The sequence below is a fragment of the Physcomitrium patens genome, chromosome 1 (genome assembly GCF_059467195.1).
Source record: "Physcomitrium patens ecotype Gransden chromosome 1, ASM5946719v1, whole genome shotgun sequence".
In the NCBI taxonomy this organism is placed as follows: Eukaryota; Viridiplantae; Streptophyta; class Bryopsida; order Funariales; family Funariaceae; genus Physcomitrium; species Physcomitrium patens.
In genome coordinates this window covers 14771887-14843142 of record NC_143410.1, presented here as the reverse complement: position 1 = coordinate 14843142, position 71256 = coordinate 14771887, and the positions used below count along the sequence as shown (strand labels likewise).

Genomic DNA, 71256 nt, shown 5'->3' with positions numbered 1-71256 from the left:
ATTGGGATTCCTTGATACCAATGCATTTGGCAATTCCTTCATAGATATTGGTTTTTGATACACGGAATAAGGCGCATATGAGTGTGATGATGATGGTGGTACAGCTTGCAATGGGACGGCATTCACTATTTCCTGTAGAATTGTACCATAATCATTCTTTCCCAAATAACTTTCCGATGCATCATTCTAATTTACCATTTAATAATCTCCTTGAGATGGAATCATCGTGGCTCCAACTGTTAAGTGTTGGTCATAGTGACATTCCTTCCATACTTTTGCTTGCTCAAGAGATGATGCAATGGTGGCTGATTGGGCCTCCTTTACAAACATCTTCAATTCTGGTGGATGTAGTCCATTAACCAATATGGACAACACAAACGATTTTGACATTTGGTTATTTGGCCATTTTTGAAGTATATCTGCTATGCGACCATAATATGACTGTACCGCTTCCCCTAGTACCACTCTGCTATTTATTAATTTTTCTCTAAGACATTCTTCAAAACCAATTGGTCGAAAATGGGTTAAAAATGGATTTTTTGATGCCTTCCAATTGATAAATTGTCTCACAGGTTGGCAATTATACCACTCAAATGCTATGTCTTTCAATATCGCTGGCAGCCATCTTAACCAAATATCTTCAGTTTTGCCATTATTAGCTACACATGTAGTCAAGAATTGTGATAAATGTTGATTTGGATCAGCTGTCAGTAAACCTCTAAAAGTAGGTAATGGAGCCACGCTAGTTGTGCGATCTCCTGCCGCACTCATTTGGACTGCAATTGGAACTGCTGGTCCTCCAAATGCCATTAAAGATGCTAGTGTTCTGCTTAATTTCTTATTAAAATAAAAAAATTTTCTCGCAAAAGTCTTTTTCAGACTTCCAGGCCTTCTCGATTGACTATTATTATCCCCAAATAATTTTACTAATTGAATATGAGGTGAAAACAATGGATTTTAATATACTCTGAATTGATCTTTAGTGGCAAGTGATTTATGCCGATCTTTAAAACCAGTCTTGTTAGAATCAGACATATCTCCAATTGAAGAAATATCCAATGGGATACCTAATTCCTGTGTGCCTTCCCAGCTTTCCGTTATCGACTTCAAGAGGTATGCTGGACTATTAGTAGTGCTCCCCGTTGTCGTATTACGTGCTTTCCTGCTCGAGAACGCGCCGGGCGTCTGGCTGTAGAAGGTAGTATGGAGATTCGCCGATAGTCAAGCAGTCTATCAGTTTTTGACTGCTGGAATATAAACGACTGCAACAATGTACCGTAAATCTATACGGATGCTCTTCGACTGCTTGTCGAAGTCCTTTTTGCCCCAGCCGGTAGGTCTCTAGACGTTACAGAGAACCCCGTACAACCCAAACTGTTAACCTTCAATACTGCTTTGTACTTACGATCTTGTATCCACTGACTGTCTTGTTAGATTAACCCAATAAATTTCATTCACTCCGCATACTCAATCCTATAGACACCCTTTTAATCCTTCAATCACAGACGTAACTCGATTTCACAAAACAGTCAAGAGTATTCAAACCCACTTCATTTAAAAATCCCGATTCACCATTACAACACTGACTTCAGCAGCGATTGCCTCAGTCTTCCCCAAAACTCTACGAAGAAGAAAAATCCAAATTCTATGTCTTTCCTTCCCCGACCCGAAGCATGAAGCTCCTCTCTCTAATTCCCTTGATCTTCAAAAACCTCCAAAAAAATAACCGAACTGGTAACCTTGCAGAAGCTTAAAAAATCCTTTCCCCCCCGATTTCCCTCAAAAAAAAACCACCCCCAAAACTATATCCCACCTAACCTTATCCTCTGAATTTCTTCAATCTTCCGTCTTAGATCCGGAATTGGCTCCCACCTCAAGCTTGGATCCGAAATTGGCTCTCGCCGTCAAACTTTCTCCTCCGTTTTTGCCTTTAAGAAATCCATTTACCGAAAACAACGTTCCCTGAGACGGCACAGAGAACAGGATAGCCTGAAACAGAATCGAACCCCGTAATCGGGACCACATTGAGTCGCCCGACCAATTCAGGTCCTATATTGGGAAAGATGCCCGTAGTAACCTGGATGTTCCCGTAATTGGGTCAAATTGGTCCTCGCGTCAGATTGGCTAAGACCCGTAGTAAGACCTGGATTTCCCGTAATTAGACTGCATTGGATTGACCGGCCAATTTAGGTCTCATATTGGATAAGAAGACCCGGATTGGATTATCGAAATTGGATCCAATTGGCTCCTCGAACCCGTCTTGTGAATTGGTCCTTCTCTTCCTGCTGACTCCCGTTATTGGAATCGAATGGAGCATTTCAGTATGCCCCGGCTGACTGTAACGGAGTGACTGAACCTGACCACTCAGTATTTGTACTGGAGTTGGTCGATGCTCCCAATATTCGAGGTAACTGAATATTAATAAAATTCCCCTTTCTTTTTATTTTCACTATATAATCGTGTTACAACACGACATCCACCCCCTCTGAACCTGTGCATCCTCCGGTACGCACCAATTTACCCAATTGCTATTTGATTCAGAATATATCCCCTACGTCTTTGTCTAGTTCGTCGTCGTCACCTTCATTATCCATATCACTTTCATCTTCTTGCTGCGGAATCTCTGTACCTTCATTAAGATCTTTCATATTCATCTCCGCGTGTCTTCGTTTAAATATTTTTCCTCGCTTCCCTGCAATTGGTATTTTTAATTTTGTACCATCTAACTCCCGTAACGAGTAAGTCGCATTATCATGAACAGTTGTTACAACATATGGTCCAAACCAACGTTTTGAAAATTTCCGCAAAGTACTATGTTGATTATCCAGACTATCCTCATAAACAAGTACCCAGTCACCTTCCTCGATTGCTTTTGGTCTCAATCGATGTTGCTTATCGAATCGCGCCTTGTTTTGTAACCTTGCTCTTTTTAACCTTTCCAATGCTATCTGGACATCTTCCGTTCTTTGCTCCAATTGTCGAATCCTAATAGCCAGAAGTTCTTCTCTTGTCAATCCATCTTCCCATGGTAGCATACTCCAAGTAAGTACCTTTTCTTCAATCGGCATAATTGGTTTTTGACCTGTCATAAGTTCTACTAGCATATATCCTGTCACCGAACTATGTGTTGTTCGATCAGCCCATAATACAAATGACAAAAGCCGTGGCCACTCTTTAACCTTCCTATTACAAGCTTTAACCAATGCTTTCACAATCGGTGGGTGACCGCGTTCTCTTTTCGCATTCCCTTCTGGATTATAAGCAGTAGTCACTGATAGTTTAACTCCACATCTTTCAAAGAACTTACGAGCTTCTTGTGCATTTAATTCTCCACGATCTGTAGTGATTTTTCCTACACACCCGTAACGGCAAATGACATCTTCAAGCAAAAACCTACAAATCCCCTCTGTAGATTTTGTCTTCAATGCTCTTCCTTCTACTTGATTTGATAAATCTTCACGAGCTAAAACTAAATATCTCATCTGCCATAACCCAACCGGCATAATAACCAAATCAACAACCCATTTAAAATGAATAGCCAAAGGATACGTAGGATGAAGACCATCTCGATGTCGGATATTAGAATACGATTGACAGATTTCACATGACTCTACAAATGAGAGCACATCTCGATACATATTTTTCCACCAATATCGTTCCTTGAGTTTAGCAAAAGTAGCCCAGATTCCTCTATGCCCTGCCCATAAACTATCATGAAACTCTTTTAATAATTTTAGTTTTTCTTCCCTTTTGCCTATCACTCGTTGTAGCATCCCAATTCCTTTCTTCGGTCTCTTCCATAAGAATCCATCTCGAAGTAAAAATCCATATGCTTTTTTTCTTATTTGTTTGAATTTTTCTGTAGACCAATTCCCCTGCTTAGACAAGATATTCAAATAATGACCAATATCCAATAATTCTCCTTCATAAGATTCTTCAAGAAATAGCTTGTCTTCTCTGTTGAGATTTGATATTGAATAGAATTTCAATCCGACATCATCAATGTCTTCAACCATTTCGTCCTCCCTCTCGTATCTTGCTCGAGATAGCATGTCTGCTACTAAATTGTCCTTTCCAGTGATATGCTTAAATTCTGGATTTAGTGACTTAATATAAGCAATCCATCTCAACATTGCAATATCTGGCGTTGAACAGTTAATAATCATTCCAAGCAATGGCAAGCAATCTGTTTCCATTACTACTACTGCCCCAATCAAATAGTCCTTTTCAGCTTTCATAGCCGAAACGACTCCCCAAAGTTCTCTTTTGACTTGCGAATATGCACGCTGACGAATACTTAAAACTTTAGCCCCAAATCGAACTGCAAATCTACTCCCATTTGAATCATCTTGACCCACCGCCCATCCAACGGCAATTGGACTAGCGTCTACAGTAAGAATCACTCGTCCATTGCACTTATAATCAACCTTCCTCAATATTAGAGGTGACATCAATAACTTCTTCAATCTTTGCATTGCCTGAATATGCCTTTCTTTCCATTCAAATCGGTAACCCTTGCGTAACAGTTCATATAATGGATCCGCTATGTGAGCAAAATGAGGGATCTAGATTCGATAAAATACACATGCACCCAAAAACCTGCGAACCTCTGTTAAAGAACCACAATCCTCTTTCATCCTTCCAATTGCATCAACTTTAGTCGGATCTGGTTTTCTTCCGTAAGATCCGCATAAATGTCCAACAATTACAACCTCTCGCACTCCAAATACGGACTTCATACCCGATAATGTAAGATGAACTTCTCCAAGCCGAGTTAAAATCTTTTCACAATCTTGTATATGATCAACAACATATCTGCGACACCCCCTCGTATCTAAAGTTTCATCCTTGTCTCCTTCTCTGCACCCTTTTATAGGAACATCATCCAGAAAAGGCATAGTCTTTTCCGGAATAAAATCTCTCAATACCTTATTCATCCCATTCATCATATGCGCAACTGAGTTGGTCGCGCCTTGAGGAAGAGTGCACATTCTAACCAATCCAAGCGGTGTTCTCATCGTTGTCATATCTCTACTTCCTTCGGCAAGTTGAAATTGATCATAACCTGAATACAAATCACCCATTGAATAGATCGCCCTTCCAGCAAACGCCTCAGCAAATTCATCCACAATAGGTCCAATTCCTGCATTCCTGACAGTTACAGCATTCACCGGCTGCATATCTTGAATAAACCGCAGTGACCTATTCTTCTTAGGTACCGTAAACCATCGACTAGAATACGGCACAAATGAAGGTTCTAATATTTTCATCTTTATCTTTTCTTTCAATAGTTCCACCAATTTAGGTAAATGTGCCCTCGGTACTGGAATTGGTCTTAGATTCCAAGGTACATGCGGTACAGTGAAGATAACCATAGGTGTTATAATATTTGGATCCACACACCCAATTTCATGAGATTCGAAGGCAAACGATCTACCTTGTTTAGCCAACATCTTTTTAAAGCAAGTAATTTCCTCCCGCAATAAAGAACCATCAGAACCAATCTTCAATTCTTCAAAAGTCTCTTCAGTAAACTGATGTCCAATACTCATTGGATCTCTTAAACTCGCTTCTTTTGATGCTTCTCCCATTTGTTCTTTAGAATCCTCTGGTAATGGTCCGGCAACAGGCTTTACCTTCTTATCTGCCGTTTTATATCTCGTCTCTACTGTGACTTCTGGTGCTTGAAAAGATTCAAACATGGTATAAACCTCTCTCGAATGAATCTCAACAATCTTATCATTATCCCCTAACTCAATAGATGTAATCAATTCCAATGAATCTTCCAGTCCATTTTCTTCATAAACATCCAAAATCCTCTCATCATCTTGCAATGTACCTATCTTGCGTAACTGTCCTTCAATATCATATAATCTTTTTCTTTCTTCTCTTTTAAAATCATCAACTTTCTTATACATAATATTTCCATTCTCCAATATACTAATAAAACTCGCAACAAAGGTACCTTCATCTCGCGAGAGTACCTCCTCTTTTGTACCTCCATAATCTCGCTTTACAGTGGTACCTCCCCAAAATCCTTAAATCCTTCAACAATCTTTGGCAATGGTTTCTCCCTCAACCTATCTCGATTCCGTTCATGGTTAGGAGGTATTGTTAGAAATTGTACAGCTTTCCTCCCATCTTCGCTCAGTACCCTTGCATAAGCAAAACCATCGTCAAGTACCTTTGTTTCCATCCGTGTTGCCGTGATATAAGGTTGTCCTAAAATCAACGGATAAGACGTTGTATCTTGAACGAAGAAATGTTGCTCCGTCGCAACATCCCCAATCCGAATTTTGACATCTACACAAGCTATATATAATTCGCCTCGTGTGTTATTAGCTGCTCGTATTGCCCATCCATGTTCCATATCAATTGGCCATTTTTGCTTCTTATAAAGATCTTTAGACATGAGATTTATTTCAGAACCATGGTCCACCAAAGCAACTATTGGTTCTTCTATATCTCCTACCTTCACTAATACCTCAGTAGTTGCCCTTGCCCAATGCTTTCGAGTATAATGGCTCAAAGTTTCCATTTCCTTGTCACTAGAATCTTCGAAACGTACTCATTGATTATACCCATTCTTTTCATTTGTTGGTTGCTTGTAACCAATATCAACCTCTTCTTCATCTCTACATATTCTTGCATCAATAGCATGACTCATTCCAGTTTCGCTCATTAATTGCCTCTTTCGCTTAATACTGTCAATGATAACATCATGAAACTCCTTCTTTGCAATTCCCAAGACTTCTTTCAATGTGAATTCCACCTTAGCGTTTAATATACGTTCTTCCAACACCCCTTTCAAATTTGTTGCCGCTTCAATGTTAGAAAGTAGCTTATAAGCAATTGATTTGCCCTTATCTTTTGTCTCCGTTGTTTTTTCTCCCAATGATGCTGAGGTATCCTTTACAGGCAATTCTTGTGAAGCTGCCTCCCGAGCCTTGTCTCCTCGAGTTTGCCTCTTAAAAGAATTTCCTTCTCTAGTATCATCAAAATTTCCTCGTCTTTTTTCTTCCATCAAAGCTTCATGTTGGCTCTTAGCAATATATGCATGAACTGAAAGAGACTCAACAGGATCCTTCCAACCTGTTCTTCCTCGTATTGTAGCTGCAGTTCTCAATAACGCTTCTCGAGGTAATTTCCCTTCTTGCATTGCAGAAATGGCAGAAGCCCAAAACTCACTAGTTTCCGTACTTCCAGCAATTTCATCATCTACTCTAGCACCATAACTTGCACTTTCTCGTACTACTGTTTCATGCTCTTTTAAGTAATCTTTAACTAATGCTCTCATTCCTTTCTTGCCAAAATTGGTTTGAAGAAGATCCTCCCTATCTTTCAATGCTATCTTCCCATCTTTCCAGCAAATAATTCCCTGCCGTATCATATTATTAAATTCATTGCAATCTTTTCTAGTGTGTGAAGCATCATCACACCAAATGCATCTTTGTACATATCCTTGTTTTGAAACATTCTTCGAATTGTTTATAGAAGTATTCTCTTCAAGTCTTGCCAATTTGATTTGAAGATCTCGCATTCCTCGTATAATTTCTTCCATACCCATATCTGCTTTCTTTGACAAGGATGTCGAAGGTTGAACTGTAGGCATTGTCGGTGGTGTTGTACGTACTAGAGCTTTGGGTGCTTGTACTGTTTTCGGAATATTACTCCTATCCTTCCTCCTTTCTTTTTTTGTAAGCAACCCCACCGCATCTTCAACGTTCTTCCACTTCGTTGTCAATCCTTCATCTTCTTCTTTGTCTTCAAGAAGGGGTTCTAATTTCTCTTGCAATTCTCCATCAGCAGCTTGAAGAAATAGATCAACTTTGTTCGGCTCCAATGTCAATTTTTCTACCTTCGATAATTGAGAGTACTGCCTCTCAAATTCCCTTAGTAGCTCTGTTGCTTGCAAATTCTTATTGGGCCGTTCAATCCATCCTAGAAACAGCTTCTTAGTAATGCGATCAGCATCTTCCAAGAAATATTCGTCTTTCAATGCATGTGAAAAATCCTCCCATGAATTCCCACAATGATCCGTAATCGATGTAATGTGGTCCCTTATCTCTGGTATCGTGGCAAGTCCAAATAGTGCAACCATTTTTCTCTCAGAAACCCGATTTAATTCCATTTCACGAACATAACATCTTAAATACCTTGAAATATTCCTCCCATCAAATTGATCAATTTTATTGACCACTGCTTGCAATGCTTTGGTTGCCAAAGCTTCCTTTCGATCATTGCTTTGTTGTTGCTGCATTGACAATGAGAAGGCTTGAAATAAACTAGCAATAGACGGATCCATGTGCATACCTTGTCCTTTAGAAGACTCCCCACCAGAAATTTCTCCCAAAAATACTTCAAAATTTTTATTTTCGTTTTCCATAAAAATAAAGATAAAATCAACCGAAATCCAATACCTTCCACCTCAAGCTTTCACGTTGGGTTCACCACTTATGTCGTATTACATGCTTTCTTGCTCGAGAACGCGCCGGGCGTCTGGCTGTAGAAGGTAGTATGGAGATTCGTCGATAGTCAAGCAGTCTATCAGTTTTTGACTGCTGGAATATAAACGACTGCAACAATGTACCGTAAATCTATATGGGTGCTCTTCGACTGCTTGTCAAAGTCCTTTTTGCCCCAGCCGGTAGGTCTCTAGACGTTATAGAGAATCCCGTACAACCCAAACTGTTAACCTTCAATACTGCTTTGTACTTACGATCTTGTATCCACTGACTGTCTTGTTAGATTAACCCAATAAATTTCATTCACTCCGCATACTCAATCCTATAGACACCCTTTTAATCCTTCAATCACAGACGTAACTCGATTTCACAAAACAGTCAAGAGTATTCAAACCCACTTCATTTAAAAATCCCGATTCACCATTACAACACTGACTTCAGCAGCGATTGCCTCAGTCTTCCCCAAAACTCTACGAAGAAGAAAAATCCAAATTCTATGTCTTTTCTTCCCCGACCCGAAGCATGAAGCTCCTCTCTCTAATTCCCTTGATCTTCAAAAACCTCCAAAAAAATAACCGAACTGGTAACCTTGCAGAAGCTTAAAAAATCCTTCCCCCCCCGATTTCCCTCAAAAAAAAACCACCCCCAAAAATATATCCCACCTAACCTTATCCTCTGAATTTCTTCAATCTTCCGTCTTAGATCCGGAATTGGCTCCCACCTCAAGCTTGGATCCGAAATTGGCTCTCGCCGTCAAACTTTCTCCTCCGTTTTTGCCTTTAAGAAATCCATTTACCGAAAACAACGTTCCCTGAGACGGCACAGAGAACAGGATAGCCTGAAACAGAATCGAACCCCGTAATCGGGACCACATTGAGTCGCCCGACCAATTCAGGTCCTATATTGGGAAAGATGCCCGTAGTAACCTGGATGTTCCCGTAATTGGGTCAAATTGGTCCTCGCGTCAGATTGACTAAGACCCATAGTAAGACCTGGATTTCCCGTAATTAGACTGCATTGGATTGACCGGCCAATTTAGGTCTCATATTGGATAAGAAGACCCGGATTGGATTATCGAAATTGGATCCAATTGGCTCCTCGAACCCGTCTTGTGAATTGGTCCTTCTCTTCCTGCTGACTCCCGTTATTGGAATCGAATGGAGCATTTCAGTATGCCCCGGCTGACTGTAACGGAGTGACTGAACCTGACCACTCAGTATTTGTACTGGAGTTGGTCGATGCTCCCAATATTCGAGGTAACTGAATATTAATAAAATTCCCCTTTCTTTTTATTTTCACTGTATAATCGTGTTACAACACGACACCGTGAGTGCTCTTAGCAATTTCTTTAATGGTATATACTTCTGAAATATTAGAGGTGGATCGTCTTCTGGGTACAATCAAATATGCCAACAGGCATGTAACTATGGCTTAATCCAACTTTGTTGATGCTTCTTTTTCAATTTGCCATCTCGCTCGTTACGCAACAAATTTCATGCTTGTAATCTCTTTGTTCTTTCTTTTGATTGCTTTATTTTCTTTGTTGTTAAATTCTCATTCTTAATAACCATAATCTATCATTATTTCTACTAAGTTTGCTTCCTAATCTCCTTTACTGCTTCAACAGTTAATTCCTAATACTCAATAATGTTGTCAATCCCCTACAACGGCGCCAAAATGTGATTGTTGTTTTACTTTTTTCAGAAGAAACTTCCCAAAATAAATCCATATAAGAAAATTCGAACACATGGAAAGACTAAGCACATAAGTTTCACTTATTAGGATCACACAATTAAACGTATTCTGAACCATTAAAACACTAAGAAACACTACAATGCTTCCTCCAAGTAACAATACTCCTCCATCAATTGATAACCACAATGTGTAACCCTGCACTCTCAAAAGACCACTTAAAACTCAATAAATTCCATCCAACACCAGGAATAACAGACTTCACTCCAACCAATCTAAATTCACAGAATTCTTATAATCACAGACTTCCTTTGTCAAAACACACACACAACTCTCAATAAATAATAATCATAATCTTCCATCCATAATCAATCTTCCAATAACTTCTCATATAATTCAATCACTCAGTACTCCAATTACATAATCAATAACTCATAAATCAATCTCTGATTTATTCTACAGACTCACTTCTCAATATTCAGAAACTATCCATTATTCTTCAACAACAAAGAAAACAAAAGAAACAAAGAGGAAGCACCAAGCTTAACCCCGGTTCATGACTATCACAGTTTGGCATTTTCTTCCTCTCTCCCATCCTCCTTATACTACCCCAAGATACCAACTCCTATACTACAGATGATAACTACTTTTTCTGACTATTCATCCATTCTATCTATTGAACCACCTTTTCAGCAGTTATCTATCCCTGTTTTCATTATACACTAGATATCTACATTCTGAAAATACCTACTTATTCTTTACCAAGCTTTTATCCTTACAATAAAGATCATGATCAGCCACTATATATGTTGTTCAATTCCAAAATCTTGCTTGTGATATGGACTGGAATGACAAAGCACTTATCAACCGATTTTGATATGGATTGAAAGATAGCATCAAAGATTTGTTATTAACAATGTCAAAAGTCGAATCTTTGGAATAATTTATTACTTAAGCCATTACATGCAACAATCATTTATTTGAAAGACGTGAAGAATAAAGATTTGATTGGAGAAGAATAAGTCAAGTAATGGCGACAGCTCCTAAGTTTTTTGAAACATATTCGTCAAAGCTAGAACCAATGCAAATTGATATGATATGTTTTAAATCTCTCACGAAGTAAGAAAAGACTCGACATCACCAAGAGGGGTTGTGTTTATATTGTGGAGAAGCTAAGTATACTGCTCAATTTTTTCCAGAGAAGCAACACAATTACAAAATGAGGAGCGCAATTACCAAAGAAAATAATGTGTATGAAAACGAGTTTCTCCAGCTACAATAGAGAACGTGTGATTGAAATCATATGCAACACCTAGTAAAGGTCCTATCCTCTCCTCAGACTCCTCACCTCATTTAATAATAGAAATTTATTTAGGACCTGATAATCTTAAAGTCTTTGCCTTGTTAGATTCAAGAGCCTCAGTATATTTTATAGATGAAGATTTTGCCAAAAAATCAAAAAATACCTTTAAAGAAGAAAGTTAAATCCGTACATGTAGAAATCATAAATGGTCATTTGTTGTCTTCTGGAAATATTACTCATAAAACTATTCCTTTAGATATAGCAATTAAAGATCATAACACCGTAGTAGTATTTAATGTAATAACATCTCTTTCTAATTTGGTTATTTTAGGATTATCATGGTTAGAAAAATATAACCTTCAAATGGATTAGATTTCTTGTAACCTTAACTTTCCTGATAGTATAATCCAAGATTATGTTAACAAAGTAGAAGTACATAAGTTCAGTAAATCTAAACCTTTACTAGTAAGTGTAAAAGCTTTCATGCATGCTGCAAAAGAAGGATCATCTTTTGTTATATATGCTACTCTCATTTCTAAAGGTAAAACAAGGTCGAGTGATATTCTTAAGCAATATCAAGAATTCCAAGATGATTTTGAAAAAAAGAATGTAGATATTCTCCCGAAGCATCGATCTTCTGATTTGTAGAATAGATATTAATTCATTTTTGAAAGATATTGGTAAAATATATTAATATTCCATATAATAGGAAATTCAGGAGGACGGATGAGTGATTTAGTTCTTAAAAGTAATTAATTACAAAATTATGGTTAGAATCAGGAGAATCAAGAGAAAATATATAAGAGTTATAGAAGTTAATTAGGGTGCCATCGCTGTGATAGTTGTGAGCCGAGGTAAGCTTGGTGGTACCTCTTTAATTTTGTTTGTTATTTTCTTTGAATAAAAGGATTGAGAGTTTCTGAATATTGTGAAGTGAATTATGGAATGGAAATGTGATTGGTATTATTTGAGAAGAAGAAAGATTGAATGCTGAAATCTGATTGTAGTTCAGCAGAGAGAATGAGTCTATATTTGTAAGAAACATCGTAATGTGAATGGCATTTCTGTGTGAAGAATTCCAGTGATTGGAACGAGGATAATTGTGTACTGAAAGCTGTGAGGGCGCAGTATTACAGTTGAAGATTATGAGGGTGAATATATTGGTGGAAATAGCAATTATTGGTATGACTGAATTGTTGTAAGGAAGAGACCGATAAGGTGAAGGAAGAGATTATAGTTTCCTTGTGTGTTCAGATATTGGAAATAGAGACGATGCATTCAAGAGGTAATTGATTCTGTGACCCTAATGTGAACGCTTAAGCAACTAGTCATTTTCCTTGTTCGAATCTCCCTATATGGGTTTATTTCCATTAGATTAATTTAGAATAATTAAAACAAACAATCACATTTTAGCACTGCTGTCGAAGAGTGATAATAGCTTTGAGTGTTAGGAATTAATTACCAAACGTGTGAAAAAATTGGCAATAGAAGACGATTTCAGTAGTGTTTGAAGTAAGATTATAGTTAATAAGAACGAGAGCATTGCATTGAGAAAAAAAAAATCAGTTGAGAGAAAGACAAAGAAGAGTGCAAGGAAAGAATTTGCTTAGAGAGGAGCAAGAACGTAATCTTAAAAGGAAGCATCAACAAAATTGGATAAAACCATGGTTGCAAGCTTGTCGCCGCATCCAAACATATCAAAAACCGGACAGACTCTTAATTTTGCAATCATATGTACTATTAGAAAAACTGCCAAGAACACTCGCGGAAAATTTTGTTAATATTCCAGTAGAAATCTTGAGGCCGTTAACTGAAAGAGAAGGAGGCGTAGAAGAATTTGGTACTCCATTGGGTATTTTTCCAGTAGGGGGTACCGCTGAAACGAACAATAGTAGCTCTTCAGATTGGCACAAATTGATCACCAATAAAGATAATTATATTATATTTCAAAATTTGACATTTTCACCCGCAATTCAACCAATAAAACTATTTGCAGAAAATAATAGTAAATCGAGGAGCATTCAGAGCTAAGAAATTAGAATAAAAAAAAGCAAAGATTATTTTAAAACGGAGTTTAGTGGAACAAGAAATTCAATGGCGTCAGGAGGACTAGCCGTTCCGATTGCAGTACAAATGGGTGCAGTAGGCGAGCATACGACTAGTGTCATGCCACTACCTACTTTTTGGAGATTTATGGGTGTGAATCCCGATCAACATTTATCACAATTCTTGACTACATGTGTAGCTAATAATGGCAAAACTGAAGATATTTGGTTAAGATGGCTGCCAGCGATATTGAAAGACATAGCATTTGAGTGGTATAACTGCCAACCTGTGAGACAATTTATCAATTGGAAGGCATCAAAAAATCCATTTTTAACCCATTTTCGACCAATTGGTTTTGAAGAATGTCTTAGAGAAAAATTAATAAATAGCAGAATGGTACTAGGGGAAGCGGTACAGTCATATTATGGTCGCATAGCAGATATACTTCAAAAATGGCCAAATAACCAAATGTCAAAATCGTTTGTGTTGTCCATATTGGTTAATGGACTACATCCACCAGAATTGAAGATGTTTGTAAAGGAGGCCCAATCAGCCACCATTGCATCATCTCTTGAGCAAGCAAAAGTATGGAAGGAATGTCACTATGACCAACACTTAACAGTTGGAGCCACGATGATTCCATCTCAAGGAGATTATTAAATGGTAAATTAGAATGATGCATCGGAAAGTTATTTGGGAAGGAATGATTATGGTACAATTCTACAGGAAATAGTGAATGCCGTCCCATTGCAAGCTGTACCACCATCATCATCACACTCATATGCGCCTTATTCCGTGTATCAAAAACCAATATCTATGAAGGAATTGCCAAATGCATTGGTATCAAGGAATCCCAATGAGTCATTGCTGTTAACATTGACGAAAAAAATGGATGAATTGGTTGTGAATCTGGCCAAGGATAAAGAAAAAAGGCATGAACTGACTAATATGCGACCCAATGTTTAGTGCAACAATTGTAAAGGACAAGGTCATTTAGTAACAGAATGTCTTTCACCACCCTAAATGACTGTACAATGTACCTTTTGTGGGGGCAAACATATTACCACCAACTGTTGGAATTTACGAAAGCAACAACAACTCAACAACTAGATAATGACCCAACCAACTTTGTGGGATGTCAATCAAGTACAAACAAATAATAGGTTTGGCTGGAATGGAAATCGAGCGAATAAACAATATAGGAACTATTCCAATTTTCTAAACTCTAAATTTCACCAAGAAGGTATATCCAATACTCACGGATTGGCAATGAACCAACCAGAATACCATCAATATCTACCCATGACAAAGCCAATGCCAGAGTCTACAGTAACAATGGATCAATCAGGATCCTTTACTCATCCGACATGGAACAGACCTAGCCATTATATATCAGTAGAGACACCTAATATCCCTGAAGGAGCTGGCAGGAGACCACTTTGATGTTATCGTTGTAGACAGATCAGACATTATGCTAGTGAATGTCCCAATCTAAGGGCCGATGATGACTATGCTCTAATATGTGGAAATTATAAGCAATCTGGTCACACTTATTAGCAGTGCAATGCGCCTTTTAATTATAATAACCGAGATTAACAAATGCAAACAAGCCAACCGACGGAGGACAAAGGTCCTGTTCAACAGGACTCACTAGTACATCGTGTCGAGGTGGTGAACGCAGTGCTTACTAGAGGCCAACAAAAAGACAAGAATTCAATTCAGGACCTAGATGAACCAATCGCAAGAGAGCAAGTAGTGCCGTCCACGGGGCTAAACGAATCAATATCAGTATTGGGACGTATCCCAATATTGAGACCTCAACAAACTGAGGAACTCAATTTGATTCCACGTGCCAATTTGCCGGGACCATGAAAATTCATTCCAACTGACCAAGTACCAATATCTGTACAACCCAATAAAAGATCTTATACATTAAAAGAACCTTTAGTAGTAGAAAAGTTGGCAAAGTTATCAGCGGCAATCCCAATCACTAGGAAGGAATTGCTCTCGAATGGAGTAAAATCAAAACCAATGAAATGCAAAAGAGTATTGGGAATTACTCTCAATATGGAACCTTACGACATTCTGAAGGATTTGGATGTTATTCAGCCTTCAATTACAATGAAGCAACTTTTGGCTGTAGCACCGGAATGTCAATCTACATTGAATTCAGTGTTAATAGGACAAAGATTCCGCACTAAAGAAATTCATGAAGTTAGCTTAAACCCAAATTCGAGAGCACCAACAATTGATGTATCAATCGATGTCATTTTAATTCCAGGGGTACAAGTCGATGGTGGCTCCAATATAAATTTAATGAACATGGATATCATGGAGGACTTCGATCTAAAGCAATTGCTACCTATGACATTGGTCTTGCGAATGGCAGATCATAGTCGGGTAAAGTCAATGGGAATCTTACGAAATATTGCCACTGAAATTGCAGGATTGACATACAAAATCGATTATATTGTATTCCAATTACCGAGTTCTATGTTATTATATCCCATTTTATTAGGGAGACCTTGGCTTTATCAAGCTAAAGCTAAGAACAATTGGGACTGAGGTATATTGAGAATTGGAAAAGGCCGAGACCAGATTGTTCTACAAATGTATCCAGTACAATATCATGGAGAATCTCATTTGCCAGAATTAGAATTTACATCGGACAACGAGAGTCAATTGATTAAGGAAGTTGCCGATGCTATAGGTTCAGCGTAATTTGGGGTAGGACAAAACACTTCAATAGCAAAGGTAGGAGTCTACCAATGTGGAAGTCTCGATGAATATTTACTGCATCAAGAGGATGCAACTAACTCGGATCATGTTATTGCCGAATGGATGAATAATTCCGCAGTTAATAGAGGCAGCACATCGGAACCTGTTTTGGCTGGTTTTCATATGTCGAATAATACAAGATATTCAGATGAAGAGATGATAATTAAATCAGAGGTTGTTGAAGTCCTTGTGTGTCAATCTATTAACCTGGGCACCAACGAAACGCCATAGCTAATTAAAATATATGCCGGTATTATTGATATAGAATTGGATGCTTAGAAATAGTTTTTCGTCCGTCACAAATATGCCTTTGCATGATTGTATGCGGATTTGAAAGGGATTCCAATTGACGTGTATGAGCACCAAATTATTTTGGAGGAGGGTGTTATGCCAATTCATCAAAGACAACATTGGCTTAACCCAAAATATTCCCTTTTAGCGAAAGAGGAATTGGATAAACTTCTTAACATAGATTTTATTTATCTTGTTCTGCATAGTGCATGGGTGTCGCCAATCATGATGGTATTGAAGAAGAATGAGAAAATCAGGATATGTCAAGATTTTTGAAAATTAAATGCAGCCACCAAGAAAGATTACTTCCCATTACCTTTCACAGATAGTATGGGTAATATGTTGTCATTATCACCATGTAGTAAAAGAATAAGAGTGGAGCACCAGTTAAAGTCATTTTGTGGTATTGTTTTGAGTTGGTTGGAGTGCCATTTTCTTGTATTTCTTGTGTTTGACAGAGTAGTAGTTTCTGTTAAGAGTTAACAGTGAGGAGTCGATCACAAGTGTCGATTGAAGATATTCAAGAATGGATGAGTTTGCAGCTACAATTGGAACTTCGGGATGTCTAGATCTTGAAACTCGATGCTCAAGTCCATGTACTGGGTGAGTATAATGAAGATCTATCAAACCAGTTGAGGAAGGAGTCGATAGACTTGAGGAAGAAGAAGAAGATTTACAATTGGAACCAGATTTGGCGAACCTACATTCGATACTACAATAATTGATTAATTAGATAGGCCAAAGGGATCGCAATTTTTATAGAATTTTGTTTGATAATTTTTAGATAAGTATCAATTGAGTATTTGCGAGGATGTTGTACAGATAGGAATGGGGCTATGTAGAATAGATATTAATTCGTTTTTGAAAGATATTAGTAAAATATATTAATAGTCCATATAATAGGAAATTCAGGAGGACGGATGAGTGATTTAGTTCTTAAAAGCAATTAATTACAAAATTATGGTTAGAATCTGGAGAATCAGGAGAAAGTACATAGGAGTTATAGAAGTTAATTAGGGTGCCATTGCTGTGATAGTTGTGAGCCGGGGTAAGTTTGGTGCTACCTCTTTTCTTTTGTTTGTTATTTTCTTTGAATAAGAGGATTGAGAGTTTCTGAATATTGTGAAGTAAATTATGGAATGGAAATGTGATTGGTATTATTTGAGAAGAAAAAAGATTGAATGTTGAAATCTGATTGTAGTTCAACAGAGAGAATGAGTCTGTGTTTGTATAAAACATTGTAATGTAAATGGCAATTTTGTGTGAAGAATTCCAAAGATTGGAATGAGGATAATTGTGTGCTGAAAGCTGTGAAGGCGCAGTATTACAGTTGGAGATTATGAGGGTGAATATATTGGTAGAAATAGCAGTTATTGGTATGATTGAATTGCTGTAAGGAAGAGACCGATAAGGTGAAGGAGGAGATTATAGTTTCCTTGTGTGTTCAGATATTGGAAATAGAGACGATACATTCAAGAGGTAATTGATTGTATGACCCTAACGTGAACGCTTAAGCAACTAGTCATTTTCCATATTCGAATCCCCCTATACTGGTTTATTTCCATTAGATTAATTTGGAATAAGTAAAACAAGCAATCACATGATTATTCAATTGATCTGCAAGAAGGAGCTCAACCACCATTCAGACCAATCTATAGCTTATCACAAAATGAGTTGGATGTATTAAAGGAGTATATTGATGAGAATTTAGCAAAGAACTTCATATGCCATTCTAAATCTCTAGCCAGACTCCTATCTTATTTGTGAAGAAGAAAGACGGATCCTTGCGAATGTGTATAGATTATTGAGAACTTAACAAGATCACCATTAAAAATATGTATCCTTTACCTTTGATTTCAGGACTTCTTGACCAACTCAATCAAGCAAAGATCTATATCAAAATAGATCTACAAGGAACATACAACTTAGTTCATATCAAAGAAGGAGATGAATGAAAGACTGCTTTTCGAACTAGGTATGGATATTTTGAATATAATGTCATGGCTTTTGGACTCACAAATGCATTGAGTTTTTCAAGGCATTTTTTATGAAAGCAGACGCGTCAAATTTTGCTATAGGTGTCGTGTTGTCACAAATGGAAATAGATGATAAATTCCATCCAATAGCTTTCTATTTGAGAAAATTTTCAACAGCCAAGATTAATTATGAGATCCATGACAAAGAGCTCCTTCTAATCGTGGATTCATTTTAAGAATGGCATCATTATCTAGAAGGCACCTCAAATCTAGTTACTATGTATACAGACCATAAGAACCTCGAGTACTTCATGTCAACATGTGTCTTGATTCATCGTCAAATCTATTGGAATATATCTTTATTTAGATTCTATTTCAAGATCACTTAACGACTCAAAAAACAACAAGGTCTATTGGACGCTCTTTCTAGACATTTTTATCTTGTACCAAAAGAAAGAGATGCATCTTTTGATCAACAAAGATTGATTCTCTTGAAGCCTGAGTATTTTCATCTTCGAGCTATAAAAACAACATTGACTGTTGATTCAATATTCGTGAAGCAAATTCAATCAAGCATGTCCTTTGATCTTCTTGTTTAGGATATCGAAAATACTTCCTTTAAGCCTCATGATACTTCCAAGTTTGAATTCAAGAATAATGTATTATATTTTGAAGGACGCCTATATGTTCTAGAAGGTGAAGCTTGATTACGTCTTCTTCAAGCTTGTCATGACTTTCCAACAGTAGGATATTTTGGGTACAATAAAACTTTGGAACTAATATCCTTGGATTTTTGGTCGCCCCAAATGTGGAAAGCAGTCAAAGATTTTGTGTAATCTTGTGATATTTGCTCAAGATCAAAAATCCTCGTCATCAATCTTACGGACTTCTTTAGCCGTTATCCATTTCTAAAAACCATGGTCTTCTGTTTCTATGGATTTCATCACGGATCTTTAAATCTCAAGTTCTTATGACTCTATATTCGTGATAGTAAATAATTTTACCAAGATGACACATATTGAACCATGTACAAAATCTATCATAGGTGAAGAAACAGCTAAGCTTTTTATTGACAATATCTATCACTATCATGGATTGCCAAAGGATATTATATTGAATAGGGCGACTCAATTTGTATCAAGATTTTAGAGAACCCTATTCAAGATTCTAAAGATGGATATAAAGCTTTCTTCAGCTTTTCATCTTCAAACTGATAGACAAACAGAATGGATAAATCAAGTATTGAAACAGTATTTGAGATGTATCATCAACTATCATCAAGATGATTAGACAATTCTTTTACCATTGGCAAAGTTTACATATAATAATTCGGTACATTCTTCCACTCAACAAACACCTTTCTTTGCCAATTATGGTTATCATTCACGTCTTAATACTTTTGACTTTTTAAAAGTTGATAATCTTCTGACAGAAGATTTAGCAAATCGCTTGCCAAAGCTACATACAATAATGAAGATACAATTAAAGGAAGCTCAAGAACAACAAAAGACCAATGCAGTGTTGTATTACGTGTTGTTTTGCTCAGGAATGCACCAGGCATTTAGCTATGGAAGATGAGATTATGTTTCATAAGTAGCCAAGAAATCCTAATAAGTTTTACCTATATGAGAAGAATATAATCTGAATTTCAATTCAAAATTGCTTAAAACACTCTTTTTATTAGTCTTATCCATACATAAATCCCAATTACCTTGTTACTTCCATATTTGAACAATTTAGATTTTTCTTATAAGCCCCAATCTTAATCAGTAAGCTTTAACAAGCTGTAACATCCAATCCGACTGTCCACTTGATATGAAATTTTGCAAGCAATTTTCAATATAAGTCTTCTATATGCTCAAGAATTTTTAGCCCAATCCAACTTACAGATTGTGAGAAAACCTCCAAACCACTAATGTCACTCGACTGCCAACTTGAAAAGTGAAGTAAAAATCCTAGCAATGATTTCTCTCTTTCCAACCGTTAACTATGTGTTAAAATTAGTGTGTAGCTTGATCTTCAAGTCTTCTAATACCATGCCAATTTTCACCTTAATCCGGCTAATAGATCTTTAAATATCATAGAAATCCTACCCAACCTCAAACTGCTATCTTCTGAAATCCTCTTGTGCTAAAAACTAGATATCTCTAAACCATGTTGTTAGATTATCACAAAATTTTGTATACACTTAGAAAATCCAATAGTCCAAATAGAATCAAATTTTCAACCATAGATGTCACATCAATTGAACAAACTAGCAAAAATTGCTAGCCCTAATTATATTATATAAAACCCAAATCACTGATACAAACATTGACTTTGAACAACAATTGCTAAGTCTTCCAAAACCCTCTCAAAATAATTCTTATGTCTTTGAAAAGAACTTCAAGCTAGCTCTCAAATTCTAACCTTTGATCTTCAAATGAATCCGTAACTTGCCCTTGGCAGTCATTTTAGTGACCAAAGATCTGATTTTGTCCCTGTCTCACAAATGGTCGACCCCTGGGTATCAATCTAACTTATCCTAAGGATTTTTTAGCCCAGTTCTACCCTTAACTTGACCCAAGTATCAACCATACCAACCATTTACCTCTTCTATTCTGATTTTATTAATTTATGGTCTTTCCAAGGTAGTAGAAGAGTCTCTAGAACCTAGAAGGTAAAATTATTAATTAACCTTCAACCTACTAACTATTAAGATAAAAAAAAAATAACCTAAGAGGCTTTTATAAAAGCCATGTTTAGATACCTCAAATTATAATTGAACTAAGATAATTAGAAATTAATTAAAAATTCAATTTTAATTATAATTTCACTATATATTCGTATTACATCATGATATCTACCCCCTCTTAACTTGCGCATCCTCCAGCATGCGCCAAATGAACCAAATGTCATAATTGACATCACACTATTTTTTCATTTTTTTTGTCAAATCCTTCATTTCTATTTTTACCATCCTCTTCAAAATAATTGTCTTCTTCAAAAATATCGATATCTTCAACATGATCTTCCATATTGATTTCTCTATCTTGTCTTTTAAAAATCTTCACTCGCTTCTTAGCAATAGGTATTTTCAACTTCGTACCATCTCACTTCCTTAATGAATATGTGGCATTATCATGAACCATTACTACTACATATGGTCGAAACTAATATTTTGAAAACTTTCACAAAATACTATGTTGGTTATTCAGACTACTATCATAAACAAGTACCCAATCAACTTCTTCAATTGCTCTAGGCCTCAATAGATAATGCTTATCAAATCGAGTCTTATTTCCTAACCTTGCTTTTTGTAACTTTTTTAATGCCAGTTCCACATCTTCCAATCTTTATTCAAGTTGCGAAATTCTAATGGCTAACAATTCTTTCCTTATCAACACATCTTCCCATGATAGCATACTCTAAGTTAGCACATTTTTTTCAATTGGCATAATTGGTTATGGACCTATCATAAGTTCCACTGGCATATATCCTGTCACTGAACTATGTATTGTTGGATCAGCCCATAATGCATAAAAGAAAAGTCGAGGCCATTCTCTCATTCTTCCATTGCAAGCTTTAACTAAGTCTTTTACAATTGGTAGATGCCCACATTCACTCTTTGCATTCTCTTCTCGATTATAAGCAATAGTCAATGATAATTTGATCCCACATCTCTTAAAAAAATCACAAGCTTCATGAGCATCCAATTCTCTTCGATCTGCAGTGATCTTTCTCACACATCCATAGTAACAAATAACTTCCTCAAGTAAAAACCTGCAAATTTCCTCTATAGACTTTGTTCTTAGTGCCCTGCCTTTTCTTAATTTGATAAATCTTCACAAGCCAAAACTAAATATCTCATTTGTCATAGTCCCATCAGCATAATAACCAAATCTACAACCCATTTAAAATAAATAGCCAAAGAATATGTCAGATATAATCCATCTTGATGTCGTATATTTAAATACATCTGACAAGTTACACAAGATTCTACAAACTAAGTTACATCTCGATACATATTCTTTCACTAATATCGTTCCTTTATTTTAGCAAAAGTAGTCCAAATTCCTCGATGTCTTGCCCATAGACTCTCATGAAACTCCTTGAGCAGTCTTTATTGAACTTCTTTGGTACCTACTACTCGTCTTGGCATTCCAATTCCTTTCTTTGGTCTATTCCATAAAAACCTTTCTTGAAGCAAAAATCCATAAGCCTTCTTTCTTATTTGATTAAATTTTTCTGTTGACCAATTCTCTTGTTTAGTCAAGATATTCAAATAAAGACCAATTTCTAGTAATTCTCCTTCATAAAGCTCTTCAAAATACATCTTGTCTTTCTTATTAAGATTTGATATTGAATAGAATTTTGTTCCAACATCATCAATATCTTCAATTATCTCGTCTTCTCTTTCATACACTGCCCGAGATAGCATATCTGCTACTCGATTGACTTTTCCCGCAACATCTTTAAATTTTGAATTTAGTGATTTAATATAAGCAATCCATCTCAACATCATAATATCTAGTGTTGTACAATTGGTAATTATTTCAAGTAAAGGCAAACAATCTATTTCAATTACCACCATAGCTCTAATCAAATAATCTTTTACAGCTTTCATAGTTGAAACAACTCCCCGTAGTTTCCTTTTCATCTGTGAATATGTACGTTGGCAAGTACTTAAAACTTTAGCTCCAAATCACACTGCAAATCTGTGTCCGTTTGACTCACCCTGACCTACAGCCCATCCAATGGCAATTGGACTAGTATCCACAACAAGAATAACTAGTCTATTGCACTTATAATCAACCTTTCTCAATACTAGAGGCAATATCAATAATTTCTTTAATCTTTGTACTGCTTTAACATACTTTTTTTCTATTTAAATCGATAACCTTTGTGTAATAGTTCATACAATAAATCCGCTGAGGTGAGCATAATGAAGAATCCAAATACAATAAAATATACATACACCTAAAAACCTCTGAACCTCTATTAAAGAACTACAATCCTCTTTCATTCTCTCAATTGCATCAACCTTACTTGGATCTGATTTTCCTCCATAAATCCACACAAATATCCAACAATCACAACCTCTTATATTCCAAATTTAGATTTTGTATCCGATAATGTAAGATGAACTGCTCCAAGTCGAGTCAATATTTTTTTATAATCTTGTATATGATCAATAACATACTTGCAACACCCCATCTTATCTAAAGTTTCATCCTTGTTTCTTTTTTGTACCATTTTATAAGAACATCATCTAAAAAAGGCATAGTATTCTCAAGAATAAAATCTCTCAATACCTTATTCATCTCCTTCATCATATGCGCAACTGAGTTGATTGCACCTTGAGAAAGAGTACACATTCTAACTAATTCAAGTTGTGTTTTCATTGTTGTCATATGTCTACTTCCTTTTATAAGTTGAAATTGGTCATAGCCCGAATACAAATCACCCATTGAATGGATTGCCCTTCTTGCAAATGCCTCAATAAATTCATCTACTATAGGCCCAATTCTTGCATTCCTGATAGTTACTGCATTCATTAGTTGCATATCTTGAATAAAATATAATGATCTATTTTTCTCAGGCACAGTAAACCATTGAATAAACTAGAATATCGTACAAAAAAGGGCTCCAAAATCTTCATCTTTATATTTTCTTTTAATAATTCTACTAAGCTTGGTAAATGTGCCCTTGGTACTCGAATTGGCCTTAGATTCTAAGGTACATGTGGAATAGTGAAAATAACCATAAGTGTTATAATATTTGGATCCACACATCTAATTTCATAAGATTCAAAGGAAAATGATCTATCTTGTTTTGCGAACACCTCTTTAAAGCAGGTAATTTCCTTTGGCAATAAAGAACCATCAGAACCAATTTTCAATTCTTCAAAAGTCTCTTTAGTAAACTTGTGATCAATATTCTTTAGATCTCTCAAGCTCTTTTTTCTTAATGCTTCTCTCATTTGTTCTTTAGAATCTTCTTGCAAAGGTCTGGCAACCAGTTTAACTTTCTTATCTACTGTTTTATATTTTGTCTCAACTATAACCTCCGGTACTTGAAAAGATTCAATCATATCATAAACTTTTCTTGAATGAATTGATATAACTTTATCATCATTACCTAATCCAATAGACGCAATCAATTCCAAAGGATCCTTCAGTCCATTTTCTTCATAAATACCACTAATCTTTTCATTATCTTCTAATATTCCTAACCTATAAAATTCTTTTTCAATAGTACTTAATTCCTTCTTTTTTTCTTTTTAAATCATCAATTTTCTTAGACATAATGCTTCCATTTTTTAAAATGCTAATAAATCCTTCATTAAAGGTACTTACATCTTACAAGAGTACCTCCCTTTCTGTACCTCTATAATCTTGTTTTTATAGTGGTACCCCCAAAAAATTCTTGAATTCTTTAAAAATCCTTGGCAATGGATTTTCTCTCAATTTGTCTTGATTCCGCTTAAGATTTGGAGGTACAGTCAAAAATTGTACTGCCCTCCTCCCATCCTCACTACAAAATCGTGCATAAGGTGAACCATTATCAAATATATTTGTTTCCATCCAAGTTGCAATAATTTATGGTTGTCCTTAAATAAGAGGATAAGATATTGCATCTTGAACAAAAAAATTCTGCTCTATTGCAACATCACCAATCCGAATTTTTACATCCGAAGAAGCATCATATAACTCCCCTCGTGTATTATTGGTTGCCCATATTGCCCATCCATGCTCCATGTCAATTGGTCACCTTTGCTTCATATAAAGATCTTTAGACATAAGGTTTATTTCTGAACCATGGTCAATCAAAGCAACAACCGGTTTGTCCATATCTCCAATCTTCACTAATGCCTCTATAGTTGATCTAGCTCAATGCTTCCAAGTATAATGACTTCAAACCTCTCTATCTTTATTACCTTGATTATCAAAATGTATCCTTTGATTATGACTCCTCCTTTTACTTGCTGATTGTTTGTAACAATTATCAAATACATCTTCTTCACCTTCATATATGTGTGCATCAATAGCATGATTTAATCCAGCTTCTTCCATTAACTGCCTCTTTGCCACGGACATATGCATGTAGGCCAATAATTACATGTATAAATAGGTAGAAGTAAGTAAAAGTAGATAAAAGTAAGTTAATTCTATAATATCTTATATGGAAGCTTTCTAAAAGCTTCATAGATACTACTTTGACTTTATAGGTGTCTTTAATTAACTTTTTGAATAAGAAATGTAATCAACAAGTTGGCCATGTGCCACACATATTGTTAGCTTGAAGACCAAGCTAACTATGTGGCCTACACGTAAAAAAAACTTACCTTGTAAGTCAAGGCATGTGTCCTATAAAGTCAACACATATTGGAGGTCCTACAGTACATCGCCATATAGCTCTTAGTTAGATAGTATATATAGAGACAAGAGTGAAGCCCTCTTCACTCTTATCAATTCTTTTCTTGTTTCTAGTCTAGTTTTAAGGGTCTTTAGTTTTTCTTGTCTTTTGGCAATAGCCATTCCAGTTTCTTTCTTAATATACATATTTAGTCATTTCTATTTTGTCATCTTTCTTTGAAAAAAATCTCACTTCTTTATTTTTCTTTATCATGTTCTTGTCCTTGACAGATTGACAAGAGTACACTTACAATATCACAGCTCTGTCTAATCTTGATTAAGAGTGGATTATCCCTTTTTCTTGATAAGACATAAGCATATTAGAAGTTACAGATTACCCTCTTCTAAACTGATATTGTTCTTAGTATTTTCTTTGTTCTCAAGTCCTCTCTTCTATTTATCTTGAGTGATACTAGACATCTTCTCTTTTTTAAGTGTTACTATGGCAGAACTTGCTGAAATGAAGAGTGCAATGGTACAAATGCAAGAGCAATTGAAAGAGTTAATGCTTGTGATGCATCAACTCAATTTACTACCACAAAGAGCAACAAGATTGGCAGGAAGTGAAGATATAGAAATGATTGGAGCTGTTTCAACATCTACACCAAACCATGTCCCTTCTTCTACAATGGAACACCCTTCCAGTGTTAGAGAACCAAGAATTATCCTACCTGAGAAGTTTGATGGTACCAGATCAAAGTTTAGAGGATTTATCAATCAAGTACAACTTGTGATTGAACTTCAATCCCAAAGCTATCCAACTCTAAGATCGTAAATTAGATTCATTAATATGCTTCTTTCAGGTTCAGCATTATCATAGTTTTCATCTTTTCTTCAACGACGAGATCCAATATTGGATAATCTAAAGGCTTTTTTCGTAGAATTTTGATCCATGTATGGAGAACATGATGCAATTTGTGTTGCAACTAATAAGATCCGTATTTTACGACAAGATAATCGATCAGTAATGTTGTATGCTTCACAATTTTGATAACTTGTAACTGATATCAAGTGGGATGATGCTGCACTTATTAGCCAATTTCTCTACAAATTACAATATGACGTAAAATGACTAATGCTCAACTTATCTGATCCTCAAACATTGAATCAAGCAATTGACTTTGTTGTGAAGTGCGACAATTACCTTTTTGAATTCTGATCTAAGAACCGTAGAAGTCGACCTCAGTGTTATAATAATTCAGTAGCAACACTAACATCTCTTCAACACATACATTTGGAAGTAGATGATATACAAATTGATATAATATGTTTCAAACCTCTTACTGAGCAAGAAAAGACTCGTCGTCATCAGGATGGATTGTACTCATATTATGGAGAACCTAAGCACATTGCTCAACATTGCCCAAAGAAGCGACGCAACCATAAAATAAAGAGTACAATGATCAAAGGAGATAGCATGTCAAAAAACGAATTTGTCCGGCTACAATACGGACTGTGCGACTAGAACCTTGTACAATGCCTAGTGAAGGTCCTATCCTCTCCTCAGAACCCTCTCTATGTTTTATAATAAATATTATTCTAAGACCTAAACATCTCAAAGCCTCTGCCTTGCTAGATTCAAGAGCCTCAGCATGTTTCTTAGATGAAGAATTTGCTAAAAGACAGCATATTTTTAATAAAGAAAACTAAACATGTTCATATAGAAGTCATAGATGGTCGTCCGTTGTCTTCAGGAGATGTTACTCATGAAATCCTTCCTATAGAGGTAACAACTAACGATCATAACAGCTTTGTAATATTTAATATCATTAGATCTCCCTCTAATCCAATCATCTTAGGTTTATCATGGCTAGAAAAATATAATCCTAAAATAGATTGGACTTCTCATAGTCTTGATTATTCTGAAAGTATAAGTAAGAACGTAGTTATTCAAGTAAAAAGTCATAAGTCTAATACAATTAAATCTGTATTTGTAGGTGCAAGAGATTTCTTGCATGTCGCAAAAGAACAATCACCTTATGTCATTTATGTCGCACTAGTTTCTACTGGTGGAAAGACTTCAAGTGGCATTCAAAGCCAATATCAAGATTTTCAAGATGTATTTGAGAATAAGAATGCGGATACTATTCCGAGCATCGTTCCTATAACTGCTCAATTGACTTTCAAGAAGGAGTACAACCGCCATTTGGACCAATCTACAATTTATCACAAAATGAGTTGGTTGAACTCAAGGCATACATTGAAGAAAATCTAGCCAAAAACTTCATACGCCATTCCAAATCTCCAACAGGAGCTCCAATTTTATTTGTGAAGAAAAAAGTTGGATCATTGTTGATGTGAATCGATTATCGAGGATTCAACAAAATCACCATCAAGAATAGGTACCCGCTACCTTTGATATCTGGACTCTTTGATTAGTTGAATCAAACTAAGATCTATAAAAAAATAGATCTACGAAGAGCATACAATCTAGTACGCATCAAAGAAGAAGATAAATGGAAGACTGTATTTCGAATAACGTATAGACATTTTGAATACAATGTTATGCCTTTTTGACTTATAAATGCACCAGTAACATTCCAACATCTAATGAATGATGTCTTTTGAGAGTTTTTAGATGATTTTGTTGTCTATTGTCTAGACAATATCTTAATCTATTCTAAAAATACAGAAGAATATGAACTTCATGTTTTTCGTGTATTACAACTAACTAAGAGAAGCAAGACTCTATGCCAAGATAGAAAAGTGTGTATTCTATACTACTCAAGTCGACTTCTTAAGATACATCATTTCAAATGATAGACTTATGATGGATCCTAAGAAAGTTCAAACTATTATGGATTAGAAGATCTCAAAAATGATAAGAGATGTCCAATACTTTTTGAAATTTGTCAACTACTATCGGATCTTCATTAAAGACTTTTCTCAAGTTGCAGCTCCACTTACATGTTTAACTTACAAAGACAAATTCTAATAGAATCAAGAAGCGAAAGTAGCATTTGAAGCTTTGAAGACAACTTTTGTTTCTGCACCAATCTTGTATTACACTAATTTTTCTAAACCATAATTTATAGAAAAAGATGCATTAGACTTTGCCTTAGGTGTCGTATTGTCACAAATGGGAACAAATGATAAACTTCACCTAATAGCTTTTCAATTCCAAAAAATTTTCAGCAATCTAGATGTACAACAAAGAACTTCTTATAATTATAGATTTGTTTCAAGAATGGCGTCATTATCTAGAAGGTGCTCCTAGCCCAGTCACCATATATACGGATCACAAGAACCTTGAATATTTTATGTTAGCACATATTTTGAATCGTCGCCAAACCCATTAGAGTATGTTTTTGTCAAGATTCGAATTCAAGATCACTTATTAATGAGGAAAATAACAAGGTTCATCAGATCCACTCTCTACATGATCTTACCTTGCAGCAAAAGAAGGAGATGTTACTTTCAATCAATAACAGACAATTCTCTTGAACTTAGAGCATCTTCATCTTTCAGCAATGAAATCAACACTAATTGTTGATTCAACTTTCATTTAACAAATTCAATTAAGTATATCTTCTGATCCTCTTATTAGTAATATTAAGGAAAATCCTTCAAAGTCTCATGATACTTCCAAGTTTGAATTCAAAAACAATCTAATATATTTTGAGAGATGTCTATATATTCCAAAAGGTGTAGCTTGATTATATATTCTTCAAGTTCATCATGTCTTTCCAGCAGCAGGACATTTTGAGTACAATAAAACTTTGGAACTAATATCCAAGGATTTTTTATGGCCCCAAATGTAGAAAGCAGTCAAAGATTTTGTACAATCTTGTGATGTTTGCTCAAGATCAAAAAACTCCTTGTTATCAACCTTACGGACTTCTTCAGCTAGTATCCATTCCAAAACAACCATGGTCTTTTATTTCTATGGATTTTATCATGGAACTTCCAATCTTAGGTTCTTATTACTCTTCATTTGTGATAGTAGATCGTTTTATCAAGATGGCATATTTTATACCATGTACAAATTCCATCATAGGTGAAGAAACAGCTAAGCTCTTTTTTGATAATATCTATCACTATTATAGATTATCTAAGGATATTATATCAGATAAGGGAACTAAGTTTGTATCAAGATTTTCGCAAAATCTTTTGAAGATTCTAACAATGGATATAAAACTATCTTTGGCATTCCATCCTCAAACTGATGGACAAATGGAGCATATTAATCAAGTTTTGGAGCAATATTTAAGATGTACCATCAACAACCAAGATGATTTGACAACTCTTTTGCCATTGGTAGAATTTGCTTACAATAACATGGTACATTCTTCTACAAAACAAACACCTTTCTTTACCAATTATGGTTATCATCCACGACTTGATACTTTTGATTTTTCAAAAGTTCATAATCCTGCTGCCAAAGATTTGGCAATTCATTTGTCAAACCTACATGCAACAATGAAGGCACAGTTAAAAGAAGCTCAAGAACAATAAAAGGTCAATGCAAATGTCTATCGAAAGGAACAACCACCATTCCACATAGGTGACAAGGTATGGTTACTTCGTTGCAATATCAAGACCACTCATCCTTATGACAAGTTGGACTATTGAAGGCTTGGACCATTTTCTATTTTTGTACAAATCAATCCAGTTGCATATCGTATAATGGTCCAAGCCTTCAATAGTCCAACATAGATTTCCAATTATAATGTCCATCTATAGATTTTTGTACAAATCAATCCAGTTGCATATCGCATGTATGTAATAAAAATCCATCCAGTATTCTATGTGTCTCTTCCTGAAGCATACAAGTCAAAGGACATACCAAGAAGAAGACAAGCTCCACCTCCTCCTATTGAAGTGGACAATAATGAAGAGTTCCAAGTGGAAGAAGTCTTAGATTCAAGGCAGCACTGAAATAAATTGGAATATCTTGTCCATTGGCACATATATGATATTAGTGAACGTACATGAGAGCCAGTAAAGAATCTTGCAAATGCAGCAAAGGCGATAGAGGCTTTTCATCGATGACATCGATCAAAATCAAGATGAAAATCTTCTTTTTTGAAAAAATAAGATCTAGATAAGATAACATTCTACTATCAATGCTTGTTAGTAGCTTCTATGTTGTTGTAATGCTGAAAAGATAAAGAACCAACAACCAACAGATTTGACTCAAGAGCCTTTATTTGCTGACTTATCGGATGAGACATTACAATTGACACAACCTTCAAGACGACACAATTGAAATGAAGATCTTCAAGAACGACATATTATTCCTCGAATAGATGGAAAAATACAATACATTTGGTATCACAACCTTAGAAGGGATTCTTGATGTATGGTAATTTTATTAGAGGTAGGAACAACTCCCGACGGTGTTCCAAATGTTTTATTTGAAGGAAGTTATGAAGGCCTCAACAACGATCAAATAATTGGGTGGTCTTCCCGCCCTTGTATAGATCACTATCGATGGTTGAGAGGCCCTATCAATCATATTCAAAGAGAACAAAGATCAGAGTATGTTGCAAATATAATTTATTGCATCATAGATTTTCTCAATATATGATGACTGCTCCTCGTGGAACTAGTCCCTAGAAGCAGGAGTAATGTCACAGACATACACATGTAAGCCAATAATTACATATATAAATAGATAGAAATAAATAAGAATAAAAAAAAATAAGTTAATTCTACAATATCTTCTATGGAAGCTTCCTAAAAGCTTCATAGATGCTACTTTGACTTTATATATGTCTTTAATTGACTTTTTGGATTAGAAACATAGTCAATAAGTTGGCCATGTACCACACATGTTGTTAGCTTGAAGACCAAGCTAACTATGTGGCCTACACGTAGAAAAACTTGCCTTGTAAGTCAAGGCATGTATCCTACAAAGTCAACTCATATTGGAGGTCCTATAGAACATCGCCATATAGCCCCTATTTAGTTAATATATATAGAGACAAGAGTGAAGCCCTCTTCACTCTTGTCAATTCCTTTCTTGCTTCTAGTCTAGTTTTAAGGGTCTTTAGTTTTTCTTGTCTTTTGGTAATAGCTATTTCAATTTTTTTATTGATATACATATTTAATCACTTCTATTTTTTCATCTTTCTTTGAAAAAAGTCTCACTTGTTTATTTAACTTTATCAAGTTCTTGTCGTTGACACATAATTACTTTTTCATATTTAGTGTAAAAACAAAATAGTTGTAATTTGAATAATATTTATTTAGAGTGGTGAAAATTCAAATATGAAACAAATAAATATATAAATAATTGTAAGTAAAAGATTTCCATTTCATAGCTTGAAGACTATTTGGGACAATTAACTCACCAATAAGGACACTGATATTTTGTGAGAATTCCATGCATATCATTTTTAAATCATATTAAAATATTCTGCCTAGCTTTAAATAATTATCAAAAGTTAGAATATAATTTTTTTACTTAATCCTTTTAAAAATGCACGTTAATCATATTATTTGAAGATTCATATCAAATACATCATCAATACATGTTTTGGATAATTTGTAATTTTTTATTAAAAATATTATTGTCATAAAGAATCTAGAAGTTTTATAAATGAATTTTTTTTTTCTTTTTGAAAAAAATAGACAAATTTCGTATATTATTTTTAAGGCCTTGTTTGTAAATTATACTTAAAGATAAAATCTAATCTCGTTTAAAAATATTGCTTTAAGATGCAAGAATATGAACATCTGAGATTTTCTTTAACTATTTATATATGCTATAATTACATAGAATATAAATATTAGTGAATATTCATTTTATTTGTAATGTAGTTGTATTTACTTAGTTGATGTTGTTGTCAATTTAAAGGTCTTGAAAGACACAAAAACATATTCCTTATAGCACAAAAGCTACAAAATATTAATTCCCATCACATTACAATAGTTTTTCAAATATATATATATATATATATATATATAATTTAAAATCTATCAAAAAATAAAAATATATTTTAATGATTTAATTTACTTGGAATAATAAAGTAGCACAAAAACACAAATAAAATTGATATGTGTACAACAAAGTAAATAAATAAATAAATAAATAATTGAACAATCAATTTGTTTGGTAGTGTATTTTGTGAAAATAGTGCTAATGCCATTGGAGTTATTGCTATTGTCTGTACATCCCTCCATAAACCACATGCCACTTTTGTTCAATATATTTAAAATCATTTGATTTAACATGATTTTTAATTGGAATTTAAAATAAAATAAAATAAAATAACTAAAGAAATATGTCAAATAGGTAATAGTTTTTGGTGGCATTAACAACACCTTTTTTTTTAAGTTACACTACATTGTACATTCATGTATCAAGATTTTTATATGTCATACAATAGTTTATTCTACACATAGACATGTTTTTGAAAAGATGAAGTTATATAGGTTTCCAACATAATTTTTTAATATTTTTATTGTTATAATTACTATAATCTCTTTTAAACTAATAAATAAATAAAGAAAAAATTATGCCGTGTTTCTACAAAGTAGAAACCATGAGGTTACCATGTCACACTAAGTCCCACATGACCAAAACCTCATAGCTCACACACTCTTGATCCTAGTGTGCACAACGAGGGGCTTTTCTCCACAAGCCTCATGTGATGAACTATTCCTAACCCTAATTCCAACACACACACACACACACATTTTCTATTTTAAAGTTCCCATTCATTTATCTCACTCACAACGTTGTACGAAAACCTGAGACAAGACCACGGCAGCTCACGTCAGCCCACAATCCTCAAACCACATCCAGTAACATCATCCAATAAAAAGGAAACGTTCATCCAAACAGTAATAGGGGGTGCAGGCGGTGCGGGGCGTCCATGGCACCCACGTTGGGGTGGGGGATTAGCAAGAGACGTCGCGGCGTCACACACTTGTCACGACGCAGTGGACACAGTGAAGAAGCCAGAATGGCAAAAGGGGCCCTAGAGCGAGAGAGAGCTGTGGGCGTCGTTTTGCTTTGCTTTTAAGTGGATGTAGAAGCTGATAAGCCTCATTTGGTGGTGCAGCATGGCGGAGGAGAGAGGGAGGCAGAGGAAAAGGGCACAGAGAGTCTGGAGGAGGAGCACTGCCTCACATTCTCAGCTGGTAGCTCATCCCCTTCCTTCCCCCTTCCCGCATTCAAAGCCTGCACCCTTCAATAAAAAACAAAGTGCCTGCTTCTAGCTTGTCAGGACAGCGGACCAAATCCATGAAAAAGCCCCCCTTTGCATGGCGAATGCACGGTAAAAGCAACCAGGGTCCCCTTTTGTCAATCAGATAATGGAGATAATTAGAGTTCGTCTTCTTGTGTGAGTGTGCGTATATGGGGGTGCTGCTGCTACTTTTTTTCTTCAATTCTGTGGACCAGTGTGTTCCTGGGTGGATTGTGGGTTGCAGTGGATATTGTGCGTCTGTGTTCTAGTCTTGCATTGAGTTGTGTGAGCCACTGATTGCGCTGCGCATTGTGTGGTTCGGGATGGATAGTCTTTTCCAGTCTCTACCACCGTGCAGAGGCAGATCATTTATTTTTATTTTTATTACGTTTTTTTGGTTTTTCTTTAGCCTTCTTCTTTCCCTGTGCTGCAGGCTCTTCCACACCAGCCATTCATTCTCTGCGTCGGTTCCTCGAGGTGGATAGATCAATCTTTATTTCCCTTGTCCGGGTACATGAACCTTGCTCACTTTCGAAATAGAGATAACTATTGTGATAGGCATTGTCTATGGCTTTGCAATCCACGTTGATTTGAGTTTAACGTAAAAGAAGACCAAAAACTGAAAACTTTTTCCACTTATCCACCTTTTTGGGCATGATGCACGGCATTCTCCCTTTAAAATTCAATATAATCTCTGTGCGCAAAACATTGATATCATCAAGCTAGAATGCGACTATTTCAGACTGATGATACGCATTAAAAAACTTGATTTCATTTGATTAAAATTTAATTCAATTTAATCTTTTTGAGCACACACAAGTAACTGGATTAGATTTAGGGGCCTAGAAACGTTTTAATGAATGTGAAGTCGTTTGCTTTATATGAGAATCTATGTTGTATCTTTATATATATATATATATATATATACATATATTTTCACTCTCACACACACACACACACATATATATAAAATGCCATAGCATGAATTCAACTTTATCGATCTGGATCGTGAGCATCTTGGGTGGAACTGAACATGAAAGAAATAAAGTTCTCACGATTGAGAAGCTGCGAAGAAGCATGAACACTTTCGAAGGCCCTTATTTGCACTGGTCATGATCAATTTAAGAATATATATATTTATTAGGATGAAAGGACTCAGCGAATGGCTGAGCACGATATGGGGACGAAAACCAAGGCAAAGTGAAGCGACGGGAAATCGACATTGATGCCCACCCAATATTCCTTGATAATGCGTCATCTGAAATTCTCATCCAATGAGAAGCTGCATCACGCCAAATCCCCAAAAGAAAGGTGCTGCCAAGGCGCCTCCTCATCCGGTCGCCGCAGCATGGGCATCATGCGAAGTCGCAGGAATGCAACCTCCTTGTCGAGGGAATGCCCCTTGCCGCGGTCGCGGTGGCCGGTGCAGCGACACAGCGGCCACGTCCAGAGGTTGTGGAGACGCTCTGCAAGAGGCTGGATGGGGTGACGCAAGTTGTCGGCGGCCGTTGCCCGCGTTATCCTTTTCAAAAACGCTCCATCCATCCCGAGATGGCTTAAGTGGACCGATCTGCCTGGTCATCGTCGTTGAAGGCAGAACGAAGGCCATGGCAGCAAACACCTTGAATGCGAGCTCAGTTGAATTCACTATACCTTCGAGAGATCCATCCCCGCCAGCCAGCCAGCCCCTCGTCTCACTGCTTCTCAAAAAACTAAAACTGTGCACTCCAAATAAGTTGTTGATTCACTGCCATGCTTCGTACAAGAGGCGGTGAACGAGTTTTCACGACACGCAACGCAGATCCCATGCCGCCGAGCCCGTGAGCGAGTTTCCTTCGCCGAACTGCTGCGTCAGCTTGCTTCGGTGTTCATCGTTCCGTTTCCGTAGGCTCCGCGGCCATGCGCACATGCGCATGGGATATCCGTCGGTTCTGATCACCGAGTGTCCATGTTTCGGAGTTGATGTTGTGGCTTTATGATAAGTATGATGAAGAAGCATTTTGGAAATCGAAATAAGCCTTGAATGTGTTCAATTGGTATTACCTTCGCAGGACACCATTCTTTTGAATTACTTGTATAAAATAAGTTATTGTTGTCATTTATCTCTTCAACATCCATGTGCATTTTTGGTATTATTGTTCGAAAAAGTAAGTTATTGTTCTCGAAAATAAATTAAAAGTGCAGTAAGTTTCAAATTACGTGTATGTAACTAGTTGATTCATCGTATTTACATTATTTTCAAAGAAAAACTTTGTTTTGTTGTGTCAATTCTCAAGGACGATTCAAAATGTTACTACTGCAAGTATCAATGTCATTTTCAAAGATACTTCAAAATTATTAAATCTGAGATATCGAGAATGAATAAGTGATATGCAGTGAATTTTTGTAATCTTGTCCAAAATAGAGTAGGTGTATTCCTTATAATTTTGGACAAGATTCCAGGTGATTGTAAATTCTCCATCTTATGACAACTGTTGAAACAACAAACTGTAATGTCATTCCCATCAACATGCTTTTTCGATCCCGCAATAAAATAAAATAAATAAACAAAAAAAAAATCATCCACTACAAAACTTCCTTTCATGTTAACTACCAAAAGCAAGAAATTTTAAACACCGTGCACTCATTCCTCACTTCCATGTAAACCTAAATAAATTAACTCTCGGAATGTTAACAAAGATCTTATCTTGCAGTTCAACAAACGGGGAGAGAGGTGCGCTTCCAGTAGCTATGCATAGGGGAATGGGTTACTTTAACTCGGCGGCACAACATCCCACATCGGTGGTTTATTTTTAGATGCTAAGCATGCCACGGCCACTTCGAGTTGAGGCCATCCACGCCGATGAGGTCGGATGCACCTGCAGCCTCGTCGTTACTCAGATCTTAGGTAGATGATAGGAAATGCTGGCCTCGTGATCCGGGTTGGCTGGACTGAGAAACTAGTATTTAACCCCCAGGCACTGGCGTAGGCCTCACATCTTTCATCGTCGCAGCCTCTCGCAAGCAGTCTCGCAAGGTGAGTCTCACAGCTTTAGTCATGATGCGGAAGAGTCCTTCATAAATTTGGATTTCCCTTTCATTAGTGTGCTCTACTGCCCTGGAGTTGTGTAGATGAGCACGTGCTTGGGTGGTTGCAACGTCTGGACTCCACGCCGGGGGCGTAAGAAGAGCTCCACCCCCGCTGAGGTTGGGTGACGCCGGCTTACTAGTGAATCTCAGATGTGGCACGTGTGATGGGGCTAGCACTGTAGTAGTCGGTTTTTTCTTGGCTGAGATGATTCTAGTCGGTTTTCACTCGATTCTTCTAGTTGACTACTAGAAGATTCATTATTCGATCGCGAGCGATTTTAGGCTGCTTTTGTGCCTTTGGAGGTGTGCCTGGAGTTACACTGTCTTGATCTCCATTTCCATTCTTTTTTGCAGTCACCAGCTGTTGTCCCCGTCGCCGAAGCACCGTCTCACACGCCAACTAGCGACTCTGACAAAATGGCTGCTTCGTTGAACCAGAAGGTCGATGCCCTCGTGAAGTGAGTCTCACGTCCAATCGGAATATTTTCGACAGTGTCTTCTGATTTTTGGCGCACTTCCTTCAATCAACAGTTACGCACTTAGATATATTCAGTGCCACGATTTGTTATTGCCTACTGATCTCGACTTGTAGCTAAGCCGGTTTTCTGACTTGTTAAGGATTTCCCTGTTGTTAGGTCCAACCCTGAGGCTGCTAAGAAGCTCGAGGAGACAATTGCCGCGCTTGAGAAGACCTACTTGAGCGGTGAGTCTGCTGAGGGACCGATCGGCAGACTCGGCCGTGGATTCCAGACCTTCAAGTCCAACGTCTACGAGTAAATACCATGAATCCTCCGTCTTAAATCTTTTTCGTCACTTGTTTTCTGGTCGAAGCATCTGCTGTTCTTCACAATCTATATCACCTGACAACAACTCATAATCATCTCTGTAGGTCGATCTGGGCGCATTATATCTAACGTTAATTACTCTATGTATGAACAGCAAGGACAGCGCTCTGTTTGACAAGTTGAAAACTGGACAATGGCCCAAGGTATCAGATGCAATCTGAATCAAATTATGGAATTCGAGTTGTTCATCCTTCAGTCTCTGCTTAGATAGTCCGAGAGATTGTGAGATTCGTGATGATCTTAAAATTTAACTACGAAATGCTCAATGCAGTACATGATTATTGCTTGCTCCGACTCCCGAGTCGACCCTGCCACCATTTTTGGACTCAACCCTGGAGAAGCCTTTATGGTGCGCAACGTCGCCAACATGGTGCCTGCCTGGGAACCCAAGGGCGGATACCCGTCCGTGAGCTCTGCCCTTGAGTACGCCGTGAAGCACCTCAAGGTCGAGCACATCATCGTTATCGGACACAGGCTCTGTGGAGGAATCAAGGCCCTCGTTACCACTGAGGAAGGACAGGGTAGCCAGTAAGTCCACTAACCCTGTTTCCTTCCGTGATTCGATCTCTTCCAAGGTTTTCTCGGCGCATTTCTTTATAAATTGGTTGAAATCCTTGTGCAATGTACTGATCGCAACAATGACGCGTGCAGTGATTTCATCGAGAACTGGCTTGAGATCGGAAAGCCCGCTCGCGCCGCGACCAAGGCTGTCTCTGGCAGCGACGAGGTCGACGAACAGTGCAAGTTCTGCGAGAAGGAGTCTGTAAACGTCTCCTTAACCAACTTGCTCTCCTACCCATGGGTGAAGGAGAAGGTGGTCGGGAAAAAGTTAAGCATCCACGGCGGCTTCTACGACTTCGTTGAGGGGTCCTTCCAGGTGTGGGACTTCGAGCTTAACGTTAGCCACTCGCAGAAGTTCTAGATTGGTGCAGATCGTGGAACCGACGAGCAACTTTTCGCGTGTACATTTAGTAGATAGTGCAGATCGATCGGGAACCGCAACCGTTGGGTGGCTCAATAGCTCTGCAGGGGCAGGGTTCGAACAGATGCAGAGGCTTCTGCTCTAGAAGTGGACACTGTTTCGTCGTGTTTCGTCACAGCCTATGCGCAAGCAGGGTTTTCTCTTTTTATTGAGTTTGCAGCTATGAAAAAATTAGCTTTTTGTTATCTCGTGTGTTGTGCACAAATGTCTTCCGACTGCTGGTTGTTGGGGAAGTAGGTAGAAAAATGTCTGTAATTGAGTGAGGGGGATATGTTGTGGAATCCGCCACTGAGTGGCACTGTACATGACAGTACTCGCACGTACTTTGTCTCCCAAGTCGTGTTTCATAGACGATTGTCAGGGGGTAATTAGAGCTTGTACAGTATCTCTTGGCCGTCTTTTCACTCTTCCTTCGATTTGTCAAGGAACCGCTGTCGACTGGCTAGCAATCGTCGCAATAGTCAATCTATGCAACCTACGCTTCCTCTCCTGCACACGTTTCGCATTCTTGATCGGCATTGTTATGATATACAGACTGAGCATGAACTTTTACCACTCTTCATAGTCGGACGCTGAATCGAAAAATCCGAGACTTTCAATGAAGTAACTGAGCCATATTCTTTTCGATTAGTCGATTTTATGCCATGATTCGTTACTCCGATATCTGTCGAACAATGGTGAGTATTCTTATTTGTAGACAGACCCGTAGACCCGTTTCCACTGCATGAAGTGCAGTTGGAGATACTGTCACATCCATTATTTGGGGTGGTGATGGGAAGTCATTGCTCGGTAAAGCTGGCAGACAAATCGGTCTACCACGCTGCAGTGCTGACGAAGAAGGTTGTGACAGACCCAGATGTTAGTAACGCTTCGAATTTCTAGAATTTTTTTCCTTTTTCTCTCTAATTTCAGTAACAGCATTATTTTTTAGCTTGTTCCCAGTTGGAGTTGCCGTTGAGCAACCCTGGATTTGCCATATGGGTAATGAGGGTCAATAACAGTCGACTCAAAATCAGCCCAAAGTTTGGAATTTTTCGTAATTTTATTTGCCTTGTTTTGTATCACAAAAGGTTTGAAGAATTGAACGCTGTGCTTTAATGACCAGGACTTTTAGTATGTGAATTCTGAAGTTCTAGTTAGCTAGTTAGGAGTTTTGTGCTTCACTTATTGCAATCCCACATTGATTGATTGATTAATTGATTATTTTGAAAGAGTTGCCGTGAAGAAGGTTCAGAGTGTTCAATGTTTATTTGACTTTAAAAGCAAAGAGGGGGTAACAGGCCAAGATGCTTTGTATCCTTAAAGGTTCATTATTTCAAAGCATTGGATTTCTGCCGTTTTGCGTCATAAATTAACACTTAAATGGAAACAATATCAAATAAAATTGGCCATGACAACAACAGAAATAGAACAAGAATAAGAGAGAAAAATTGTTCATGTTTTGGTTCATTAAGTATTGTTTTTCTTAAACTCTTTCTTCTCTCTTCTTCTTCTTTTTATTTATTTATTTTTTCCATTCCCAATTTTACTTTGGTATGGTCTTATTAACCCAACATCAGGTTTGAGATAAGGGAATAACTCTTGATTTGCGTGAATTATAATTGCTGATGAGAGCAAGGGATGTGGCCTCCTTTTCTTGAGGGTAGGCATCTGTATGGTCTTATAAACACATTATTTTATTACAATTGCTCCTTTATTTCCAACAAGCATAAACATTCGAGCTTTTGTTTTTTTGAACTAAGTGTGTCAAGTCATCAAAAAGGTTATTTAGTTGTTATAAAAATTCAGCAAATATGGTGTATTTGTCCCTAGAATTTATTCAGCAAATAGAATATATTACAAACGGAATTAATTGCAAGGAAGAAATACAGTGTCATAATTCTTGGGTTTTTAGTCTAACGCTCAAAAGTGAATTTCAACCTCAAACTAAATTCAGAGTTTGAATTACAGTGTAAATTTCAAAATCTGGATTAAATTCAAATGTTTTGTTGAATACTCTAAAATATATTAGATATGTCTTTTCTATAAAAAGTATTATTTATACATTGAAATACATAAATGTTTCCCACCTAATTATGCATGACATATTTATATTCTTATTATCAATTCTTAAATCTTCAAACAAAATTTTCCACTTTTACATACACGTTAAATTGTGCTTTTGTATAATATTTTATAACACTCAAAAATGCAAGAAACCTTTTTCAAATGAATTTGTATCAAATAAATATATGGCACTATATATATATATATATATATATATATATATATATTAAAGATGTAACATCAAAATTATAATTAAATGTTTGAAATAAAATATTATTGCAAAAAAGAGGAGTGTAGGTTGAGAGAGGCAATTAAGTAAGAAAAAGAGGAAGACAATTGTCTTTTTTGAATTTGTCAAATATCATGAAAATCATTTCATCTTTAAGAAAAAATTCTATTCTTATATTAAAGTATAACTTTTTAAAGAAATTATAGTATGAGTTGCTAAGAACAATATGAATCTTTAATGCTTCTATATATATCAAGTAAAAAAAGAAAGTTAATAAAAGATATATTATTTTTTGTTGACACAAAAATATCATATATCTAATTTATTAATGAAATAGTCAAAATATATTAGACTAATTAACTTCTAATACCTAGAGGGTGGAGTTAAGAGTTCTAAATATAAAAAATAATAATTGAATTCAAATATTGCAAAAGAAAAGAGAATGAGAGGATTTAATTCATATAAGACATAAGATTTATTTCATTTTTTTTGATGTAAAAATTTTATATGATGATTATTTTGTATAGTGGATAAAACATAATCAAATATATGATTTTTTTATAAATATTTTTCTATTTTAGTAATATACTAGTATTTATTTTTGTTAACCAAAATCATAACTACTGAAATTGCAGGATTCATTAATAGAATTTGCATAGAACTTATTATGTTTTTACTGAAGATTAAAAAATAAATAGTACATCCAAAGCACAAATAAAACATAAGAGTTCATTGTTTAATTATAAAAATAGTTCTATACACAATGGACCAAGAAATGTATGAAGACACAATCAATATATGAGTTATTAACTGAATATATATTCTTAAGGTAGGCAAATATTTTTAAAATTACCTAAGATAAAAATCAATAAAAGAATTTGAAAGATTTAAGATAGTCTTGGTCTTAATTTATAAAAGATACAATTGTAAAATAAAATAAAATAAAATCAACTATTAAAACATCAACAACTTGCAAAAGAATATAATATACATATAATATGTAGAAAACTAAAAAAAAACCTTACATATCTAAATATAAATATTAAAATGTAAAAAGATATATGTAAATATATATATATATATATATATATATATATACATACATACTTGTACATTTCTAGAATATTATAAATTTCAAATATCATTTTAGATATGAAAAAATAAAAAAATATATTAAAGAAAGAATTAAGCTAAAATATTATTTGTATATATATATATATATACACATACATCTTAAAAAGATTAAAAATACCTCAATTTTATGTATATCAATACTAGATAGCAAAAAAACCATATTTTAGATTTTTGAGATTGCCATGTGATATATGACGAACATATTGTTTATGTTGATATCTTTTCTTGGAATAGATAAGCATGTTTTTTAAATAACAATCAATATACCTATTTGAAATGTTTTAAAATACACCATTTATCAAATGCTAAAAAAATAGGTAATATATTTGTAAATCCAAAAAACATAGCATTATAGTTGAAATAACTATACTTAGTTCAAAATGCAATCTTTTATTCATCTCCTTCTTTAATACATATTAGATTTTAGATTTCTTGTATATCTATCTTAGTATAGATCTTAACTTCCCTTAGTTGATTAAGAAGCTCCAATATTATGAAAAAATAGATATCAATTTTTAATATGCAACTTATTGGCTCTATGACATTTTACATATTTTTGTAAGATTTTTTTTTTTTTTTTTTTTTTTTTTTTCACAAAGAAGATTGGCGCATCTTCAAGAGATTGTTGTGTAAACAAAGGTTGTTATACAAAACAGATTGAGTGAAATAAATCAATTGTAAAATATGTAACCTAAACCAAATTCAAATGCTCAACCAACAAAATCTCAAGGAGTTTTGAGAAATCTACATACAACTAAGTTGAATTACCTCTCACACCACATAGGGAGAATCCAAGAGTACAAGTGTGATTAGAAAATATCCCAAGGCTTTACTAAAAGGCTAAATCACCATAGTCAAGCAAACTCTTATAACATAAGCTTTTTCTCTCAAAATCACTCACAAGTTTTGACTTTATAAGAATGTTAAGTCAAGGGAGTGTCTCCACTTAGGTCTTCAAATCCTAATTGATACTAACAAAGTCAGCTAGTAGAAAAAACTAAGTTGATGGAAAACCACTAAACCAAACTAAATTACATACTTCAAATGGAATTTGGCACCCAATGCCACATCATGTGATAAGATTCTAAGTAATAAATTATATTCTTTGTAAGATTTCCATTAATATATAGCTTTAAAGTAGCCAATTTTTAAAAAGTTATATGTATATAAAATATGTATTATAAAATATAATATTTAGGTTTATATATGAGAATAGTATCAATTTTTCTTTTGAAAATATTTAACAACAAAATTATTGTAGGGGATACATTTTGTGATTATAACAATTATAAGCTGCTTTTAGGTTCTTTTAGAAATTGATTATTTATCACTCACTTTAATTTAAAGTTTTTTTAAAAAATATTCAACTTATAAAATGTCTAATTTGTTACTATCACCAATTTTCTTAATATTAAAAAAAAAAAAAAAAAAAAAAAACTCATTGTGAAGTTTTATGCCTAAAATCTATATCCAATAATTTATTAAATAAATAACACATTTATTTTAAAATTTTTCTAATTTTTAAAAGAAAATGTTTATCTTTATGGTTCTACCTTTTTTACAGTAAATTTTGTATAAATATTATGTAATAAGTAAGAAAAAAAATGTATTAAAATGTATATATAAATATTTTCAATACTTCAAATGAATTATGTATGAATTGAACATAGGTGTACTAAGAAAATCGAACATACTACTTTGTATAATATACATTCTGCATTATTTTCTTACACTACATCTACTTTATGTCATAAAATAGTAATGTCACTTGAAAAACGTTCTTGCTGTTAATTTTTGCACGAAAATTATAATGACACTTGCGTGTGCTTCTTCATAACATCGACGTTATAAATGATCACTCATATTTTTTGAACCCACACACCATGCTTTTTAAGTTCAACTCAAGCTTGGAATCTTCAACAATCACTGACATAATTTAAATTCCAACTAAAATTTACACTATTTCACAAACCATTCACAAGAATACATTCTTTGCATGAAAACATCAGAGAGATGGTGGATCAAACTTTTTGTATTCTTAGACCGACAGATGAATCTTTTCTATCGTGAATTGGGTCCCTGGAGAAAGCCTTCACTAGAGGCAAAAACCACTAAAACTTCCTCCATGAAATCGGAAGTTGAGAAGGACGATAGCATAACAAGAAATCCCGAACATGTGTATTTGAAAGGTTAGCACAAGGTGCTTAAGTAACTATACATAATCATGTATCAAAGCGCTAAAATGCCGTCTTTGATGTTTGATGTTCTGTTTTATCAGCTGCCAAAGGGAGTCTGTGCAGGGAGGATCTTGACTTACCTTTGTTAGCGTTTGCACAGAGACCAGTGGCTGTGAGAAATGAACTGCTTGAAATCTCAATAGAAGCGTTCACGGTGGACCTGACGAACGAAGCCGATGTCACTGTGTATTTCCTTGTGGGAGACAATGCTAGATCACTCTCAATATTGCTCCAGCTACAGCCATGGATTGCTCTCATGTGGTGAGATTCTGCTGCCCATACAAGCCCCTTAAGCCAGCTTGAGTGTCTGATGTTCATGAGATTGATCTCTCTGTGTGCCGATTCAATTGCGTGAATAGTTTGTGAACGGTCTCATCTGTGGTTTTGAAGGATTCAGTGATATTGTCTGAGAATCCTGACTCTCCATAAGAGAGCAAAAGGAGCAGGTCCGCCTGACTGCATAGGGGATGCATAGGACCTGTTCGTTTTTTTTTACCAATATGGTCCTTTAAATATCAGGTTAGCTCGATAAAAGGCTGAATCACATCTCATCGGAGTTGACGCTTTCTCTATCGCTGGACACCAGATCCTCTTCAACTGTTCCAACTTCTTCATACAGGACGGGCTGGACCAAACTTATCACGCTCAAAGACGGTGCTGAGCAGGTATAGTCGACTAGCATTCGACTGCTTCTAGAACTTGCAAGACCCGGGCGAGGACCTTTGTCTGTCATCAGTTGGGTTGTTGAGGGAAATCCTGAGGCTGGAGGGTTGGCTTTTGTATTTGATTGGCTCGATGGAGAGACTGGTTTGGTGACAACTGGAGCAGGGTTTAATCTCGCCATTAATAGGTTCGATTGTGAAGCCATGGGAGGCAAATCTGTAGATGTTGCATCTGTTGGTTGGCAAGTTTGGGATTTTCTTGGAGACAAAGGAGAGCTTGCCTGATTCTCAGACATGCATGCACTACGAGTCTGTCTTGGTTCAGCTCCGTCCGATCCCTCTATGGCCATGCCCCGATTGAAGTGAGACTTCCACACAGATCCGCTGGTTATGGACAGCAAAACAGGCGATTAATTGTGACAGCTGTTTATGGCATAGAAACTTAGACTTATTGCATTTAAGGTGGAGATGGATTAATGTTTAATTCCATCTAATTATCAAGATACAACTGTGAGAGAAAATATTTTAGTGATATACGTTGCCAATTCAGATTGCGAGAGACTTACTTCTTTATGGCTGGAAGAGAAGCATGGAAGCTTAAAGCTACGAGGAGGGCGGAAAATTGTTGCTGAACCCATTCCACTACCGCTGTTTCTGTCCCTCTTAATTGAATTTCAACGTCTTTCATCCTTCTATCGTGTTCTGCTTGCATCTGCAGGCAAAATGTTTCAGCTTTGAATACTTGGACAACAACGCATATTAAGAACACAGTCTTCATACTTTGGAATGCTCGGCATTCTTAGTGCTGTCCAACATTAGTGCCATTATTACGACTTAAACATAGACATGAGCTGAATATCTGAAATAAGTATGCAAAATTTCTGTACCTCTTTGTGTTGCATGTGCATAGTTTCTATCTTCTTTCGTTGTAGGCATAAATCTCCTTTCATCATTTCTTGCTCTTCTGCGTTCTGTGCAACCAACAGATTTCACTTCATGTAAATGATTTAGAACCGCCATCCGACTTGTGTAGGCCTAAAAGTGTTCAAATCTGATAAAGTGTTTGATGCAAGATGGAGTAATTTACTTTGCTGCATAAAGCTGTCACACAAGAATAAAACTTAAGCTCATCTGCTCGAATTTTTTCTTCAAGAAACATTGCTCCCTCCTGCTCTGCCTTGTATTTCTCCTTCCATAGTTCCTGTTCGAGCAATATGTGTTAGAGCTTTTAAGGTACAATTTTTGATGATAGAAACAACCACAGCTTCTCAAAAAATGCTTTTTACAAGAGCATATCATAGAGCATTTACTGTGAATAGCGATTGATTGCTGAAAAAACACAGTGCAAAAGTATTCCATTTCAAACGTCATGGTATTAACAAATGAGATAAAAACTACCATGTCAGCTTCCATTGTAGCAATTTTTTGTTCGGCATCAGATTTAATGAGTCCAGCTCTTGTTACTGATGCCCTTTCTTTCCTTAAATCATCCTCCAAGGCTTGTACATGTTCTCCATGTTTCTGCCTCCACCAATTAACAGCATCATTATAATCAAGTATGAACAGGCCAATCAAATGTTCAGGCTTTGTTACTAACAATTGGGCCTAATATCCTTCACGTACCTTCTCAACTCTGTTATAGGACAAATTCCAAGCTCTTGGACAAAAGCCCAGGGTATGGATGTTAATGAAATGATATTGCAGAGACCCCGGAAGATGACTTTGTGAGAAGATAGGGTTAGATGGAAGCTACTGAAGACTTCACGTAGGTCGTCACTTTGTATGATGGGTTAAGATAACCTGCTTTATTTTCGCATTCTCCTTGTCCTTCTCCTCCAATTGATTCTGTCACATTAACACCTAAAGTTATTAGGAACGATCTGAGAGAGTATTCTCTAGTTCAAGCTCTGGAAAATATTCGCTTCGGTAGAAGTTGAAATCCGTCAAAAATCATGCGAAATTTGGTCACGCAACATCATATGCTAGTTTGATTCCGGATGATGTTTCACTACACTACATCAGAAACTGTCAGGGCTCATCAGATGGGGACGAAAGAAACCACCTCAAGGCATTCTATTTTCACCACGTGGATTTTAATTTGAAGTTTCAGCTCTTGCTCAATAGCCTCCTGTAACACATCATCAAAGACCTTTTGGTAACATGAAAGATCCTCCAAGGCAATTTTTCCAGAGCATGGAAATGTTTGAAAACTTGTCCAAGGTCATGCAGATGAACTTGGTGCTTACATGTATGTCATAACATTTTTTTCTCACATACCGTCTTGCATTACATGTAAGTCCATGAGCACAAGAATATAGACCTTTTCTTGTTGTAGGACCTGCTTATGGATTACTAGTTGCTGCTCGCAAAGCTTAGTGTTGCCCTTCTGCTTTTCAACTTCCTGCGAAAAGAACGAGTAGTCTTGAGGAAGTAACCAAGACGATTCCTCCTAGCAAGTGGAAACCCAAGCCACGAAAAGACCATGTGCCGTTCACTTACCATAATCAGGTCATCCCTAATAGATTTGAGTGAGTCAATTTCAACTTCTGATTGGGACCTGACCGCCTCGATCTGCAAAGATACAGCGAAGAAGCTGTTGATTTGAGCATCTTGTTTCTTTCAGAAAAAAGAATTAGGGGAGCGACCATGCATTGATGTTCATATTTTGCGTTAAAATCAAAAGAAGTGGTTTGGACCTCCTCAAGTTGCTTTAGATCGCGTTGAGAAATAGAAGATTCCAGCTTATTTATTAGGACAGCGTTGTGCTTAGCCTCGCTCTTATATTTTGCTACACAAGGATGCAAAATTAACAGAGTGCAGGGTTAACTTTTTGCTCAAGAAGTTGAAGAGGCTTCAGTTCCAAAAGATTTCAAAAGGATAAAGAAAACGAGCAAGGATATCAAAATTGTCTACCTATTGGATTCAAAAGTCTACAGAATCTTACCTTCCATGGCGTGTATACGTTTAATGCTGTCCTCTTGCAATGTCGTTAACTGCAAAATCCACAACATATAGTTACTTCTAGTTCTCCAGGCAGGGATCTTTTGGTCTGGTGAGAACAATCTGAGGGCCATATTTTTTAGTATTAAGATGTGATACATGAGCCTAGTCTTTAAAAATGTACAGGAGGAGCACAGTTTCTAGACTTGAATGCAAGATTTCGCCAAGCTTATGACTTCATATTCTACGCCTCCTTAGAACGGAGGCAACTGGTAAATCGCGTTGAGAAAAAGAATAAGTTGAATTCTATTTTATTTACAGTGCATTATTCAGCGAGGATGTACACTTTGATACAGATATCAATCTTCCAAAATATTCATCTTCCATAACACTCCGCACAATTTGCATCTGCATCGTCTAAACAGTAGGTACTAACTTCAAACCTGATCCGTTAAATGCTGAATCTCCTTCAAGCCTTCTGCTTCTCGTTCTTGGGCTACTCTTTCGCTCTCCTTTCTGTTCGTAATTTCTTTCTGGATATAGAAATGTGTTCAATAACACAATCAAAATTTTAAATTTTAAATTTTAAATTAGATCATAAGTAATTAAGAGATGGGAAGTAGCATGCTACATGCATAACTATGGCTATTAATGTTGCAGTTCATGCTGAAGCCAAGACCAATGCAAGTTTTATAGACAGGAAGAAAAGGTAGGAAAGAAAGAACTCACTTCAAGAATATCTATTTTCTTGTAAGTCTCACAGGCATTGCAATGCAACTTGTCTTGGAGAAAACCTATTTCCTAGTGAAATCACGAATCAAGGTAGCAATTGTTATCTTTCATTTTTTCAGTGATAAAATGCTTCCAGTGCAAAGCAACAAATACTCAGGCAGACAGTGGTGCTTTACGTTGGCGTTGAACCCTCAATTTCTGTTTAAGGTAGATCTATTTGCAGCAGTATGCTGCTTTTACCGAACCGAGCCACATTATTGAAAGCCCAAGCGGGCATGAAGTACAGAATATATTCTTGCCTGTTTCAATTTTGCAATTTCCGTTTTCAGTTCCTCAGTTTCACGTTGAACTTTTCCTCGACGCTTGATCTCCTTATCTAGCTCCTCTCGAGAGGCCTTACCACAAAGGCACATTCCATATATTGAAAGTTTTCCTTGTTAAGTGATGGAGACAAAAAATTTGGAGTCTCCATGAGAAATTTTGTTTGTCTATTTAATTATTCAACATGTTACCCATACCAAAGTTAATGTACTTGAACATTAATTTTTTTTCTTCCCTGTACCAACATTCTGCACCAAGAGTTGAAACGTAAAGCACCCTACAATTCATTTCCTATATATGGAATAAGGAGCCTTCCGAAGGTAAATGAATTCACAAGCACTCAAATTGGCAAGCAATTCATTGCATAGAACAAGAAACTATAAACTGAAACAAGTAAAAATGATTACCTCAAGTTGACAAACTGTATCGCATTTTTGCTTATACAAATCATCGCACTCTGCCTTCGCATCACCCTTCATTATTACCAATGGTTCATTCGTGTTGTTTATTGGTTCGTCGTGTTATGCAAGCATACATGAAAAAGATAGTTCGTTTTCGGAAGAGGCTCATTTTGAGCATTACAAAAAAAAATCTGATCAAAGATCTCTTTTGCATTGAATTGAGTCTATTACGAGAATGACTTTCTGACTGAAATTCTATCAAATTTCATCCACAAAGAAACTTCAGATCTAGTTGGAGTTTAACTAATGATAATTAAAATCAATTTCTACATTCCGTTATATACATGATACCACCAGATGGAAAATCTTACAAGGATTTTGCGAAGCATTTCTAACTCATCCTGAATGATCTTGTTGGAATTTTGAGCGGTTGATCTTCCCGATATTCTGGTCGATGAGGCTCGTTTTGCCGATTTTGCTTCAGGAAAAGTTGAAATCCAACATTGAGATTGACTATGGCGTGCGGTTCTCAAATCAGAAACTCTCGAGCCTGCATCTCCGCACTTCAGACGCAGAAATAGGAATCAACAAAATATTCTAGTGTATACATGCAAATTTCTTGATGATCAATCACTTGTAGTAAAATCAGAGCTCAACTAACATATTAGAGAAACAGATTTATACACCAATTTGAAATGAATGCGAAGGTAGAGGTATGTAGATTAGCATAAATTATTCAATAATATGAAAAATAATCTGCTCACAATCTCTGGTGTGACCGCAAGATCATCGCAATCCTCCGTCATCGAGTGTCTGGCACGATTTTTCTGAAGCAAGCTATCTGGAGCACAAAAGCTCCCATTTCACACCTGCATCTATGTCTCGCTTGTTTGCAACTACCATGTATTCAATTAATGACATAGTAGAAAGGGTGTTTTCGTTTTGCCAAAGTAACAAATTAAAAAAAATACATGGGAAAGAGTAGTCCAATACCTATTTGTCCCAGAAGCTGACAAGGTATGTTGTTTCCAGCCAATTTCAATTCGGTGAGAAAATGATTCTTCTCAAGCATGCCTAAAAGAGCTGTTGCACCACTTGTACCCACTTCATTGTACGTTAAATCTGAATAAAAAAACATCCATCCTTGAAATCAATTTCCTACATGAATTCTTGCACACATTATATGTACAATGGTTATGAACATGCGATTTGATTGTGTCTAGCACACATGGGTAGAGACAGTCAACACGATTTTTGTTTCTAAGCAAATGAGTACATACCTCAATCCAAGGAAATGGATGGTCCTTTAAAACCACTGTCACGAGTAATTGACAATTTTACATGTGGAAGTGCAAACGTTTCGAAACCCATCATTTTTGTCCCGTTATCTTTGACTGCTTCGGATCAGAGTGATCCAAATCAGCCAGAAAGTCAAACGTGCACGTTGAAGCACCGTCATTCTAACTATTTTAATTCCGCTAGACGTGTGAAAAAATGATTCAGGGGGCTGAAATCCCGTTCAACAAAAAAGAGTTGTGATGAAGGCAACGGGACCTTGAACTACCAATGCGTTTCAGGGTGTTGTTCGAACGAAGTGCAAGCGCCAAAGCCGCGGCAGTGGCCGGTCCAATTCGGTTGCTCCGTAGATCCAGCTAAAAAGAGTTTATGTCGCCATTCCAACAAGTAGAAACAATATCAGTTCAAGACAAATCATATTGACTTACAAATGCATTACCTTCTTTAGGAAAATCTTATTGTCAAAACTAATTTATGGTAGTGAGGTATTCACGAAAGAAAAGATTTACAAGTCTCTGTGCACCACGCAGGATTGTCAATTCACAGAATGTTAAGTTCCTTAGAAAAGCAATAGTTCGAGGTTTAGGCAATCACGATGTGTTTCATAAAGTTTATCATCACAACATAAACTTCAGTGAGACGAAAATTTTCTCCATAAGTTGCGTAGAAACCTCTCGGAGTGAAGGGGCTGACGCGACAGCAAACGCAAGAGCTGCAATGCCAGTGCGAGCCGAACCCAGGGAGTTCCACGCCAAAAGCAGCCTGTAGAAATAATTGCTACCAAACCGGATAAATTTGCGGAGAGTAGGAAAAAGTTTATACACAGGATAAGCAAGCTCTAATTTACACTCCAACTGCAACAAAAGCAAATAGAAGACTAGATGCCTAACACAAGCACGATGACAGGAGTAGCTTCAAAATGAGATCACACGAAAATCTGCAGCAGAGAATGCTGCTGTTTAGAGGCAGATTGCTACAGGCCGCAAATCACAACAAATAACACCTCATCCTCGAGGCGAGTATAGAGTAGTGGAGCTCACCTTTGTAGCGAAGGAGAATTCCGAACAAGCTCGGCAAGGGCATCTCCCTTTTGGATACAGCATCCTGTTTTTCCAAGGAAATGCAGTTGCACGAACCCAGAGAACATATCAGTCATGCTGTTGTTAATCAAGTATTCGTTATCAAAGCTTAGAGTGCTCCTGTGCTTGGAACTTTAAAATCCATTCTAACCCGTAGCTTCATTTGTACGAAATTTTGCAAAGAGAGAAACTTTTGCAGCTTCAGCCTCAGATAACAGTAGCTGGCATGAAAGACAGATCTCCCGCAAAAAGATATTGAACGTTACCACTTAAGTCGAGCTCCGCGAGCTTGTCATTATTCTTGACAGCATTCACAATTGTCGCTAAAGCTGTCACCAAGAGAATAACAAAAGATAGCACAACTCAGACTCCCACAGATCCTCACCATCAAGGATTTATACATGGAGCAGATTATGATTGAAAATCACAACATTCTTCTTAGGAACGAAACCCTAAACGATGCCACGAGCACAGCAGGAAAGCAGATGTGCGGACTCTCATTGAACACACATGAGTTCAATACCTACGATTGTCGGCTTTGATCACCCATGTTTAAAAGAAAATTGGCCGTGAAGCGTCATGTGGACGAAGTTCCTTGAATCACAACATCATCACCTTGACACAAGTATGTATGCATGAGGCACGCACCCGACGTAGTTTCAGGTTGGAATAAAATCTGTACCATATTCGCTAAGGTTGCGGTCGCAAACTTTGAGTGTCCCTCCATCCAAGCTGAGGTCGATCTTCTTCAGCTGCTCCACCAAAGATCTGGCTGGGTTGGACGATGGCTTCCTTGACAATTTGCGGTCTTTGAGAAACCTATTCGTCTCCTCCACTTGCATCCCTCGATCTTTGAGAATGCCAAGATCGGATGAAGGATTGTTAAAGTTCGCAGCCCTGTCAAGTCCCTCAGCTGAAGATCCTGTTCCTGAAGACTGTGATGGAACATACGCAACTTCAGGAGATTCTACTTTTCCAAAATTTACTTCCTCCTCACAATTTGAGGTTCGCGCAAACCGTTCCTCGCATTTCGGTGGCGAAATGCAGGCCCGATTAACCTCCATAACATAGCCCGGCTCATTGTTTGCAGAGACAGCAGTCTCACGGATCTGTGACGCATCACATGCAGGGTCGTCAATGCGCAGTATCGGTGAGCAATGACCTACTTTTAGGCAAGTTCCATCATTGGAGTGTTCAGAAAGCGCCTGGACCACTTTGACCGTCATATCAGCCTCATAAATACCCTCTTCGTGAGCCGCTTCAGTGTCTGTTCCATGGAATGATCGACTCCCCTGAACAATCTCCTTCTCCAAGTAGTTTCCAAACTCGGCAGACGTTACAGGACTTTTTATGGGACTTGCACTGCAAGCACAGCTGGGTTTCTTTTGAACCTCAGGACTGCCAAGACTCTCAGGGCCGCTCTCTTCAGAAATAAATACTGAATCAATTTCAGAGTACTCCGATGTCATAACTAAAAAATGAAAAAATTCGAAGTCCTTTCGACGAACTGTTAATGCACTTACTGCCGTGTATTCCGGTATCTGCAATCACCCTAAATCCAATCAGTGAACCAAGGACCGCAGGCACAATCCCCTGCAGAATCCGCGGAGGGCAAACGGCGCACCGAAACGGAAGAGGTGAAGATAGGTTGAAGAGCAGGCGTTGTGAGGACAGAGACTTGTACACCGTTACTTGTATCACCCAACAATGTGAATTGATTACTAGAAGCTGCGATGCGCACGCTGGCGATATTGGCGACACACACAGCGTATGAAGTAGGAAACTGTGGTTCCAAACATCCTTCTAACCGCAGTGCACCATGTTGGGCATAGATCACTCCAAACGATATCACAAATGGAGTGCGCAAAGAGTTCCTCTCCGCGCTGCACTCGATGCAATAACTGTGGCAGTTGGCTGGTGGCCGATAGTCGAACATGGTTCTGTGCCGGGATGTGAATGGCACGAGGTGAGTACGGCAGAGTGGCACACAGCTGGCAATATTAGTTAAACCAAGTCTGGCATTTTCAAACGCAGCAAGCACTGAGACACCACATGTAATTCACTTGGTTTTTTGCACTAAGCCAAAAGGGAGGACAAGCACATTCCAGTACGAACATCGGAATAGTTCGAAAACAACATGCAACGGGTGTGTAGGAGACACACTTATGAGCAGGACGCGACGGATTACTACGAAAATGGAGAAGTTAGTTGTTGAGGCGCATATATTCACACCATACAGAAGGGGATGGATCATGTCTTCATTTCAAATTGTAACCACAAAGACTTGTTGCTGTTTGTACAGTACGCTACTGATATACTTAACCCACTGGACACGACCAGCGGAAGAAGCTCTACTCAGAGTTTTGTAAAGTAGATACAAAATTGGATGCACCGAATGCAGCCGAGCCTCCAACAACAGAGATTGCTGCGATGATAACTTGAAGAACTATGAGAGGGGTGGAAGTTTCGGGCACAAAGTACACGAAGACAGGGCCGAGGAGCAAAAGAGCCAGGGCGGTGGTGAGAAGTGCGCCGGGTGTGGCGGGGTTGGTAGCAGCAGACAGAACTCCCAGCTCTTCTGCCTTGGATAGAAGTCCTAGGCTCTCAATCTTGCTGAGAGAAAATCCCAAGTTCTCAACTGTGGTAAGAAGACCTGCCTTCTCAGCCTTGGAAAGTAATCTCAATTGTTCTACTCTTGACAGGATCTTGATGGCCTCGGGACTTTCCCTGATCTTGTCGCGCACCTTGCCTGACTTGTCACCGAACACTTCAATCGCCTTGACCTGTTCAGAAGTTCATCACACCACACGGCATGGAACAACGCCTCAGAAAATCCCACCTCAAACATCGCAAGCCGATGCATTCATGTATTTCTCCGATTTACTCTGGAGGGTATAAGAAGTATCTACGGCTGCTTCGAATTAAGCATTTCCCATCCCACGCATATAATGTTCATTCTCGCATTCAGTGATCATGCCAAGTTTATGGTGAGATATAAAATGATAGCCACTGAGTGCACATTGGCAGTCCAACTCAACACTACCTCTGGTCCAGACGTCCTAGAGTTACACCACCCCCCCTGTGCCTTGAACGCACAGCACAAGACCTCGAAGGGGCTAGCAGATGAGAAATAGAGAAACCGCAACAACACAATCAATTGTAAGATAACCGTCAAAGAAGCAAAGATCGACACACCAGAGCCCGACGATACCTTCTTTCCACCGACGTAGCGGGTACCGCCCCCTTGAAGAGTTCCAGGCTGATTGGTACCAGGCTTCACGGGGTTCACGCCCCCCTTCTGCGAGCCCGCAGCGCGGACAACCATGCGGCAGCCGTTAGGAGCAACTCTCGACACAGTACAACCAGCGTCCAAGATCTCATGGGCGCTGTGCATAGCCTTAAGGCTGGACAATGTGCAAGCGCCTCGCATGTTGGAAGCGCAAACAGACATAGACTCAGCCATTGCAGACGAATCCAAGCAAAATCAACCCGCGAGACTCACTGCACCGCACAGGATGCGCTGAACTCGAGCAATTCGGAACCGAATTGCATGCGACCAAGTGAGAGATTGAGAGAGGCACGTAGAGGCAGAGGCAGAGGCAGGCAGGCACTCTGTGGCAGTGGAGGGGAGGCCGTGCAGACCATGTGTGGCGAGCGAGGCCACGCCATACCTGCTCTCCAGGCGTCCTCGCCATTGGCTTCCGTTATCCAGAGCGGAAGCCCCTTCGGATTAGGCTCTCGGTTGGCTGACCAACGGTCGCTCACTTCTGGCTGCTCCTAAAGCCATGGCTAACAATCTTCCTCTGGCGGGGCCCCCAAAGTGTGCGGGCTCTACGGGCCGCCTCTCACCCTTCTGCTTCCCTGGACGTCGCTGATGTAAAGTTACGTGAAAAAATGACCAATTGATTGATATTTTTCATGTGTTTACTTCCGACATTGCAACTGATTAGTATTTCTACATGGCTGGTTATCAAGTATTGGGCCCTTCTTTTACTCTTCCAGTTCATGTTATCATTGGCAAATAGTATACATGAGTTGATGAAAGTGCCACTTTGATGAACATAATCTTGAATAACTGAGTTTTATTGAAACTACTGATGAGCAGCTACGCCGTCACATGCCTTAACTGGTGGATCATAAGCCGTTAGATAATGGAGTATTTGACCGAGCTAGAAGTGTGCAATAGTGACTCCTATCACACTGAGACATAACAAAACAATGCAGTTTGCTCGCTGATTGAATACGTCATATGATAGGAAATTCACTCCTTTTTTACAGATTCTCAATCAACGCAGAAGATTTCTGCCCAATGAATCAATGCTTTCAATGCTTCAGCCATGCAGAGTCCTCATGGCTGTACATGTAACACTAATCTTACAGCCATCCTCTAAAACTGTACACTAGGGTTGAAACTTGAAATTACTCCAGATCATGTGACTCTATGCGAGGTCTCTGATATTTGAGACCTATACGAATATACCTAACCCTGAATTCACTAGAGTCTTGGTCCTGACTGGGACCCAACTCTGTGCTAAAGCTACTTCTGCTTCTATCCACTCTGCGCTGATTCTCTTTTCTATGCCCCTATGGGTCTTGGTAGATACAAAAGACACCATGAAGTAATTGCAGTTTAGTGTAATTGATACACGGTTATCCTTACCGCCGTGCTGGGGTAAGAAAAATGTCCATATCTAGCTTCCTCTTCAAATATGTTCTATCCGTACTGTCCAAATCAACCCAGAGAGGAAAATCATCAGCACATTGCACGGCGACACTAAATGTAAGCCTCCCCTCAATATATGCTACATTTGTGTACAAGGACTTGATCCATCCCATAAACGTCTAGAAACCTGATGTGAAGGACGAATGTGGTGACAAAGTTGCATTGGCATATCCAGATGGTTTAACTTGCAGCGAACGGTTTAATGTCCTGAACACGAGCAGTCTCGAGAAGGGTCTAAGTCGACATATATATACAAGATAGAAGAAAACAAGGAAGAAACGAAAGCAAAAAATAAGCAAATGAGGGATTCACCTGTTGAGAGTGGGTCGAAGATTTGTTTTGGGATCTATTGACATAGGGATAGTGATGGCATCAATGGGGGTTCCTAATTCAAGTTGCTGTTTGGCCTGCCCATCCCGGTTCGCTTCACCAGCTGTTTTGATATCCCCACCAAAGAGCTGGAGACGCCGCGTCTTCGTAGGAGGGGAAAAGACAATGTGCCCAGCTGGAGACAGAAGCTCAATGGGCTTTGGCTGTGCTTCCGGCTTTGACGGCCTTCGAAGCATGTGACATGGCGTTGGTGCTGGTTCAGTCCTAAAATATCTGATATTGTAAATACCACAGCGGTCAGTAACCAGCCCAGAAGTTACCCAGAACCACAATATAGAAGAGAGTAGTCATTACCTGGGAATCACGCTCTCGAGTAAGCACATCCCACCTGATCATGTAGAAAGTAGAGGAACGAAGAAGGCGTTTTAAGAAATACTATAAAGAAAGATGGAGGAATCCGTTGGGAAACTATACCTATGCTCTAATGCTTGCTGAGCAGTTATTCTTCGCTTTGGGTCGTAGGTGAACATTCGCTGAAGAAGGTCAATACAGTCCTCGCTTGCCTGGGGGAACAGACTGCGGAAGGACTGCGGTGGAGAATGCTGATACTCTACATAATCAGGAAGGCTAGTCACATCAGGCCATTGCGCCTTCCCGGGAGTGCCAAATGCTGCAAATATCTTCCCCAACTGATCAATATCGCTAGAACCCTGCGCACAACATGGGTGTCATCTCGCAAGTCCATCCCCAGATTCACATGTGACACATTGTGTACATTGTGGACTAAATATGAAGTTGACAAGTTTAAGGATCAGTAGGTGAGCAGCACCAGTGTGATCATCGGGCATCGGCCTGCCCGGAACAAAAAGAATTATCCCAAGACCATGATCGAGCTAAATACAAGACGTTAACGGCGGATAATACAGAACCATATTTAATCCTACTCATCTGTACCTGGAGGAATGGACGACGGAGGATAAGTTCCGCAAAAATACATGCTGCGGCCCACACATCCACACCTGGTCCATATTGTTTGGAACCAAATAGCAATTCAGGTGCTCGATACCATCGTGCAAAGACCTGATTTTCAGATGAGAATTTTTCAGAATTGAGACCAGATAACTATACTAGCTTCGAGTGTCAACACAGGCAACACACAGCAGGGAGCTCTACACTGAAAAAAACACGGTGTCATACGGGGATCCCCATCTTAAGGAGTAGGGTACATTGATAAAAACATGTCTTAGACAGGCGACTTCATAATGGGGGGAAGATGGAAGCAACATCGAGAAGAGCAGAATCAAAAGGAGAAACTAATGAACGCATATGTACCTGGTGTGTGAACTTTCGGTCGGGACTCCCAAATATGCGAGCTAATCCAAAGTCCGCAAGCTTTAGCTGCCCATTGGAACCAAGCAAAAGATTGTTTGGTTTAAGATCCCTGTATGGAACACCCCGATGTTAGGCAGGGCAACACAACCAAAAACAAACTGTGAGAGCTGAGGAGTGGAACAACTACAGTACCAAAAGTTTCTCTAAAACATGTTGACGAAATCAATTCGACCTTGACGAACTCAGATAAAACAAAACGGCCCCTGCCATCTCCGTCGTTTGCATCTCTGGCCTTGTTCGAAAACGAAGCAGAGTCCAGTAAATTCAGTGGCGAGATGTACATCTTGACATGGGACAAGATAAGAAGACGAGCTCGGAAATCTAACCTGTGAAGGACCCACTTCTTGTGGCAAACTGCTAGTCCCTTAAGAATCATTTGCATGTAAGCCTTGTAGTCGGCAGGGGAGAGAAAAATGTTCCGATCTCGGATCACTGCTTCTAAGTCACTCTCCATATATTCGAATACGAGGTGCAAATTGCTCTTGTGAGGATATACATCTATCAGCTCGATGATGTTTGGGTCTTGCAATTCTTTCAATAGTTTGATCTCCCTCAAGGCTGTCACATTCACACCCTCCTTGAGCTTTCCCAATCTTATCTTTTTAATTGCTACCGTCCTGTTTGTCTGCAGAAATTTGCCACGATTTGATCAGTGACATTGGTCTGTCATATACGTCGCTTGAAGAACAATGAGGCGCCGCACGTTCACTGACTTCGTACTCCTTAACCCCAGAATCCCAGCAAGTGAAACCGATTATCTTAACCGTTGGCATTCCATCAACACTTTAACTACAGCAGTAGGGAAATATAAGTTCAATACACAGCTCAGTGGTTTGTCCAGGTACAATGGACAATGACTCAGTAACGCAACAATGACTAGACAATGACTCAGTAACGCAACCTGTATGGAACTTAGTTTCAGAAACTTAATGTTCTCACGAGCTGAAAGACCTGATGACCTTATCTAGACAGTGCAAGTGGACGTGATTGTCTCAATTCCACTAGCGGACAAGAGGGAAAACTTCTCTAATATTTACCAGAAGATATGGCTATTGACGGAATTCTTGTAAACTCAGCCATAATGCCTTCAGCGTACATAAACAGAGTACATTACAATGTAACTCATGCACAGATGTCAAGGATGGGGTGTAGGTGCGTAAAGCTTTGCGCTTTGGGGTGCCCTCGCATCATTCCATGCATTGCAACGATGTGACCTGTCTAAGTGCGAACTGTCGCATACCCAAAACTACGAACCAGCTACTGGACTGCAGCACACTCGGTTACATTAGAGTCGCACAGTTCTAATGAAAGCAAAAACTGGACTCTTGGACCTTGGAGATGAAATGCATTTCCAGCATAACCTATTGCATCGCGTGAACTGAAATTTCTAGCGTCTAGTTAGAGCTATGGAACCCAAGCTGATGGATTGTCACATCCAATCATGCCAAATCCGCAAAAGCGTAGCAAAACATTCCAGGCATCCTAATTGCTAGCTAACACAATCAAACTACAGAATTGGCGAGTTCATGCGTAGCTCAAGTTCCCACTATCACTTTTACTCGATAGGCCTTCTCGAATCGCCAGTAAGGACGTATACTGACAGATCCCAACAGCTGTTTTGATAAACTTGGAGCTTGGATACATTACTGATCAGACATGAGTAATGTAGGGGAAGCAGGAGATAATTACCACTATGTCAACAGCCTTGAAAACGACACCGTATGTTCCCTCACCCAGATTATGACCCTTGTCATATCTGTTCGCGCCCTTGGGTTCTCCGACTGCCATGACCACAGAATCTATAATCTCGGAGCTCAAGGCTTAATGTCTGAGGACTGGGAACACAGACTCTATCAGGCCAAACCTCATAGTCATTGTAAACAAACCCTGTCAACAGGGTCTACAACTCATGTTTCTTCGTTGTCCGCATTCACTGCTATTGTTGCCATGACCGGCAATCCAAAATCCCAAAGTGCACTGAGAAGAGCAGCGATCAATTCCTTGATGTAAAATCCAGAATCGCCAGGTCTTCCGGTACGTTGTTTAATTTCTCACCTCAGCTTCGCTATCTTCGACATTCTCGTAAATACCTTCGAGCAAAATGATCCATGGTTTCGAGAACTACCAGCTGTTCCTCGTGTCAACTTGCGGTCACTCAACTGCGATGATACCCTGTCCGAATTACAGCCGCATTTACAGGACCGTCCGTGCATACACCATCAGCTCTCCAAACGGAAAGAGTTAGATCCTCAACAGACGCCGAACCCTCTTTTTCTGCAAATACACTGAAATAAGTGCGATTTCGCTCGTTCAATTACGTACGGCTAAAACCAAAATCCCAAACCCTACAACCAAATTCATGAACAACCAGACAGGCCAGTTGCTGTACCAACCCCACCTTCAAACGTCAATCAATGACACCGAATACAATCAATCCACCAAAACCCTAACGTATACCCACCCACTACACCCCTCACGAAATCTCTCGCCAACAGCAAAGCTTAACCTGACTCCTGTTCTGGCAGGACAACCAGCACTGGTAATACATAGCATCACAACAACGGTGCTGTAGAACAGAATGCACACAATGTGGGACCTCCCCAAACGGCCAAATAAAAAAAAGGGGGGGGGGGGGCGCTCTCTCACAGAATTCAGTCACTACGACTGACACGGGCATTTCTCATAGCATCGTCGGCTTCTCATCACGACTTGCATAAAACACGCAGCGCCACGGTTTTCATCCCGCAGTGACACCGCCACACCCCTCATCAGTTTCCCAGCTCGGTACCCAACGGTTCAGCATTCCCCTTTTCTCGCAAACTGCACAACGAATTTCGTGATTTTTACCTTATGATTTCCAACACGCATGATCAGCGCATGTCATATTCCAGTTCTCATGTGCAGACGATGATGCTGGTTGCGACGAGGTACTACTACTAATAATAATAATATTACTCGCCGTTACCATTCAGACGCTTGAAGCTCAACGTTCGCTCGACGTCTAGGGGAGGACGCCCGGTGCCACTTGTGTATTTTTGTGTGGGGTCGCGTTTGAATTCGGCCAATAGGAGCGAGGGGCTGCTGATGTGGCATGGAGACGTGGAGTGCCTGTTGGACCGTTGGGGGGCTGAGGTGGCCTCATGGAAGACCGTTGAGTCTATGGATGGATGAGAGTTCGGCTATTCTACGAATAGCGGAATAAACAGCTCCGCTCCAAAGGGTTTCTAAAAGTTGTAGGGCTCTATTCACACCGTGCCCACACGAGCCTGATGTATGGGCACTTATGCTGATCTCATTACGAAGTCTTGAATGACAACCACGTATGCATAGACAACGCAATAATTCCATTTTATTTTTCCAACCGCAAAAAATATTTATTTATATATAATTATTATCCTTTCAGATTGGTTTTACCCCTTCTTGTTCAAAAGCAAGATAACATACAAACAAAAACATACAAACAAATTGAACTAAATATTTCTTTCATTGTAATAATTTTGTTAGAGGGAGGGGAAGGTGACAATCATAAAGTGGTTTTCTCCTACAAACAGCGATACATGATTGAACAATATATCTATATATATATATATATATATATGATTTAGTTATATTGATATTACTAACTTCTAATTTGCATATTCCATAAATTGGTGTTTTTTGATAGATTATCAACCTTGTCAAATGAATGATATGTCTAGTTGTAAACGAGAATTATATTTTCTTACATAATTTTCAGTTCTTTAATCCAATAAAACGTTATCAGATTTTTTACCATAATTATCTCATGAAATATTACGAGTGTTCAAAATTATAATATTTGTTAGTAACTTCCATATATTTATTAAAAGTAATTTACAAATGTCACTTGAGTTCATAATTTGTTTTGAAAGTACATTTACTGTGTTTATACATAGATCTTTACAAGGTATGAAATGGCTTTAGACATTATTTGACGTTTTAAGGAAATTAATTAAAAAAAAGTATGCATCTGTATTATTTGTATTCATTTTGAGTAAGACATAAAACGGTGCATCAAAATTCCATATTGACAGTACAATGCTACAACTAACATCCGATCAAGTCGTAGCTAAATGCACATCCATCTACATGAGTACTTTCTTTATCTTTTTCTTTATAAAGAAAGAAAGCAAGAAAAAATAATCCATAATTTTATTATATAGGTTTCAAAAACATTATCATGTACGTTTGATTAAATTTTGCATTTTTCATTAAATCGGTTTTTTCAAAAATATACATTTTATCTAGTATTTCTAATTCGACAATTGAAATAAATAATAAGGATAACTGTATATTACACACATTTTGGTTGTAGTGTCTCTCCCATTATATAATGTATTGAAATGTAACTTTGAATTAGCATTTATTTCTTCTTTTCAAATTATGTAAACATCATGGAAATATTTTTCTAATTTTAATTGTTTCGAATATTATTAGACACTAACATTCTAGTACCAAATTCATAATTAAGTTACGATAAAGTTCTTATAAATATTCTATAAAAATAAGACTTGGAAACTCAACTTCTAGCCTTCAATTTCAAGTCATCACAAAAATCATGATCATGAAGCTTACTTCTAAGTTTGTAAAAAAATTAGCACAATTTTCGAAATAAATAGCATTTAGATTACACTAGTAATGAGTTCAGACAAGCTTCAGTTCATTTCTTTCTGGGAGAGTGGAAAGAAAATTTCATGTAAGAAATAATGGCGCCGTGGAACAAGGCGAATATAGATGAATGACGAATGGATTGATGGGTTATGCATTCATTCGAATCTCGATCCGGCCGTCTAGACAACGGACGGCGAAGATGCCATCGCCACTTCCACGTGAGGATGCGAGGGCTGAACAAGGCTCTTGCCTCCGTCGACAATCGAGCCAAAAACTTTTTTCGCTATCGTCTGAGATCCTTTTTTTCTACTCGAAATCTGCATCGAAACATTCAATCTCATTCCCAAATCTTCGAATTTAGATGGTATGAGGATTGAATATTGAGAGGAAAGGGCACCGGCGTGTGAAACTAGACTCAGAGATGTGATTCTCAGACAGGTTGAGTCGTCTGCGGATTCTCTTAGCTTGTGAAGTTCATGAGGTCGGATTGATCGTTAGGGTGCTGGGATCGAAAATGGAACATTTTGCAGCATGCAGGCAGGAATTGGAGGATATTTTGAGCTGCTCTCCGTTTCTGTCGTGGTTTTTGGAGTGATAATATGTCACAGTCCTGGAAGCGAATGTTGCCTTAAACCCTAAACCCTGACATTGTGTAAGGAGGTTCTGGCGGCAAGCGCTGTTATGGAGAACATTAGAGTGTTGGTTTGCAGCTCTAGCTTGCAAGCCTCGCCTTCGTCGTGCAGCCTGGTGGCGGGGGTGAAATTTATCCGAAGGTCACCTTCAAGTGTATATAGAGTTCACTGTGACAGGAGACGATTGCAGGGTGTTTGTATTTGGAACGAGCGGTCGCGGCTAGTTCTTGGTAGTCGTAGAGAGCAGCGCTGGATTGCACAGGTGGTGAGAATTTGTAGTGGTCCCGTGGGAAGGTCTGATGCCGATGAATGCCGCGCATTCAAAGTCGAAGAAGTTAGTTCTGGGCTAGAAAGTGAAGGAATTACTTGTTGGGAGGATTCTGCGAAGCGCGCGCTTCCGGAATATGAAACTGATGCGGGGAGTAGTCTTGGGACGAAGCAGGGACTTGAACTGAAGAAGTTTTTGGCCGTGAACTGTGCACGGTTGCACGTATTGGGGTGGCTGACAATAGTAGCCTTAGGGATTGGAGCAGGCACTGCTAGGGCGTCGGTACCAGGGGCCAAACTTTCCAGACGTTATGTACCTCCATGTTTTGCAAGCGTGTCCTCTGTGTCCTGCAAGAGTCAAGATTCGAAGGATCAAGGAGCTGCTGTGACACCTCAAGATTCCTCTAAGGCTCATGATCATACTCAAGCTAGTGATGGTTCTCAGGAGTTGTTGCCAGCAATCGCAGGTGCGGAGGCAAGTGACAGTGGCGTGGAAATGAAGGAAGCGGAGATTGTGAGGAATGAGAATGATGAAGATGAAGTTCATGATGAAGAACATTTGGACGAGGGCGAGGATGAAGACGAAGACGATTATGCAGAATCGGATATGGGTGCGGGTAGCGACGACGAGGGCATGAATTATCCCACAATTGGGGATTTGGAGGATCTTGATGAATTAGGTGAACTGGCCAGTGGTGCTGCGGCTGCAGAATTACTCTCTGGCAGTGGAGAAATTGAATCTGGTAACTATCTCTCTTGGCCTGTTGGCTGTCGTATCGGGTCATGATTGAATGTTAGAAAAACGTGAAGATGCATTCAGAACAATCTGCTTTACGGTATTAGGAGATATTGTAATGACAAGACTACGTGAGTTATTTAATGAGCTATTTGAACAAGGAATGGACGCTGTTCTTAGGGTTAGCTATGGTGGTATCGTAAAGGATCAACCTTGCTCATCTGGTTTTCAAATCATGGATGGTTGCCAGCGGAGGCTGAAGGGGACAGGGAACCAGGCGGGGACACGGAAGATGAAGAACTCAAGAAGGCATTTGAGGAGTGGAAGGCGAAGCCTTATGCTTTGACAGTGCCCCTTCGGATTGTGGGCCTGCGAGGTTCAGTTCCCCCTGCCTGGCTCAAGGTAGTCACAACTTTTGCTGTATGTTTCACATCTTCACACACTGGTTGGATACTTCTCGCTTCTTTTTCCCCAAGTTTTTACCTTAATTAATTCATCTTTATGCATGCCGTACAGGAGTTTCTAATGAGTCAGGGAAAGAATGCGAAGTTGTCAGCGGAGTTTAAAGGAAGTTTGAGTGACATTCTTGCCGAACTTGCTGTATCGATGGAAAACAGTCAAATCACACCTAAATCTGCCATGGCGGCTGACCTCGTGACTGTTGGTGACTCTTGGTTGGCTACGGCAGTACAAGGAGGGTTGCTAGATCCTATTAGGAACGCTGAACAGTTTGATTGGTTCAACCGATTGCATCCTAAGTGGCAGGTATAGTGGCATGTGGTGATGCTTCTGTTATCTACTGCTGTGTTTAGACTGTAACCCTGATTCCTCACATATTTTTTCTTGTTTTTGACTTTTTTTTTTGATGAGTTGGTTTCTTGTTGGTAAGCATGCGTGGTTGACGACGTTGTTCCAGTTTGTGTACATACCTTCACATATTCTACGACAATAGATTTGTCATATACATCATCACCTTGAGATGTCTACTGAACTAATTAAGTGGTTGATGCTCCCGAACAGAACTTTATCAGGAGAGACCCCGAAGGTATTATTAACCCTCAGGGTTTAGTATGGGGAGTTCCCTATAGGTGGGGAAGTCTTGTTTTTGCCTTCAAGAAGGATAAGTTGGAAAGGAATGGCATCTCCCCTATCAGGGTTAGTAACTTTCTCGATCCTGAGCGTAACGTGCTTTCTACAACTTTGTTATGTTGGGTTGCTAGTTCATGAGTTTGTGGTTATGTCACTCTTATGCTACGCATCGTTGGTACTATTGTACCGTGCATACCGTGGGGCACTTTTATATGTATTTTTCCTTATTGTTTATGGTAATTGGGTTCTGATGCAACTTCCTTTTGGAGACAGGATTGGAAAGACCTTTTCCAGCCACAACTTGCCGGGAGGATAGCAATGGTCGACTCTCCACGCGAGGTAGTTGGTGCTGTTCTCAAGTCTTTAGGGGCTTCGTACAATACCAATGATTTTGATGCAGATGTTCCAGGAGGCAGAGAGGCTGTAAAAGAGCGTTTTCTTGCTTTGCAGAAGCAGGTATTCTTTCAACCTCACTAGGCTGGTCCTATGTTCGTGTTAGTGATTTAAGGTTCTCCTTACCAGACAGTTGTTTGCTAGAGAATAATCTAGATCCCTTGTTATTAGTGTAACTTTGAAATGAACGGTGTTGTCTGTCGATTTCTTCTTAATTACTCAACTTTGACTGTATTGAGTCACAGGTTCGTCTGTTTGATGACAACGACTACCTGAAGGCAATGAGTGCCGGAGATGTTTGGGTAGCAGTTGGGTGGTCAAGTGATATCATCCCATATTCAAAGCGTGCTTCAAACATCAGTGTTTATGCTCCAGAATCAGGAACAAGCCTATGGGCAGACCTCTGGGTGAGCCTGACTAACTCTATCTACATCATTTCAAAAAGAATTATCTTTAAAACTCGGATGAGATTCGTTGATGACACTTGGTTTGTTTCTCTTAATCTAACAGTTAGTGTTAAACTTGAACGTCCATCGTCAAGAGTGCCATCATAGCAGAAGCTGCTAGTGGTCAACGCTAATATTATTTATGTCGTCAAAAGGCAATGTTCCGTTTATCGGAGAGGAAGAAGTATCTTCACTTTGGACTCTGAGTTGGCACTTGTTCTGGATCTGATGATGCAGGCAATTCCAGCAACAACTACATTCGAAAAAGCAGAGAACGTAGGGGGTCGTGTTCGAGGTCCATCTCCTTTGGTCTTTCAATGGCTTGATTTTTGCTTGCAACCTGCAAGAGCCACGACGTTTGCAAATGATGTGTTCGTTGGTGCCTCTCCTCTCACTTGGTCTGAGAAAAGTGAAACGGAGATTTCGGAGAATACCTTTCTTGAGACAGGCGCTTCGCAATCAGGGAAAAAGCCGAAAACAGTGGTGACCTTGGACTCAAATATAGTTCAAGGCATGCCTCCGGACGAAATTGTCGCTAAAAGTGAGTTCCTGGAGCCATTAAGTGACAAAGCTCTATCTGATTATCAGTGGTTGTTGTCCGCGTCTGTGGACGTGGAGGGATGGCCAAGTACTTTTAATGAGTACTTGAAAGGAATTGCTTTGAGTCTAATGCAGTGGAGAAATTCCGATGGTTCTAGGAGTTGATCGCGATAGAGTTTTGACTACAATACCTTTGAATGGCTGCAGTTGGCCTTCTAAGTGAAGCTTAATGTCGTAACTTCTCGTTTGTTTTGAACCTTCGTGGCAATCGTAGGTGATTAGTTTTGCAGGGATGGGGATGGGAGAAATCGAATTGCCAGGTATCACACAATGTTGATGTGATTTTTTGTCTCAATATGGATTGATTTTGCATTACAGTCTAAAACAACTTTGGCGTGTCTCATCCATGTACCGATGTTGCTGGTCTTGTTCATTCAAGTAGATACGAAGTGGTCTTGGATGGACGTTTTTCTCTCGCTGTTTGTTACTTTTTCCCCATTATGATGAGCATTGTGGGTATGTAATGATGAAAAGTACGATGATTAGAAAATGTCATATTTTTTTGGATTTTTGTGAACTCGTTTAAATACGCTAATGCATACAATGTTTTGATTTCGTATAAGACCGTATCCAAGCTTCTTTCGCAAAACTAATACTTTTGTACATTTTGGCAACGTGAAAGAAGAAGAATGTGAGAAAGATATGCAGAGAATAAAATGAATGTTTGCATGTCACGGTCACAGTTAAATCAGCTTTTAAACCAGGTTCTTTTTGGAGTATCCCTACATTTTTGAAAGCCCTTATCTCTAAGCGTAGCCAGCTGTCTGGCCTCTCAATCTTCCTCACATATCCTCATGATTCAGAGCTTAGTTCTTACATTTCCATTGCGGTGTACTTTCCCGCCAGTTTTTGAGCTCTTAATCACGAGTAAAGAGAGTCCGGGATTACCTTGAGAGTTCATAGTGAACGTGCATTCCGGTTGCCTTTTGGTGGTCATGATACATAGAAAATCTAAAAGCTATATACTATCTGCTTACACAGCGATCGAAGTGAGGGTATCGGAGGTTTAAGTGCAGCAATAGTTAAAGCTTAGGCCCAAAGGAAGGTTGACAGTACTTTTGGTTAGATAAATAATACGTAGGTTGAAGATGTTGGAGCAGTGGAAACTGAGTCGAAGAAGAAAGAGAACCTTGGACCTTTGAAGCTGAAGTCGGTGAATCCGACCTCTTCTGCCAAGAGCACGCCTGCAGTTACCACAGTGCGGAAGAAAGCATAGTATGGCTTTACCGTGTGATGCGTGGAAGAATTAGGCTTGAACAATTCGTGGGCTAAGGACTAATTGTTGGAATATTTACTCTTTCACCTTGAATAAATTACTGGTTAGATAATTAAAAATATAGTCACCAGCAGCCAGACTGTCAGGTTATCCCACATCGAGTATAAGAGATTGTACAAGGTCTCTCTGTGTGTGCTTGTATGTTCAATGCAATGGTTCTCATTTTTATATATAATAATCTTATATTATTTTGTTCTGTCATGTTATCATGTTCTATCGTGTCTATCTCACTCTTCAATCCTCTCTCATCTCTTTAAACTTTTGAACTGCTTGCTTTTCCTTCTTTACTTTATGTATTAGAATATATATATATATATATATATATTGACACGGTTACCTGCTCACTTGCTCATAGTCTAGCTACATGCCAAAGAACAACCCATTCTTGAGGCAGTTAGACTAACATGATCATCTAATGTCAATGTCTGGAAATATTATGTAACTTTAGTGAAGAAGGAATAGTTGTAGAGTATTCTAAATCCAATCAAAATTGGCTAGAGAGCTTAGGAGTCTAACATAGAGAAGTAGAATGAGATTGTGTTGAATATCTTAGTCTACTCTATTTGACCAAAACTAATGGCAAATTTGACTAGCTTTTATCATTCCAAGGAATTGTGGGATTATTTTTAGAAAACCTATAAGGTAAAGTCAAAAAGTTAGAAATATCACTTAAAGAACAAACTTTCTTTCATTGCTTTAAGCAAATAGATATGCTTCAAATAATATTTTAACATATTCAAGAGCATATTGGTGCAACTATATGCAATAGGGGTCACTATTGTGGACTTTGGCTTAGTCCAAATTGTGGTAAAGAATGTACCCAACAACTACAATCATTTTCTTCAATATTATACCAATATAGGCAAATATCTACCTCTAAATGAATTACAAATTAATCTTGTGCTTGAAGAAAATAGACGTATTGTGAAGGTAAAGGTCAAGGGTAATAGACAAAGTGGCTTTAATAAATCACTTTATTTTTGAAACAATAGACTATATCCAATGCAAAATCTAGCAAGTCTCCTAAGAAGACCTTCCAACTATAATATCAATTTTTAGATTTTGGAATGTTGCAACTATTGCGAAAAATGAGAAGACTAAAAGGAAATATGTTCCAAAGGACTTGCAAATGTATGTAAGCTCAAAGTAGATTGATACATGAAACTCCAATAATACGGTAAACATAGATTTACAAATGATGTAAAAAAAAAATAATAATAATAATAATAATGGTCTCTACTGTAATCTGGATAATTTTTAGTCTACAACATTAATTTAACAATCTTGCAAAACCTTTCAGCTTAAAAAGTAATCTTGGGCATTGATTCTACACCATAGTGAAATTTGATCTACCTCAATTCTAGAACTACTTTATATAGATTTCAATGGTCTTCTATCAATACAATTACTATGCATATCACACTACTTTATGGCCATAGTAGATGATTTTAGTATATATATATATATATATATATATATATTTGGATTTGATTCTTGCAAAAACAATAACAAGCATTCTAACTCTTTCTTGCATTCAAATTCATGATAGAATTGGATCTAAAAGCTAAGATTATAATTATCAGATGAAATCATGGAGGCAAGTTTTATCCAATGAATTTTTAGAATTATTCTTCATTTGTGGAATTAGATGTCAATTGACTAATGCCATGACTACCAAACATAATAGAATAATAAAAAGGATAACTAAAAAATTATTAAAAATGATATACAATATGCATTTGAAAGCTAGTGCACCACAATTTTTATAAATTGAGGTAGTTAATATTATTATTTTTTTACTTAATAAGAAGCCTATCTACTCAAATTCAAAAAAAATCTTTTTTGATGCTATTTGAACAGAAGAAAATTCTTGATTACATTTGCATTTATGGATGTAAAGTCTATATATTCATTGACAAGGAAAAACAAGACAAATTATAGTCACATACAAATAAATAAATAAATAAATAAATAAATCTTGTTGGATATCATAAGGAAATAAAAGAATATTACTATTTTATAAAAATAGATTTTGTAACTCATGCACAACACCAATTCCATCTTTGCTCATAGTAGATGTAATACCATTTCTACTAATTACATTGAACAAAGGCAGTTTTTTTTACTTAAAGAAACTATATTAAATTATTTTTTTAAGAATTTAGAATAAAGAATTTTTATAATTTATTAGTTCCAATACCAAAAGATATTTAAAAAGAAAGAAAGAAAAAAAAACTTAGCTAATGGACAAAGGACTTTATTCTAAGTTACTAAAAAAACTCATCTATTTTTTAAATTCTACAACAAAAATATTGTTTGTACTATATCCATAATTATATATATATATATATATATATATATATGATCTCCATATATTTCATTGAGAAGTGGCAAAAAATATTTTGATATACCTAATGGGCACAATTAATTATGGTGTTGTGTTGTGGTTCAACTACTATGTGAAAATGTTGTGTTTAAATGTTTGATATAAAATTTACTAAGTAACATGGTAAGAGCCATGTTAATGGATTTTAATTTATTTTAGAATATAATTAGATTATTAAAAAGAAGCTGTTTAAAAGAACTATTATTAAAATTTACATAACTTTATTTTCTTTTGATAGTAGTTTTTAAGATTAATTTTGATTGATAGTAAATTTTACATATTTAAAGTCACCTTTGTT

At 37.6% G+C, this 71256-nt stretch overlaps 6 protein-coding genes across 15 annotated transcripts; 2 read left to right on the top strand and 4 right to left on the bottom strand.

Moving 5' to 3' along the window:
• The first annotated feature begins 36828 nt into the window (after positions 1-36828).
• LOC112286940 (carbonic anhydrase 2) lies at positions 36829-39167 on the top strand. The gene is made up of 8 exons (XM_024529409.2): positions 36829-36832; positions 37044-37102; positions 37198-37272; positions 37510-37613; positions 37791-37928; positions 38095-38143; positions 38272-38528; positions 38652-39167. Exons 1-8 carry the CDS (start codon positions 36829-36831, stop codon positions 38920-38922), a joined length of 957 nt encoding a protein of 318 aa, XP_024385177.2. The 3' UTR covers positions 38923-39167.
• A 5238-nt stretch (positions 39168-44405) lies between these two features.
• LOC141044408 (uncharacterized) lies at positions 44406-51336 on the bottom strand. Of its 9 annotated transcripts, none has more exons than XM_073534481.2 (19): positions 51239-51336; positions 50678-50806; positions 50449-50525; positions 50056-50247; positions 49691-49756; positions 49262-49357; positions 48960-49031; positions 48674-48763; positions 48235-48283; positions 47987-48078; positions 47790-47861; positions 47611-47691; positions 47353-47418; positions 47091-47135; positions 46689-46811; positions 46378-46491; positions 46178-46261; positions 45857-46002; positions 44406-45674 (listed from the first exon to the last, which is right to left on the bottom strand). In XM_073534481.2, exons 2-19 carry the CDS (start codon positions 50754-50756, stop codon positions 45170-45172), a joined length of 2049 nt encoding a protein of 682 aa, XP_073390582.1. In that variant the 5' UTR covers positions 50757-50806; positions 51239-51336; the 3' UTR covers positions 44406-45169. The 9 variants fall into 9 exon arrangements, with proteins under 9 accessions (XP_073390582.1, XP_090106960.1, XP_073390583.1 ...); XM_090250834.1 differs by having other exon boundaries at positions 50678-50767; XM_073534482.2 differs by lacking the exon at positions 51239-51336 and adding an exon at positions 50965-51184.
• LOC112290046 (uncharacterized) lies at positions 51197-54153 on the bottom strand. The gene is made up of 5 exons (XM_073534505.2): positions 52742-54153; positions 52326-52388; positions 52021-52084; positions 51575-51742; positions 51197-51336 (listed from the first exon to the last, which is right to left on the bottom strand). Exons 1-4 carry the CDS (start codon positions 53526-53528, stop codon positions 51598-51600), a joined length of 1059 nt encoding a protein of 352 aa, XP_073390606.1. The 5' UTR covers positions 53529-54153; the 3' UTR covers positions 51197-51336; positions 51575-51597.
• A 144-nt stretch (positions 54154-54297) lies between these two features.
• On the bottom strand, positions 54298-55683 carry LOC112290072 (uncharacterized). Its single transcript, XM_024536039.3, has 2 exons — positions 55271-55683; positions 54298-54842 (listed from the first exon to the last, which is right to left on the bottom strand). Exons 1-2 carry the CDS (start codon positions 55520-55522, stop codon positions 54411-54413), a joined length of 684 nt encoding a protein of 227 aa, XP_024391807.1. The 5' UTR covers positions 55523-55683; the 3' UTR covers positions 54298-54410.
• A 626-nt stretch (positions 55684-56309) lies between these two features.
• On the bottom strand, positions 56310-61447 carry LOC112290062 (cyclin-dependent kinase D-2). Of its 2 annotated transcripts, XM_024536017.3 has the most exons (8): positions 61151-61447; positions 60194-60778; positions 58831-59129; positions 58445-58553; positions 58067-58192; positions 57587-57822; positions 57095-57385; positions 56789-56989 (listed from the first exon to the last, which is right to left on the bottom strand). In XM_024536017.3, the coding sequence occupies exons 2-8, from the start codon at positions 60290-60292 to the stop codon at positions 56902-56904; spliced, it is 1248 nt and encodes a 415-aa protein (XP_024391785.1). In that variant the 5' UTR covers positions 60293-60778; positions 61151-61447; the 3' UTR covers positions 56789-56901. The 2 variants fall into 2 exon arrangements, with proteins under 2 accessions (XP_024391793.1, XP_024391785.1); XM_024536025.3 differs by lacking the exons at positions 56789-56989; positions 61151-61447 and adding an exon at positions 56310-56782 and having other exon boundaries at positions 60194-61125.
• Positions 61448-63410: 1963 nt separating this feature from the next.
• Positions 63411-67624, top strand: LOC112289629 (uncharacterized). The gene is made up of 7 exons (XM_024534993.3): positions 63411-64775; positions 65019-65170; positions 65285-65533; positions 65789-65923; positions 66131-66313; positions 66496-66657; positions 66934-67624. Exons 1-7 carry the CDS (start codon positions 63815-63817, stop codon positions 67399-67401), a joined length of 2310 nt encoding a protein of 769 aa, XP_024390761.1. The 5' UTR covers positions 63411-63814; the 3' UTR covers positions 67402-67624.
• The last annotated feature ends 3632 nt before the right edge of the window (positions 67625-71256 follow it).

Bases quoted from the DNA above. Each gene is read 5' to 3' on its own strand.
- LOC112286940 (XM_024529409.2), top strand. The intron at 37,929-38,094 runs GTAAATACCATG...ATGTATGAACAG, and splicing joins TTCAAGTCCAACGTCTACGA to CAAGGACAGCGCTCTGTTTG. The intron at 38,144-38,271 runs GTATCAGATGCA...TGCTCAATGCAG, and splicing joins AAACTGGACAATGGCCCAAG to TACATGATTATTGCTTGCTC.
- LOC141044408 (XM_024535967.3), bottom strand. From the start codon at position 50,822: ATGTTTTTTTATTCAGATTTAACGTACAATGAAGTGGGTACAAGTGGT. The intron at 50,526-50,677 runs GTATTGGACTAC...TTTGTGCTCCAG, and splicing joins TCAGCTTCTGGGACAAATAG to ATAGCTTGCTTCAGAAAAAT. The intron at 46,262-46,377 runs GTAAATTACTCC...TTGGTTGCACAG, and splicing joins TGACAGCTTTATGCAGCAAA to AACGCAGAAGAGCAAGAAAT.
- LOC112290046 (XM_073534505.2), bottom strand. From the start codon at position 53,528: ATGACATCGGAGTACTCTGAAATTGATTCAGTATTTATTTCTGAAGAG. The intron at 52,389-52,741 runs GTACAGATTTTA...TCTTGGTGACAG, and splicing joins CCGCAACCTTAGCGAATATG to CTTTAGCGACAATTGTGAAT. The intron at 52,085-52,325 runs GTAACGTTCAAT...TTGGAAAAACAG, and splicing joins CGCGGAGCTCGACTTAAGTG to GATGCTGTATCCAAAAGGGA.
- LOC112290072 (XM_024536039.3), bottom strand. From the start codon at position 55,522: ATGGCTGAGTCTATGTCTGTTTGCGCTTCCAACATGCGAGGCGCTTGC. The intron at 54,843-55,270 runs GTATCGTCGGGC...ACTTCTGAACAG, and splicing joins GCTACGTCGGTGGAAAGAAG to GTCAAGGCGATTGAAGTGTT.
- LOC112290062 (XM_024536017.3), bottom strand. From the start codon at position 60,292: ATGGCAGTCGGAGAACCCAAGGGCGCGAACAGATATGACAAGGGTCAT. The intron at 58,554-58,830 runs GTTAGATTTCCG...TGTTCCATACAG, and splicing joins AAGAAGTGGGTCCTTCACAG to GGATCTTAAACCAAACAATC. The intron at 58,193-58,444 runs GTACATATGCGT...TCTGAAAATCAG, and splicing joins ACCGAAAGTTCACACACCAG to GTCTTTGCACGATGGTATCG.
- LOC112289629 (XM_024534993.3), top strand. From the start codon at position 63,815: ATGGAGAACATTAGAGTGTTGGTTTGCAGCTCTAGCTTGCAAGCCTCG. The intron at 66,314-66,495 runs GTATTCTTTCAA...ATTGAGTCACAG, and splicing joins TTCTTGCTTTGCAGAAGCAG to GTTCGTCTGTTTGATGACAA. The intron at 66,658-66,933 runs GTGAGCCTGACT...CTGATGATGCAG, and splicing joins GCCTATGGGCAGACCTCTGG to GCAATTCCAGCAACAACTAC.